Source organism: Anabrus simplex, chromosome 2 (assembly GCF_040414725.1).
Source record: "Anabrus simplex isolate iqAnaSimp1 chromosome 2, ASM4041472v1, whole genome shotgun sequence".
NCBI lineage: Eukaryota > Metazoa > Arthropoda > Insecta > Orthoptera > Tettigoniidae > Anabrus > Anabrus simplex.
The window spans coordinates 1,046,014,000-1,046,086,088 of NC_090266.1; positions in this window are offsets into that span (position 1 = coordinate 1,046,014,000).

A 72,089-nucleotide genomic window follows, 5' to 3' on the forward strand; every position below is an offset into this window, starting at 1 on the left:
TTTGGCTTTCCGTGCAAATGTGAACACGTTCCATCTCCGCGCAAGTGTCAAAACTTCGAAAGTACATGCCTCAGTTGACTACATCCTATTAGTTACTTTTCAGTGAAAGGATGAGGTACTTCCAGTAGCAAGTCAATGTTCGGAACTCGAGCGCGTATTTGAGCAGCTGTAAAATTCTGTTGTTGCACTTTTCTGAATGAGAACAATGAAAGGTCCCCTTTATTTAACCTTGGTACGGACAGCAGCCCACATGGCTCTGCAATGAACAATAGTGTAATTAATCAGCACATACTGGTAGACAGCTACTGTTGTACATTTCTGACACAAACATTGAGCGGACTCTTGTACAAGAATCAGCATCAAACGGGCAATTTGTAACAAGGAATGTTGTTATTTAAACTCGTTCCAAAACCATAGAATTGGCAAACTGTTGATAACTACGCCCCGATGTATTGACTAGCCAAGTGATTACTTGGTTCTTCCTTTCAGTCAGGCATGTACTCGGGGACTTACGAAATTTTTAGCCGATCACCTTTGTCTCAGGAAATTTACACTTGCGCGTGCAAAACAGTGTCTCATATAGTTATGTCGATTTTGGTTGGTAATGTCGTGTCCTAATGTTTCAGTATCAGCCTCCTTCCACTCTTATATGCTTCTAACAGCTAGATTGACAACTTACCTACCTCCCACTAAAGATGAGCACTTCGCACCCTTCCCTGTACTTATTTCACCCAATCATAGCAAATTTCCTCCTTATTCCACACCAGGGCAAAGCATCGTTCATTGGTTTATTTTTGAGTGATAAGGTCCAGGCATCTGTTTTAGTAAATAAAGTTAGGGTAATGTATGATAAAATTGATTTTAAATTGTACAATGTTTTAAATATTTACAAATAAGGAAATTCGCGCAACATTTCAAAAGCTATATGATTACATTTTCCGCTGTTACTTCAGTACGTATGTCCACACAATTTTTTTTTTTTTTTTTTTTGTTATTTGCTTTACGTCGCACCGACACAGATAGGTCTTATGGCGACGATGGGACAGGGAAGGGCTAGGAGTGGGAAGGAAGCGGCCGTGGCCTTAATTAAGGTACAGCCCCAGCATTTGCCTGGTGTGAAAATGGGAAACCACGGAAAACCATCTTCAGGGCTGCCGACAGTGGGGTTCGAACCCACGATCTCCCGAATACTGGATACTGGCCGCAATTAAGCGACTGCAGCTATCGAGCTCGGTCACTAATATTTCAAAGAACATTTGCATTACTCTGACGCACTTGTGTAACATGGATCCGTATTTTACAATTTAATTAATATAAGATTTGAAAGCTTTCATATATCAATATTTGCTTTTATCGCCATTGGTTTTATAATATGGTCTCCTAGTTCAATATAGAGTAAGAATTGCATTGAAAGAAGTTGAATTGTATAGAAATTTTTAATACATGGTGAAGGAAAAATGTAGGTCAAAAATTTTATTATTATTAATAATAATAAGAAGCCGTGATAAAAGAGATGAGTATAATTAAAATGAGGTTTGTAGCATTTCCGCCGTCCATCCGGTGCAAGGCCCAAATAACTCTTTAGTTCGAGACATGTAAACACCAGCTATGAAGCCATTCAAAGACTGCGGGAACAGGATGTCACCCGACATGGACTTCTTTGTGGGAACTCCTGCGTCTTTCAGACGCAAGCTAGTGGATGTGTAGAGAGACAGTACTTCCCGGCAGCAACTACTCTTCCTTCTTTCGTGCTCTGTTCAAAATATTCTTGTCCCTTGTTATATACTGTACTATTAACCGAGCGAGTGGCTGCGTGGCTTGGATCACGTAGCTGTCAGCTGGTAGCCCTGAATATGGTTTTCCGTGGTTTCCCAATTTCACACCACGCAAATGCCGGGCTGTAACTTAATCAAAGCTACGACCAGTTCCTTCTCACTCCCAGTTCTTTCCTGCCCATTCTTCGCCATAAGACCTATCTGCGTCGGTGCGACACTGTATTAAAAATAATCTTCTTTTCAGTGTATAGATCTTACTCTAATTCTGTTTATCGTTATTGAACAGTTCTTGTTTCTGAGTCACTTAAAATGTTATGCCAGTACTTCGAATATTGACTAACTAGCAAGATACCCGTGCTTCGCTACGGTATTATACTGAAATTTATAATTGAATGCTTATCGTTTTATATATAACCCACCGATATTCGCGATCTGACTCGTTTTCTGAGAGATTCCGCCAAAATTCGCGATCTGACTCATTTTCTGAGAGATTACGGCAACGTTCCTCCCATTTTTCAATCTTTTCTCCAGCAATCGATTTCGTACTTCCCGGGATAGGTCCAGGTATTCCACCCGGTCAGTTGGGTCCCTAAATCTTTGCCATCTTTTCCTATAAGCATTTTTAATGTGGATCAAATCCTTGAGGAGATCCGGCGTGGTGTCGTCTTGGGTGCCTTGGCGGTACTGAACCTCTACTTTGCGGTAAATTACATCTGCTGCCGTTGTCATTGATGTCAGTATGACCAGCACCATTGTCGCCCGTAGGCAAGTGCGCAGGACTTCTGGCGATACGAATGACATACGTCCGTGCATTATTGACCTTATTATAGAGGTGAACAATTGCACGGTCAATCATATATTTCAAATATGTTTAAATTTTTGTTTATATGCCAGAAGAATCTACTGTAATCTAAGAAGGTTCTCCAAAGGTAAAGATGGCTCTTGAAAACGAACCCAGGAGAGATTAAAAATGATGGGTTTTTGATCAGAATAAGTACATGGAAAATCCACAGCCTGTTTCCAGTCATTCAACCTGGTCAGGAATGGAATGAATAAGCCCTCCCGAAGCCTGTCGCACTCCACTGGGGCATTGATTAAATGAATGACAAATGAAATGAAATGATATTGGAGAGTGTTGCTGGAATGAATGTTGACGGGGAAAACCGGAGTACCCGGAGAAAAACCTGTCCCGCCTCCGCTTTGTCCAGCACAAATCTCACATGGAGTGACTGGGATTTGAACCACGAAACCCAGCGGTGAGAAGCCAGCACGCTGCCGCCTGAGCCACGGAGGCTCCTTATAAGTACATTAGAAACAGTAAAATAAATTGGTCTCACTTCCGTTTTCACCCCACCGCGGTTAAGTTGATTTACCTCCCCCCCAAAAAGAAAACGTGTTCCTTGATGTTTAAAGGAGTTTCCAAATACCAATGTTCACGTGTGTTACCTTCAGTTTTGAGATATAAGTATTCCCATAAAAATAATTCACTTTTTCACTTACTTTCACACTCCCCGTCCCCCTTAAGTGAATTTTCGGGCAAAAATACTTGTTTCTTTAATAGTAAAGGATCTTCTAAATACCGATTGTCTTCAGTTTTTTAAGATATGTGTCCTCATAAAACGAATTCAACTCCTTTTCACACTCGCCCCCAAAAATGATTCTCCGCCCTCCCCCCCCCCCCAAGCGCGTCGTTTTATTTTTAAAGATGATCTAAATACCACTTTTCACGTCTGTAACAACTTTAGTTTTTATTAGATGTAAGTATCCTCATACAATTAATTCAATAAATATTTCAAATTTTCACCCCCCCACCCAACCTTCATTGGATTTTCCGAGAATACCTGTTTCTTTACTTTAACAGGAGATTCCAAATATCAATTTTTACGTCTGCAAAATTTTACGTTTCTGAGATATACTCTAGATATAGTTTTTCTAAATATTCACCCCAATTTGTCACTCCTGTTTAACCCCCATTAATTGATTTTCCAAAATCAAAAAAATAAATGTTTCTGTATTTTTAAAGGAGATTCCATATACTAACTCTCTGGTCTCTAATATCTTCAGTTTCTGAGATATAAGTATCCTAATTAAAGACATTCAACCCCTTATTCACACTTTTTACCCCTCCTACTGCGATTTTCCGAAAACAAAAAAATACGTGTTCTTTTATTTTTAAAGGAGATTCTAAATATCAATTTTTACATCTGCAAACTTTTGAAGTTTTGAGATATGGATACACTCATTTTTAAAATACACCCCTCTTCACCCCCGACCCCACTATTTATATTTTCTAAAAAAATACATGTTTCTTTATTTATAAAGGAGATCCCAAATACCGATTTTCAGGTCTGTAACATTTTCAGTTTCTGAGAAATAAGGATCCTTATTAAAGGCATTATACTATTTTTCACCCCTTTTCACCCCTCCTATTGGGATATTCCGAAAACAAATAAATGCGTATTTCTTTATTTTTAAAGGAGATTCTAAATACTAATTTTTACATCTATAAACTTTAAAATTTTTGAGATATAGATACACTCATTTTCAAAATTCACCCCTTTTCACACCCCCCATTAATTGGATTTTCCAAAAACAAAAGAATACGCGTTTCTTTATTTTTAAAGGAGATCCCAAACACCAATTTTCAGGTCTGTACTTTTAGTTTCTGGGATATAAGTATCGTCATTAAAGGCATTCAACCGATTTTTCACCCCCTTTTCACCCCTCCTATTGGTATTTTCCGAAAACAAAAAAAATGCGTGTTTCCTTATTTTTAATGAAAATTCTAAATACCAATTTTTACATCTGTAAACTTTCAAAGTTTTGAGATATTGATACACTCATTTTAATAATTTACCCCCCTTTTCCCCCTCCCATTAATTAGATTTTCCAAAAACAAAAAATACGTGTTTCTTTATTTTTTAAAAAGATCAAGTGTACCAATTTTCAGGTCTGTAATATCTTCAGTTTCTGAGATATGAGTACCGGTATCCTGATTAAAGGCATTCAGCCCTTTTTTCACCGTTTTTCACCCCTCCTATTGGGATTTTCCGAAAACAAAAAAAAAAATACGTGTTTCCTTATTTTTAAAGAAGATCCTAAACACCAACTTTTTACATCTGTACACTTTTAAAGTTTTGAGATATAGATACACTCATTTAAAAATTTCAACCCCCCTTTCCACCCCCTTAGCGACGGAATATCCAAAAATCCTCTCTTAGCGAGCACCTACATCTTAATATGAATGTATCTACAAAATTTCATTTCTTTATGTCCAGTAGTTTTGGCTCGGCGATGATGAATCAATCGGTCAGTCAGTCAGGACAAGTTATTTTATATATATAGATTTGTAAACTGTAGTTTCCCATTGGAATAAATAAATAAATAAAATAAATAAATAAATAAATAAATAAATAAATAAATAAATAAATAAATAATATACCGATTGAGTTCACCGTGCGGTTAGATTCGCGCAGCTCTGAGCTTGCATTTGGGAGATAATGGGTTCGAAACCCCACTGTCGGCAGCCCCGGAGACTATTTTCCGTGGTTTTCCATCTTCATACCAGGCAAATGCTGGGGCTGTACCCTAATTAAGGACACTGCCACTTTTTCCCCACTCCCAGCTATTTCCTGTCCCATCGTCACAGTAACAGCTATCTGTATCGGTGCGACGTAAAGCAAATTGTTAATAATAATAATAATAATAATAATAATAATAATACAGAGCTCGATAGCTGCAGCCGCTTAAGTGCGGCCGGTATCTAGTATTCGGGTGAAGGTGGGTTCGAACCCCACTGTCGGTGCCCTGAAAATGGTTTTCCGTGGTTTCCTATTTTCACACCATGAAAATGCTTGGGCTGTTCCTTAATTAAGGCCTCGGCCACTTCCTTCCCATTCCTAGCCCTTTCCTGTCCCTTCGTTGCCATAAGAGCTATCTGTATCGGTGCGACGTAAAGCAACTTGCAAAGAAAAAAAAAATATATATGTATACTACTTGTTAGGGGGTTACCCGTGGAACAGCGGAGGTGAAAGAAGGTGCGGGCTGGGATGGGTCTAACTACAAAGCTGAGATATTGATTAAAATTTCAATAAAGGTTTTATGTTCACAAATGGAAAAACTTAACAAATTCCACATAGAATTTCAAGAAATAACAACAACTCAACCACTATCCACTAATCAGGTACAAGGTATAATTTTACAAACGAAAGCCCGAGCTTCGGGGTCTTTACAAGTTCTGGGCTTCGAGCCCCAATTACACAATCCTTGAGCTACAAGCCCAACTTTACCAAGGTACACTCATTTGTTCAAAGGGCAGAAAACCCCTTCATTCAAGGAGCACTTGCTCCCAACTATTAACCTCAAGCCTCCCAGAGGCACTCTTCAAACACAAGAAAGAGCTGATCCTCTTTCAATTTTTCAAGCCTATTAAAGGCAATACCAGACTATTACACTAAATTGCCATCAAGGCACCGCTTACATCAAATGAAACGGAGGTATCTCGTACCCAACCTACTGGGCCTCAGTGAAAAAGAACAGATTAAGTAAATGGCCCAAAATACCAAGATGAATGGAAGCGTTGCTTGCACTCCTACATGAAATCTTTTAAAACCTAAGGGGCACTAGGCCGGAGAAACAGGGGCTAATCCCAAACTATGGAGGTGACTCGTATGAGAAAACTTTAAAACATTACAGAAGGGAACAAAGAGTTACAAAACGTAGTCACCCCAGACCAAAAATGAAGGGGAGCTCAAGAGGGTAAAGCACTCTCTATCGCCGTTTTACAGTTAAAGATATGTGAAGTTTTACAAAAGCGACGGCAAATTACATGTTTCAAGATAGTTTACATGGTAAAGGTTTCGGATCTTCCCCGCGGTTTAGACTGCTGAGCTAGGGAGAAATAAAGATGTTAAGTGGCCATTACCTTGTAGAAGAGCTGCTCTCGGATGAAAGAGGCGCTTCCCGCCTCCTGCTACACTTCCATACACTAGGCTAGATGTTGTTCGAGTGGCGAGGAGCCATGAAAATTAGCTGTTTTTATACACTCAGGGAAGATTCGAGACCTTTCATGAATAATTAAGACACACCCACTCAACTTTATTGGCTGGCTAAAAGTTACACATCAAAATTGAAGAAGAAGGACACGATTGGTCAAAAATTAATAACAGAAATTCTGGATTGGCTAAGTTCAAAACTGGCGGAAAGAAAAGATTTATATTGCCAACCCACAAATGAAAGAACGAAACATAGTTATGGTAAAACTTATGAGTACAAAATATCTTCAAGAAAAGTTCCTTCACTTCGCACCAGGGTGCATGATCATAGTTTTTTAGTAGAGACATCTATAAGAGAATGTCCACACTTCTTGATTAATGGAAAACAAAACAAGTTGAACTCCACACAGTACTGACAACTTTGTAATCACAAAATTTATGGTAGTGCCATCTTCTGAGAAAACTTATAAGTTGATACAGTAGTTAAAGTTCAGAGTTTCTCCTGTAGAGGAGTACTTAACGGCGGAAAATTCAAATGTGCGGCGTATAGGTGTACCAGCCGGTACACTACTAATAATAAATGTAGGTCTGTATATATGTCAACGCCTTAGTCCCGTTTCCTAATGCGGGGTCGCGGGAGGCAATATGAAATGACATGGCATTTTTACGGCCGAATGCACTTTCTGTTGCCAGCCTCAGGTGAGGTCATGAAGATGAAAGGAAAGATAGTGAACGATATTTGGTAAGGAGGTGGAAGGAATCGGCAATGGCTTATGAATGGGAACTTACCCGGCGTTTGCTTCGAAGTAAAAATGGGAAAACAGAAAACCATTCGCAGGACAGCGTGGTTCTATAGCCATTGCGCATTAACGCGCGTGGCCACTCTGGTCGGTAATAATAATAATAATAATAATAATAATAATAATAATAATAATAATAATAATAATAATAATAATAATAATATTAGTATTAATATTTGGTTTACGTCCCACTAACTAATTTTACGGTTTTCGGAGACGCCGAGGTGCCGGAATTTAGTCCTGCAAGATTTATTTTACGTGCCAGTAAATCTACTGCACCCATCATATCAAGGGTGCACTACAAACAGAGGCTGACGTATTTGAGCACATTGAAATACCACCGGACTGAGCCAGAATCGAACCTGCCAAATTGAGGTCAGAAGGCCAGCGCCTCAACCGTCTGAGCCACTCAGCCCGGCGCGACGGAAAGATGGGAAGGGCTAAGATTGGAAAGTTAGCGACCGTAGCCTTAATAAGGTATATTCCCATTATTTGCCCGGTGTGAAAATGGGAAACAATGGAAAACCATCTTCAGGGCTGCAAACGGTGGGTTTCGAACTCAGCATCTCCCGAATGTAAGTTCACAGCTACGCGACCAAAACAGCACGGCCAACTCACTTGGTCATACGTCTCCTAATCAGGAAACTTGTGAATTTGTTGTGTGAAATGAGAGTTAAAATTTACATGTGCCGGTACAAGTAACATTTGAGGTTGAAGCAACTACAAAGACTTTTCGAATTTACTTGTATTTTAGTGGGAATGATAGAGGTATACACAGTGCAACTCAAGCACAGCACCTCCAGGTATTTCGGAAAAGGTGGATAAAAGTTGTGGTCCTATCGCCCCAAAACCCCACCCTCCGTGGACGTATGCAGATGATTTCATGGATACCAGAGTATAAAATGTTGAAATATTTAACAATTGTTATAATTTAAAACATTCACCGGGCGAGTTGGCCGTGCGGTAAGGGGTGCGCTGCTGTGAGCTTGCATCCGAGATAGTGGATTCGAACCCCACTGTCGGCAGCTCTGAAGATGGTTTTCAGTAGTTTCCCATTTTCACACCAGACGAATGCTGGGGTTGTACCTTAATTAAGACCACGGCCGCTTCCTTCCCACTCTTAGGCCTCTTCTATCACATTGTCGCCATAAAACCTATCTGTGTCGGTCCGAAATAAAGCAAAGTGTAAAAAATTCTATTTTTTTACTTTCGATTTTCTTTCTAAATTGTCTATAAATGTGAGTAATGATGTTGATTTTTTTACTCTTTTTAATGAAAATGGACCTGGGCATAACCCCTGCTGCCTTAGCAGCTATATTTGGTGCACGTCGTACTAACGCTGCGCGAATATCTCTCGGAATAGTATAGAAACGCACTTCTAATTTTATTTTCTGCTCTAAGAAACTAACCGTGAAAAATACCTTCTTTCACGCTTTTAAAATTAAAACATTTTATCCTAATGCACGTTAAATAGTTGATAGTGCAGAAATGAAAGCGGGAACGCCGGAAAGAATAGATGAGAGATTAAACATATACATGTATTCTTCGTACAAGTCATGTTGTTCATTTAAGCTTTTATTAGCTGTGGCACCAAAGGGAACTATTGTTTTGGTGGAAGGACCGGTGACAGTTTAATTTTTAATAGTTCAGGCTTACCGAGAAATTGGCTGTGCGGTTTAGGTCGCGTAGTTATCAGCTTGCATTCGGGTGGGTTCGAACTCCACTATCGACAACCCTGATGATTTTTTTCGTGGTTTCCATTTTCGTACCAGGAAAATGCTGGGGCTGTACCTTAATTAAGCCCACGACGGCTTCCTTTCCATTCCTACCCCTTTCCTATCCTATCGTCCCCATAAGACCTATGTGTGTCGGTGCGAGTTAAAAGCAGATTGTAAAAAATGAAACATAATATATAAACAATTCAGGCTTCTTAAATCTTTACAGTGAGGGTAATGTTACATTAGCCGACAAGTGATTCCCAGGTATTAAAACAAAATCGCCTTACTTGTTATGTAGCCTTTCCTTCACAATGGGAGATATACAGAAGACGAAGTGTACAAACTCGGAGTGTAGCAAGTGTGTGAATTCATGCTGTAAGATCCATACAGAAGGTAAACATAAACGTATTCCTAATGATCTGTTCCCGTATATCACCGACATTGTTTACATAGCTTGTTTACTAGAAAATTTCTTGCCACTAGTAGTAAAGAACGTACAGGCTTTGTACACAATACACCCAGATAAATCTAGCTTCTCAGAAATTCACTTAGCACCGGGCGAGTTGGCCATGCGATTTGGGGCTCGCAGCTGTGAGCTTGCATCCGGGAGGTAGTGGGTTCGAACCCCACTGTTGGCAGCCCTGAAGATGGTTTTCCGTGGTTTATCATGTTTACACCAGTCAGATGCTGGGGCTGTACCTTAATCACGGCCACGGCCGCTTCCTTCCCAATTCTAGGCCTTTCCTATCCCATCGTCGCCATAAGTCAATGCGTGTCGGTGCGACGTAAAGCAAATTAAAAAAAATACTTAGCGATATGATGAAAGAGTTATCTGCTTATCTGCAACTAACTAAATTCCTGTTTATACGCTCGCCGGATGTTGCCTGTCAATTGCTTGTGAAATGTACACTTAATTCCATCGGAAATCTCACTCACCAAATTTAAGCTTTCACGAGCGTTGCTTCCTTAAATAGATTTGAGGTAGTTACAGTGGTGATTAATTTCGCCTTGTGATAGCAATATTAGGTATAAAATATTTTTTTATATTCAATACTTTTTGGAACCTAGGTTTCATTTTAAATGCGTACACAGTATTTGATAACATCGTAGTGGGTCTATAGCAGAAACATGCTAACAGCTTAGACATAATTTACCCGAGATTAACTCATTTATATTGTACTCATAATTTACTCCTTAAAGGAGCTTATAATTATTGTTTGACTTTCACTCTTCATGTTTATTGCACATTTAATTCAACAATCATTAACTAATCTTAGGTGCAGTATCTGCCATCGACTGTATTAGATTGGGTTTTTTTTGAGTCCCAAATTACTACCCGAGTCTCTCTGCAAGTGTTTAACATTTATGATACCAGGAAGTTCATTTATTGGTCTGCCATTGCACGAAATAGGACACTTGGTTTCTAAAACCTTGGAAATATATCCATCTTTTCCTCAAACCAACCGGTGTAGCACAAAGCCAGGGCTGTTAACGGTTCTTTAACTGCGAGGTTAGACATTCCAATCTTGTGACCCTCTGGTGGGCGCGCCTTTAGAAATTATACACGGACGGGCGCGCGCCGCGTGAAGTGCGGCTCTTACAAAATAGGCTACCACTTAATAATAAATGTGAAAATGTGAGGTCGTTTTCATGAAGATACGTTGCCAGCTAATAACTGGAGTAATACTTGTCGGTAGTAACGATTCGGTTCGAATGTTGTATCGAAACAGTCGTTCTTTTTACAATGTCAAATAGTTTATTGGACGCCACAAAAGGACCTGGTTTCTGAATTCCGCAATACAGCTCAAAATTAGATATGTAATGTGTTTTGCTGTCACACGGGGCGTATATTTTATGCCGTATTTGGCCGGTTTGTTTGGCATATAGGCCCTACTGCACGAAACCCCAGCGCGCTCGAAATCCTACGCGCATTTCGTCTACTGTGGCGAACTCGTTATGCGAATAATTCAGTTGACAATTGTTCAAGAAACGTGAAGGCTATTCCCTAATAGCTGCTGACTTCTTCGCGGGTGTGCACATTATCAAATCGAAATACTCCTATCGAAAAACGAAACGGCTTGAGACTGAATACAGCTCTGATGATAGACATACTAGTGCCATCTACTTTCCATAGTTCTTCAGCATCAGTGTATCTTCTTTTCTTCCGCTCCGATATGGAATGAAACCCAAAAAAGTGCCATTATTTCTATTCCCGCTTTATCATGGCAGTCCCTCTCACAAATTCGGTGGTGGAGCGCAATTTGTCAATAAAAATATTAGTTCACGAAACGATATTGTCAATGATATCGAACTCAAAAAAATTAGAAACGCATAAAGTTCAGTTCTAGTATCCCATGCAACTCGTTTGGACCGGGAAAAGCTTGTATTATATCTCTCGACCTAGTTTTGCCTGGTTCAATAACCGGTTTCCCATACCAGATAGTGTCTTAAGTCTTTACCAAATAAAATGTGATATCATCTCCGTCGTTTTCAGGTTCACCTGTTCCCAAATCCAGTGACTGATCCGCATCACTACCCTCTTCTTCTTCCTCCTCCATCACAACTACGTGTCCGTGATCGTCGTCCTCGTGGAATTCAGCTTGAAGATCTAGATCATCATCGGAAAGCTCTAGAATAGGGATGGTGAACCTATGACACGCGTGCCACTAGGAGCCACGCGGACACGACTTCTCTGACACACCGCACAACATACTGACAAATTTTAAAGTTTTTAACATGTAATAAAGAGGTTGAAATATCTACCAACATACCATATTTTAACATTTTCCTTTAACAAAGAAGTATGTCGCATTTAATTCTATGGCCATATTTTTCACAAATCTTGTTAGGTTAAAGCAAAAAGATATATCCATAAAATTTACCTGTTTGTTTTTGCTACTTGCTTTACGTCGCACCGACACAGATAGGTCTTACGGCGACGATGGGACAGGAAAGGGCTAGGAGTGGGAAGGAAGTGGCCGTTGCCTTAATTAAGGTACAGCCCCAGCATTTGCCTGGTGTGAAAATGGTAAACCACGGAAAACTATCTTCAGGGCTGCCGACAGTGGGGTTCGAACCTACTATCTCCCGAATACTGGATACTGGCCGCACTTAAGCGACTGCAGCTGTTGAGCTCGCTTTACCTGTTTTTAAAAAAAATGAACTTTTCAGTAATGTTTGCAAAATTAAATCATGGAATTTTCAGTCGAAATGATTTATATGTAATGCAATATAATACCTACAGGAAGTGAAATGATGGGACGGGGTTCACGATGATTTTAAATAACCGATGGCACACTAGACAGTAAAACGTATTAAACAAGACATTCATTGACACGCTAGTCGGAAAAGGTTTGCCATCCCTGCTCTAGAAGGACTTCGCGAATGTCCTCCATAGTTGCCAATATTTCAGCCTTTTGAAAATAAATAGATAAGTAATCTTTTGAACGTTTATTTAGATAAAGAAACAATTCGCGAACAAAACAAATAGAATCTCCTATATTTACGGTAATGAAATCTATCTGAAACATATTTTCTGATGTGAAAAATAATATATTGGAACGTTCACAGCGAGAAGAGTTACCGAATAATACTTACATCACAACGTTCGAACTGCATGAACTATAAAATAAGCACACACAGAGCGAACACGTCCTACACCAAGTGCGAAAGAAACTGTTAGGGCCCTTTCACACGATCCACTGCTTGCCACGCCACTCCACTCCACTCCACTCCACTCCAGATTATGCGGTCGCTAGTGGCACGGGTCGCATGCGGCGCGGTCGCATCTAACACGCCACCATCAGCGGCAATTCTGCTGCTTTTCTTTTTCTTTTTTGATCGAACATCTGGTAGCTGAGATTTCGAAAATAAAAGGATGGGTTGTGACTTCAATATATGTACGAAACTTTCGTGAAATTCAGTACCGTCCTCCTCCATGGTGACTGATCTGGAAACCGTAATCCGCTGTTGTAACCTAACTCACTTCGCCTTGTTTACCGGGAACTGTGTGTCAGCGAGCATCAGTTGACACTCTGAACATTGAGAGTAGACTCGAGATGTTATGCACACCGTTTATCATTTGAGTGTTTCCCCTCTTCCACTAGCGAGCAGGAACTACGAGGAAGCACTTCACTTTTATTCATTTCACCAATGTACCGATAATGTACAATGTACCAATGATCCGATAACTTAATATCACAGAGTTTGCAGTATAAAATAACACCATCACTAATACAAATCCTTTACCCAAATTGTTGAAGTGCCTCAGTTTTGTACTCTCCGGACACTTCCATTTAAGCGTGTTAAAATCGTACTGAAAGACTGAATTTGCGATATAAACCAGAGCGAGTTGAAGGGTGAAGGGTAGGTTAGTTCACTTGCCCTCGCTTTTCAAGGAAACAAAAATACTGGCGAAGTGACCATTCTAATAAGCCTCCTCTGTCCATGCTTTTACTGCTGCGTGGTAATTATAGACTAAAGCTGAGAAATATTCCTTCCACCATCTACCAATAACAGTAAGTAATAATATATGCAAATTTGCCACATATACTCACGTACCATTAATATATAAGTCTGTGGAATATGACAAAAATATATTACGTCATACAGAATTAAGTAGAAATATTGCCAATATCTCACAAAGTAACAAAATAAATACCCCGCAATTAATTTCAGAAGATCTGCACGAATGTTTTTGCGTAGTTAAGTATCAAAATAAAGCTCTTAGAACAAATATGACACGTTATAGAAATCCGCCCATTATTATTATTATTATTATTATTATTATTATTATTATTATTATAATACATACCTACCGTTCAATATGGACTGTTATGTCTTTCAGCGTTCAGTTTTCAAGCCTGTATGAATTAGGCGCTTCCACAATCCTCTGTTTGCAACTAATGTAGCTTCCTGGCCTCGTTAATTCCACATTTCTTATCATTAAATCATTAAGAAATGAGTCTAACTCCTCTAGTTATCTTGGTCTCTTCCTATTTCTCTTACCCTCCATGGCAGAGTAGTCGACCCTCATTCGCCTCACATGACCCCCACAACTGAAGGCGGTTTGTACGTATAGCTTCATTGATCGAGTTTATTCCTTTCTTAGCCTTTACTGTATCTTCTCATTTGGGGTGTCGTCCTGTCATTGTTCCTACCTGTTTGTATCAGCAATCATTCTCGCTAATTTCATGTCTATTATTTCTAACTTAAGAGATATTGTATCCATTCAGGATTCACTCTCGTACAGCAGAGGTAGCTTCGTCCAAGGGCTCGTTTTTTCATACAGATAACCGTTGATCACAGCTGCGAGCTCACTACATTAGATTCGCTGCATCTTAGTTCAATTTCAGTTACTCCTGGGAGAATACGCATACAAAATACTTGAAATGATTCACCTGTTCCAGTTTTGTATTCGCTACTTGGCATTCAGTCCTCTTATGCCCTCCCCTACTGATATCACTTAGTCTTGGAAGTGCTAATTTTCTTAGCATACCCACTGCACTTTTCAGGCTCTAAGATATTAGACTGTACGTATGCTTTCAGCACAATATGTCACTAAGACCAAGTCATCGGCATAGGCCAACTGCTTCCTACATTTGCACCCAACTGAACTCGACCCTGCCATTTTATACTTTTAAGTAGATGGTTCATGTATAATTTGAACAACAAAGGTGAAGAATTTACAGTCTTGTCTAACCCTTGTAACTAATTTGAACCAAGGATCTTTCTACCATCAATTCTCTCCTTACTGCAGCTCAATTGCCTTTGACTGCTTGTAATAACCTACCCTTAACCCTGTAATCGTCCAGCACGGCTAACATACACTGACTGACAGTGACAATGCAACACCAAGGAGGAGTGGTTCGAAAGGGATGAAAGTTGGGGGAAAAACAGAGACGGCACGGATGAATAATTGATATTTATTTCAAACCGATATGCAGGTTACACAATGCGCACGGCATCGACTCAGTAGGATGTAGGACCACCGCGAGCGGCGATGCACGCAGAAACACGTCGAGGTACAGAGTCAATAAGAGTGCGGATGGTGTCCTGAGGGATGGTTCTCCATTCTCTGTCAACCATTTGCCACAGTTGGTCGTCCGTACGAGGCTGGGGCAGAGTTTGCAAACGGCGTCCAATGAGATCCCACACGTGTTCGATTGGTGAGAGATCCGGAGAGTACGCTGGCCACGGAAGCATTTGTACACCTCGTAGAGCCTGTTGGGAGATGCGAGCAGTGTGTGGGCGGGCATTATCCTGCTGAAACAGAGCATTGGGCAGCCCCTGAAGGTACGGGAGTGCCACCGGCCGCAGCACATGCTGCACGTAGCGGTGGGCATTTAACGTGCCTTGAATACGCACTAGAGGTGACGTGGAATCATACGCAATAGCGCCCCAAACCATGATACCGCGTTGTCTAGCGGTAGGGCGCTCCACAGTTACTGCCGGATTTGACCTTCCTCCACGCCGACGCCACACTCGTCTGCGGTGATTATCACTGACAGAACAGAAGCGTGACTCATCGGAGAACACGACGTTCCGCCATTCCCTCATTCAAGTCGCTCTAGCCCGGCACCATGCCAGGCGTGCACGTCTATGCTGTGGAGTCAATGGTAGCCTTCTGAGCGGACGCCGGGAGTGCAGGCCTCCTTCAAACAATCGACGGGAAATTGTTCTGGTCGATATTGGAACAGCCAGGGTGTCTTGCACATGCTGAAGAATGGCGGTTGACGTGGCGTGCGGGGCTGCCACCGCTTGGCGGCGGATGCGCCGATCCTCGCGTGCTGACGTCACTCGGGCTGCGCCTGGACCCCTCGCACGTGCCACATGTGCCTGCGCCAACCATCTTCGCCACAGGCGCTGCACCGTGGACACATTCCTATGGGTATCGGCTGCGATTTGACGAAGCGACCAACCTGCCCTTCTCAGCCCGATCACCATACCCCTCGTAAAGTCGTCTGTCTGCTGGAAATGCCTCCGTTGACGGCGGCCTGGCATTCTTAGCTATACACGTGTCCTGTGGCACACGACAACACGTTCTACAATGACTGTCGGCTGAGAAATCACGGTACGAAGTGGGCCATTCGCCAACGCCGTGTCCCATTTATCGTTCGCTACGTGCGCAGCACAGCGGCGTATTTCACATCATGAGCATACCTCAGTGACGTCAGTCTACCCTGCAATTGGCATAAAGTTCTGACCACTCCTTCTTGGTGTTGCATTTGCTCTGTCAGTCAGTGTATTTTCCCTTTGCACTCTGTCATGTACCTTTTCCACATGTACAAAACATATACATGCCTGTGTAGCCCTCGCATAACATTTTATAGTTACTTGACGCATACCGTAAGTCGGGTCCTTGACAGGCCCTCTGTGATCTGAAACTTTTTTCATCCAGTCTACTGTTCCCCGTTGATCGCACCCTTCTTTCCAGAATGTGTGTGTACTGATCAATTAAATACATCGATAGTTCTTGCAGTCCTTCGTCTTTCCTTGCTTACGGGTAGGTACAATAACTGATTTCGTCTAATCAGAAGGTATCTCACTGAAATTCCATGTTAATCCTATTACTCTATGAAGCCCACTATATTTCACCACTTCACACGTACTTTTATCGGTTCCTGCTGATTAATGACAATGTGCTTTATTTACCGTACTTCCCACTTCCTCGAGTATAATATCACTATCATCGTTGTTTCCCTCGCCATGAACTCCATTAATCGGGACCTCAACACAGAGGATATATTTTACGTTGAGAAGCTTTTCAAATTCCTTCCATTTGTCCAAATAGTTCTCTGGGATCTATAGAAGTTCACCCTATTTATCCAGTACACTATTAATTTTTCCCTTTCCCTCCTTTTCTGATATTCTTTATTACAGTCCAAAAAGGTTTCACTGCCACCAGGTTATTACTGAAATCTCTCCATGACTTCTTCCACTCTTCAATGATTTGTTTCGCTCACTTTCTTTCATCTATAGGCCCTATACAATTCCCTATCTGATCAGCTCTTGTTTGGAGCCTATTTTGATGCACCGTCTTTTTACGTTTATAAGCTGCCCTGACTATATTATTCTTAAACCACAAAGATGTTAAAGATGTTTTCCCCCCACTTTTACACACAATTGTTTACAGGAATTAACCTGCTATTCCTACTGCAGTATCCCGGTATGCGAGCGAGTTGGCCATGCGGCTAAGGTGTGAGCTTGCATTCGGGAGACAGTGGGTTCGAACCCCACTCTCGGCAGCCATGAAGGTGTTTTTCCGTGGTTTCCTATTTTCACGCCAGGCAAGTGCTGGGACTGTACCTTAGTTACGGCCACGACCGCGTTCTTCCCACTCCTAGGCTTTTACTCTCCCATCGTCGCTATAAGATCTATCTGTATCGGTGTGACATACAGCAACTTGTAAACAATTATATATATTGGAACCTTTCCCACCGTCCCCCATGACTCATGGGACCATGTGACAACAAACCAACCCTTTCGGGTCACGAACACACGGGACCATGCTCCACGGAAGTCGATAGTCAAGGGATCTTTTTGGTCTGTGCCGATTTCCCCTCATTGGGATTGTATACTTAATCCACTCACATGAAAGGTTATCGGCCATACGACTCAGCTAGATCGGAGCTACTCTCCCGTTCCTGAGGTCTGAACACGGACTCCTCAGGGCCGAAGACCGTTCGCGGCATATAGAGGCTATCAAACATAAACTATCTTAAAGGCCTACAATGAACGGAAGAGGATTCTGGATGCATGTTTTTCGGTATAGATAGGCGCAAAATCGTTTGGAACAATTTACTATTCACTCGGTGAAATATACAAAAATTTACATACACTCTTGATACTTATTACACAATTGATATAAGCAATCACTTATTTTAGCAGCGGAAAAATCCGGGCTGCCATTGACATCAGATGTTACCTCCACATTCCACAGACCAAAATCTATGTGGACGGCAACGTTAACTGGTACTTTCTCTAATCCAATAAATTTTCCCTTTTGACACAGACGTAAATATCCATATCCCTCTCTACCAACACAGAGAATTACCTAGAGGTTATTAATATGATCTCACTTTTTCACATACTATCACTTCGAATTGCCTGTGTCCTATATTGCTTACATAACTATTACATTAGTTTGGATGTATGCTACACAAATTGTTTTGTGTATTATCGCGATTGTTTTGTGCGTTCTATCACCCGGTCACCATAACCACTGAGTACCCTACAAAACAAAACAAGCCATGTTCCCCCAATGCGAGTATTCCATGGGACTGAATCCCGTATTACACATTAGACTCTATTTACACAAAAGAAAAATGTCCGCCTTTTGAATGGTCGACTACCTCAAGAAATCAATAAAGTAAATATTAAAACATAATTAATCCGAACATTCTGACCATATCAGAAATCCGTCACTACAACACGGAGAAGGAAAATAAAAAAAATGGACGCAAGTCTTCCATATAAAATTAAACACAGACTTGAACAACGAACTATCACTTGCAATCACTACCAGTGGACTTTCACGAAGTCTAGATTCAAATCGACATCGATTACAAGTAAACAAAACACTTCTGGAAAAGAAATATATCAAACACATGTATCAATAAAGACAATGGCTGTAATTAACCCGTTGTAACCCGCTGTCTTAGCGAGCTGTTGATCCCTGCTGTGCTCACACGAGGTTTGAACCTGAGACTCTGGTCGTCTCCATCCAGGGTACTGTAATCAAGCCCTAATTAATCTAATCATGTATCGAACAGTCATAACAAAAATAAACATCTATATTGCTCTGTGGGTCATGGTCTACGGCGTGGCAATTAAAGAACTTGCTGTCTTTATTCTCAAAAGAAAACAGACTGTTGGTCCGACCAACCTTTCTGCTTGTATCTATTCCTCCCTGTTCCAGATTCTCCCCCTCTCAGCCATAAATTCACGGCTGACACTTGTCCCACGCTCCGGAGACTAAAGACACTATTCAACCTGCTTCCCGCTAGGATTTTTCTTTCTGTGTCCATCAAATTTGTACCGGGCGGTACACCTCTACACCGTTTATTTAAAAGTTGCGCCAGTTGAAACTCCTCTCCTGGAGGAAGGTTGAACTTTATCTATTCTATTAATTCTCTACTTTCTCAGAAGATGTCACCACGTGGAAAATTTTGAGTTTTTGAACTGTGTCACTTTTGATGTGTTTTTGTTTCGCTTGAAGTAAGAAGTGTGAACTTTCTCTTCTAGAGGACACTACTGAAGATCAACAATAGCGCACCCTAGTGCGGAGTCAAAGAACTATTTTGTTGGAGAAATCTTTATTTCAAAAGTTTGTTTCTTGTTAAATTTCTTTCTGTTATTGTTTAAGTTGGCTGTATACCCCTCTTTTTCCCCTTGTTTTAGATTTATCCAATCCCGAATTTCTTTTAGTAATTTCTGACCAATCAGATGTATCTTCCCCCAACTTGAATCGATTGCGGGGTCCTATCCAATAAAAACATTGTGGGCGGGTGTTTTCATTCCCCTAACGCCTAGAAACTTCCGCGAGAGTATATAAACTGCTGATTTTGGGGTCTCCGGGCCACTTCTGTTCCATCTTTCAGTGTATTAAGTACATAGCAGGAGGCGGGAAGCGCCTCTTTCTTCTTCTGCCGTTCAACACCAGGTAATGGCCTATTAATAACTTCTTTTCTTGCTAGGTCGGCAGTTTAACACTCGCGGCGGGTTCGAAGCACTTCCATCATGTAACCTTTTCCTAAAATGTAATTACTCTTTTCATCTTTTTCTTGTAAAGCTACATATTGGGATAGAGAGTGCTAACCCTCTCGAGCTCCCACTCACATTTGTTTTGAGGTGAACTTATTTTTTTCAAACTATTCTTCGTTTATGTAATGTAAAGTGTTCTTCTCTAAGTCACCTCTGTAGTATGGGATTAGCCCTTGCGTTAGCGGCCCAGAGCCAGATTAGGTTTTAAAAACAAAGTGTATTAGGAGTGCAAGATCGCCTCCTCTCAAATTGTTATTTTAGAGGTCATGTAATCAACCTTCTTTTCATGTAATAGACCTCCGTAGGTTGGGTATTTTACCCCTGTGAATACGTCCTTAGAAGGACAGCTTGAAGGTAGAGTTTGGTGTGGCCTTGTGATAGGCTTACAATTTTGAGAGCGGATCGCTCTTTGAAATTTGTTTCTGTATGCCTCGTGCAGGCTTTATGTGTAATGTTTGGAGCCAGTGCTCCTGGGCATGAATGGGGTTTTCTGCCCCTTGGCTAAAATTTTTTTGGAGTAAGGCGGGGCTGATGGCCCAAGAGTTATGAAGTAAGGGCACTGAGCCCGAATCCAGTAATATTGTACCTACATTTTTGCTACTCTGTACCTGTTATGATTGTTATCTCTTGTTTTTGAAAAGAAAATATAACCTAGTTAAATTTTAAATTAATTTTACATTGCACGTTAAATTCGTAGCTTGAAACCCATTCACACCCGCACCTTCTTTCACCTCTACCTACCACGGATATCTCCGTAACAAGTGGTAGCAGAGCGTGGTTGAATGGGTCTCAATTTAGCCCCTTTTGACGGCTAAACATTGCTTTGATTCGAACTCTAACAATTTTCTCAGTTGCTGGAATTTTTTGAGTTTTTCAAAATTGTTCTGTCATCATGCCCGGCCCTCGCGATGTTCTCCTCCTTAACTACTTGCGCAAAGAGGAGTTGATATACGAGTTAACTATCAGAAATGTGCAATCTGGAGGCACGGTTGCAATCGACACCAACAAGCTTAGAGAGTCCCTTGATTTGCCCATTTCCATCCCCAATTTGGGAGAGAAAGAAATTGATGACTCTCTTTCCACGATCGTCGATAATATTACTGGGCTAGCATCTGTAGTCAGCTTTTTTGATGAAAACGATCCGTCTTCTAATCAAATTAAGCGTGTGCAAGGCAGGCTGTATCACTTTGCAAATAGAGTTAATGATCTGTTGTCTCTAAAGGTGAATGACGTTCAGAGGAAGGACGCTAATACGCTCCTTGAAACTATTTCTGAATTGTCTAATAAGGTCACTCAATTGCTAACCGGCGAAGTTCCTCCCAAAACTGATCAACCCGCCACGGTGAATGTAGGTAACGAGGAAGAGCCTCCTCAGGGAGAAGTCAATAGGATAACCGTTGCTGCTCAAACTATCTCTGCCCCATCGAACAACGAATCTGAACGCCGTGCGTCATTGGGTAACATCCGCTCTGAATTAACTTCTTTGCCATTGAAACCTTTAACGACTATGTCACCTGGGTTCAGTAGCTTGCCTCATCCATTGGCAATGTTGCTTAGAGGTATCTCTAAGTTTTCCGTCAACACCACCAGTGATGTAATTTCATTTTTAAGATTTCTAGTGGAATTTCAGGATCATGCTCTTGTTTTTTCTCTTTCGCCATGTCAAATTTTGCAAATTATCTATCCGTATGCTATTGGTATTCTCTCTGATAAAATCGTAAGAGCCATTGCCGAGCAATCATCTATTGAGGATTTCCATGCCCATTTGCTAGCTAACTTCATCCCGGCTAGGGCCAGGTCCTCCCTGATTCAGAAGTACTATTACCGTGTACAGCGCTTGGATGAAAACTTGGCTGATTTCATTCAAGATATCAAATTCTACACTAGGGTGTTTGCTCTGCACTTTCCTGAAGATCAGATTGTGCAGGCTATTGTAGAAGGTATTTCGCCATCCTACAGGTCATATTTGTGTTTCGCGGCGTGTCCGCAAACCTTCTCTGAACTTGAAGCATTGGCCGTCTCAGCGGAAGGAGTTAGATACGCCGATTCTTTGCGTGTCGCGAAAGAACCCCCGCCTTCCTTTAGTAACACTCGGCCTCCACCTCGCCGACCAGTCAATCCCCGTAAATGTTATGCGTGCGGGTCGCCTGACCATCTGCGGAATAAGTGTCCTCTGATCAAGTCAAGTGGGACAAGGAATGGAGCAGGGTCATCACAAGGCTGTTTTAAGTGTGGGGCCTTCTCACATATCGCCAAGAATTGCCCAAACTCAAATAGCACCCCCTCCTGCTCAACTTCTGGTGCAAATTCCAGCTATGCCAATAATAAAAAGTGACTAGTGGCGTCGGCTGAGCCGACTAATCCATCTTCCCGAGACTTAGCCCCTAGTAAACAGGTTGTAAATGCAGAGAACGACCAGCCTTCAAATTCATCTTTTGAATGCCCTAAAGAGTGTCTTAGGATTGCGGCGGATACCCCCGCACCTGTTCCTTTTCTTAAGATTGAGTTAAATAACGAGCCTATAACAGCTCTCTTAGATTCAGGCAGTGTTTGTTCCATTATTTCGGCTGATTGGTATTCTAAATTGAAATCTGTTTGTAAACTCCCTGACTATGACTCATCTCCTGTTAAATATGTTTCGGCTAATTCATCTCCATTAGAAATTCTAGGTTCCTTACATGTCAAAATTCGGGTTTTTAAATTTACATGGAAGATCAAATTGTTTGTGGCCAAGCGTTTGTCTTGCCCCATCATATTGGGAGCGGACTTCATTTCTCACACTGGTCTTGTGCTCGATCTCCAGAGTAGGTCGTGCACATTCAAATTTGCGTCCAATTGTAGAATTCCCTTGTTAAAGTGTAATTCTGTATCATGTTCATCTATTTCGCCTACCCAGGATGAGATGTTGTTAGACCTTAGACATCTACCTGAGGAGCAGGCTGATAGTATTCGGAAACTGTGTCAGTCGTTTCCCGAGGTGTTCTCTGATACTCTTGGTGTTACTGACCTTATTGAATACAAAATTGAGGTCACGGATTGGATTCCTGTCCGTTTTCCACCGTATAGGCTATCTCCACCTAAAATGAAGGCTCTGAAAGAAATCATCGATCAGATGTTGAAGGATGGTATTATTAGGCCCTCTAAGTCAGCGTATTCTTCGCCTATTTTTCTAGTCCCGAAACCCCAAGGAGGCTTCAGGCCTGTCATTGATTACAGGGCTCTCAATCGGAAGGTGGTGTTGCAATCTGTGCCCCTTCCCGACATTCATTCTTGTTTTTCATGGTTTCGTAAGGCCAAGTTCTTCACGATCTTGGATTTGAATCAGGCCTACAACCAAATTCCCCTTGCCGAAGAGTCTAAACATCTTACAGCGTTTGCCACGGACTGGAATTTATATGAATACAACCGCGTGCCTTTCGGGCTCCCCACGGGGGCAGCTGTGCTCACTAGGCTACTAGATAGGGTCTTTTCCGACATCAAATTTGAGTACTTATATCACTACTTGGATGATGTCGTCGTATTTTCCGAAACCTTTGAAGAACATCTAGATCATCTGCGAGAAGTTCTCAATCGCCTTCGTAAGGCTGGGTTAACTGTTAAGTTGTCCAAGGTTGCCTTTGCTAAGCCCTCTATGTCATTCCTAGGGCATATTGTGTCACCTGATGGTGTAGCAGTCGATCATTCTAGAACACAGGCCATCCGTGATTTTAAACCTCCCAAGGACATTAAAGGTATCGCCAGGTTCATTGGCATGGTGAATTTCTTCAGGAAGTTCATTCCTAATTTTGCTAATAGAGCGGCGCCCTTAAACCTTCTCCGTAGGAAAGGCATCAAATTCGAGTGGGGACCGTCTCAACAAGCCGCTTTTGAAGACCTGAAATTAGCTCTCTGTAATGCCCCTGTACTTGCTATGCCTGATTTCTCGAAGAAATTCATCGTCCAAACCGACGCGTCGTCGTCGGCGGTAGCTGCAGTCCTTCTTCAAGAGACTGAACTAGGGAGGCGCCCCATCGCCTATGCATCTAGGACTCTCTCGGCTCAAGAAGCAAAGTACTCCATATATGAGCTTGAAGGTTTGGCAGTTTTATTTGCCTTAGAAAAGTTCCGTCTCTATCTGGAACATGTCAAATTCGACTTGGAGACAGATAATCAAGCCTTAAGCTGGGTCTTAGGTAGGCCGCGTCGTACTGGTCGTATAGCCCGCTGGGCTATTCGTATTTCCGCCTTCCAGTTTGATGTTAGACATATCAGAGGTACCGAAAATGTTGTTGCTGATGGACTCAGCCGTATGTTTCATAACGACGTAGAGACCCACGAACCGGTCGACAGTTCATCACCTTCTGAGTCCATACTATCTGGTGTTAATGCCATCTTAACAGATGCTCCCATGCTTTTTAGGGATATTGAGAAATACCAACGTGAAGATCCTACGCTGGCTCCGATAATGGAAACCCTTTCTTCTGGGGAACATGTCGTCCCTTATGTTCTGAGGAATGGTGTTTTATGTTGCCCTTCGAGGCATGATAAGTTGATGAAAGTTGTTGTTCCAGCGGTTCTTGTACCTATGATCTTCAAATACTATCATGAGACCCCATTGGGGGGGCATCTTGGAATCTTTAAAACTCGTGAAAAGATTCGTGAAATGTTCATATGGAAAGGTATGGACGGTGAAATTCGGGAACTTGTAAAAGCTTGTAAATCTTGTTTGATCAGTAAACCCATCATGTCCACTAAAGTAGGCCTTTTGTCTTCTCATCAAGCGTCGCGCCCTTGGAACGCCTGTATATTGATTATGTGGGACCCTTCCCCCAGTCAAAGGGTAATGCCAACAAGTTCATCTTTGTGTGTGTAGATGGTTTTACAAGATTTTCCTGGTTATTTCCGACTAAGCTGGCTACCGCTCAGTCAACCATTACTTGCTTAAATGCTATTTTCGCTTCTTTTGGTCCGTGCCAATACATTGTATCTGATAATGCTAAGGCTTTTACATCTAATTTATTTCGTAAATTCTGTTTTGACTTGTCCATCTCTCATGTAACTACTTCCGCTTATTACCCTCAACCATCTCTGGCTGAACGGGTTAACCGTAATCTCAGGTCAGCACTTATTGCCTATCATCATGAAGATCATTCTAGGTGGGACACGTCCCTGCATTGGTTAGCTTTTGCTTTGAATTCGGCGGTCCATGAATCACACAAATTTACTCCAGCTTCTTTGATGTTCAAGTTTGTTCCCAACTCGCCGCTCTCTAACCTCTGGTCTTTGAATGACATTCTACCCGAGACAATAGATCCGGATAACATTAAAGATCTTTGGAAGAAGGCTAAAGCCAATCTTAAAGTGTCTCATGAAAAGGTTAGGGAAAGGTATGATCGTGGACGGAGACCCACCACTTTGAAGGTAGGTGACCAGGTTATGGTCAAAAATTTTGTTCCCGCGGGCAAGCTTGCCCCCAGATTTCATGGGCCTTGTATCATTCTCGATTTTCTTACGCCGGTTATCTTATTGCTAAGTAATCCAGCCACCGAGAGGATATTTAGAGTTCACCTGTCCCAGGTGAAACCGGTGTAATTTCTGTGTTAACTTGCTTCATATTATTTTGAAAGGATATGAAGGTTATATTTTTTTTGAGTTTCACTTTTAAGGCATTCTGCCCCTTCTGTAATATTTTGGTTTTAGATGTAAGCCTTGTGTAAAACCTGCCCCGACCCGTTAAACTGCCATCCTGTTCTTGCCACGGCCATTACCACGCTCCCGTCTCCTGCTCCACCTTACACTGTGGCTTCATAATAGTAAATGCCATGGATATCTACACGCCGCTGGCCCCTCAACCTCTCCACAAGCCTGTACCCTCAAAGAAGATGATAGTCCAACACAATTCTGCCGCCTAGCTTCAATGTTTCAGCGCCCCCGCAGCCGCGCAGCGCCGTGCAGCGACTGGGGAGGGGGATGGGCCCCCTCCTCTCCAGCGAGGACGACATGTGCACGGCGAGCCGGAGCTCACCTCCCGGCCAAGGCTGATGTGCGGCGCACGACCTGCTACATGCCCGCAGCCTGTATCTGTTCACCGCGGGCGCGGCGTACTTCAACACCTCTGCTCCCCTCATAGTGCGGGCGAGCGGTATCTCAGGGTACTTGAGGGGTCCGAGCGGCCTCCGTTGGACGCAAGCTGCAACGGCCGGTCTGGCCATCCGACTCAATCTACATCAACTACATGGACATTCACCATAAGCAATAACTACACTTGGGAATTCAACAACAATATTTGGTGGTCATTGCAAAATTTTTCTTCACCTTTAAGTATTAAAAGTTTATCTTCAGAAATTCAAATTCTACAAACATAAAGACTTTCATTCACCTGCAACAACAATATTTTGAAACTGAATTAAGAAATCTTGTAAATGCTTCTGCTATCTATCTTCGTATCAACATCATTACTTGGACTTTGTTTCAAACTGATTTCATGTGTCACCCCTGGAGGAACTTTTGGGGGGGGGGAGGTCTGTACCGGGCGGTACACCTCTACACCGTTTATTTAAAAGTTGCGCCAGTTGAAACTCCTCTCCTGGAGGAAGGTTGAACTTTATCTATTCTATTAATTCTCTACTTTCTCAGAAGATGTCACCACGTGGAAAATTTTGAGTTTTTGAACTGTGTCACTTTTGATGTGTTTTTGTTTCGCTTGAAGTAAGAAGTGTGAACTTTCTCTTCTAGAGGACACTACTGAAGATCAACAATAGCGCACCCTAGTGCGGAGTCAAAGAACTATTTTGTTGGAGAAATCTTTATTTCAAAAGTTTGTTTCTTGTTAAATTTCTTTCTGTTATTGTTTAAGTTGGCTGTATACCCCTCTTTTTCCCCTTGTTTTAGATTTATCCAATCCCGAATTTCTTTTAGTAATTTCTGACCAATCAGATGTATCTTCCCCCAACTTGAATCGATTGCGGGGTCCTATCCAATAAAAACATTGTGGGCGGGTGTTTTCATTCCCCTAACGCCTAGAAACTTCCGCGAGAGTATATAAACTGCTGATTTTGGGGTCTCCGGGCCACTTCTGTTCCATCTTTCAGTGTATTAAGTACATAGCAGGAGGCGGGAAGCGCCTCTTTCTTCTTCTGCCGTTCAACACCAGGTAATGGCCTATTAATAACTTCTTTTCTTGCTAGGTCGGCAGTTTAACACTCGCGGCGGGTTCGAAGCACTTCCATCATGTAACCTTTTCCTAAAATGTAATTACTCTTTTCATCTTTTTCTTGTAAAGCTACATATTGGGATAGAGAGTGCTAACCCTCTCGAGCTCCCACTCACATTTGTTTTGAGGTGAACTTATTTTTTTCAAACTATTCTTCGTTTATGTAATGTAAAGTGTTCTTCTCTAAGTCACCTCTGTAGTATGGGATTAGCCCTTGCGTTAGCGGCCCAGAGCCAGATTAGGTTTTAAAAACAAAGTGTATTAGGAGTGCAAGATCGCCTCCTCTCAAATTGTTATTTTAGAGGTCATGTAATCAACCTTCTTTTCATGTAATAGACCTCCGTAGGTTGGGTATTTTACCCCTGTGAATACGTCCTTAGAAGGACAGCTTGAAGGTAGAGTTTGGTGTGGCCTTGTGATAGGCTTACAATTTTGAGAGCGGATCGCTCTTTGAAATTTGTTTCTGTATGCCTCGTGCAGGCTTTATGTGTAATGTTTGGAGCCAGTGCTCCTGGGCATGAATGGGGTTTTCTGCCCCTTGGCTAAAATTTTTTTGGAGTAAGGCGGGGCTGATGGCCCAAGAGTTATGAAGTAAGGGCACTGAGCCCGAATCCAGTAATATTGTACCTACATTTTTGCTACTCTGTACCTGTTATGATTGTTATCTCTTGTTTTTGAAAAGAAAATATAACCTAGTTAAATTTTAAATTAATTTTACATTGCACGTTAAATTCGTAGCTTGAAACCCATTCACACCCGCACCTTCTTTCACCTCTACCTACCACGGATATCTCCGTAACAAAATTAATTCATTAGAAAACTGGCACATTTCATTCAATGCTCGGGCCAGCCCACATACCTTCAGTACACGAGAATAATTTCTCAAATTCGACCGTTAATTCACATTTCATTCTCTCATATCTCTGGAGGTCTGGAGTTCGACTCGTATCTTCTCACCTTCCAAAAGTCCACCATCCGTTAGCCACTGACCACAGCAATACTCCTATTTCTCCGCCTCTGAGGCGAGAGTGTGTACCTATCAGATACTACCCTATTGCTCGAAATCTATCGGTATAAATCATCAATCAAAATACCTTTGTTAAAATAATAATAATAATAATAATAATAATAATAATAATAATAATAATAAGAATAATAACCCTCTAACCTTTTGCTTGAAATGTATCGGTATCAAAACTCTGATCAAGTTACATTAAGAAAATAATAATAATAATAATAATAATAATAATAATAATAATAATCAAAATTAATTAAAATTATTAAATCCTGCCAAAAACACTAACATACCTCATTAGTGTAGTGGGGGACAGGGGTTCAAACCTCGGCACGTCATTCTTTGAAGATCTTGAGTTACAGCCAAACTTATATTACCATGCAACGAACTCTATCTTTACGAACGTAGTGCTGATTCTAGCCCAAGCCTTTCCTTTTTATACGGGCACTTGTTGATGACTCTGTCACCTCGCTAATCCCTGCGTAACTTAGGCAATTGCTCAGATGAGATCTACATCATTAATCTACGTAGCATTTTACTCCTTTTCCCCCTCAATTCCTTCTCAGCACTAAATAAACAAAATATGATAACATGCAAATCTAGCCACTAAAAAGGGGTCCCATATTCTATACACTAACATAGGATCACTCCCTTCCCATATCTAATTAATCAAAACCAAAATGAATAAAAGGATTCCCGACCATTCTCAGGCGGATTAAGCCTATTTATAATGTTATTTTTAACCCTATACTTCATGACTGTTATTTACAAAGGGAAATACTAGCATTGGAGAAGAAACATAACTTTGTACTCAACGGTTGATGTCTTCGGCCCTATCCGGAAGCTCCGGAGGCCTACCCATGTTGGATTACTCCATGGCGCTGGATCCTGTAGTCCTGGAGTTCAGAAGTTCCATATCTTGTCTCGCGTAATCCATTTTTGTAGCACACGGATCACTGAAATTAGATTGTAATTTACACAATTTATCGATTTCTTGCTCACGTGTCACCCTTCACTCCTATTACTTCTTTGTCTACCCACTGACAGTTGCATGGAGATGACTATATCGGCTACTTTCAGCTAGTCTATTACACTGTTAAGCCGGGCGTTCCCAGCATCCGCATGATGCAGAAATTTTCTATCCCTATCTTCTGTATGGTTTAATAGTTCAGGAACACTCCTCACTACCTGTTAATCAATTAATAATCTGACCTGCGCTTTGTTCAGAAACAGCGTGGATTTATACAGTTCTTTGTTCTCCTATATAAATTCTGCATACTATCAAGTAGTTGTTGCTCTACAAAATCCTACTTCATATTTCACGAAGTCTTAGTCTACTTTGCAACCGAGATCTAAAGCACATCTCATTACCGTAATCTTCTGTTGCCTATCACAAATTATAATCGAAAAAACTGAAAGATTTCACTCCCGCTTTGTTCACACAGTATACAATGGAGCGGTAATTCGATAGCGAACCGACCGTCGTTTCCCGTCGAAAGCTCCTCAACGAATGCTGCTGCTTCCTGGGACTGCAAAAACTTATACTTGACCCGGCAGTAGGGGCGGCTAGCGAGATCCACCCCCACTCTTATTTCGACTGCTCCTGGATAAACCAGCCTGTCGAAATTTGCAATACGCTAGACTGTGTGACTTGGTTATGCACAAGTACGCTATTATATGCAGAGTTGAATATGTTCGGCGGATCTGCAGTAATTAATTTATCAGCTTGGAGGGGAAGTGGGGAGTCCCCGAAGGCATCTGGTTTTTCACTAGGCGTACGTATGCTAACGGAGTTATATAAGTTGTTTACCAACGCCTTTCGCTTGGAGAGCATTTTCTATCAGAACTCCTGTCTTTATAATTCCACCAAAACTCAGCACACTACTCTGACGGGTGCAGTTTTGTTAATCAAGCCTTATTTACGCCGAAAATGCATTAAATTTAGCCCGATCGCTTTGGCATCGCTGTACGCTGGCATTTGTTTTCCAATATGGAGTCGCTAAATAGTGTTCTTCTCCTGCTTCTTCTATGACGTGTGCCTAGTTCGGGGATTCTTTAAGCCACCCAGTGGGCGGGTGAAGGCGCCTCTCTGGCGGGCGTCTTATTGCACAACCTGATGATACTCCCAACATCCACACAAAGAGAGCTAGCTGCCTGCTTTATAACCAAGCATATCACTTGAAATAAATACTAATTGTGCCGGTACGGTCACAATATGCCAGCCATTCTCTTTCTATACCCTGAATCTTCCGACTATTCTTTAAACTATTCACTAATCATATCCATGTACTCCTGTTTAATTTCCTCGTCTTGGAGATTTTCTTCCCCTATCCGTTTGCAGAGGGGCTTACACTTTCTCTATTCTAGGCCTAGTCATTGACTACTTAGTTCACTGAAGATCATATGTTCGATAGTAAATTGTTTCAAGAGTTTAGAAGCTTTCAAACACTCTGGTGATATTACTTCACAGCATGAAACATATTGTGGTCGATAACCCGTCACCGAGAAACGAAACTCTAAATAACTTTAAACATATTTATGAGACTACGCATTCTTAACGTCTTGAGAGCAAGTGGTGCAGCGAGAAAGAGGAGATTTCTTTAAGAACGTATCCATTACCATGTCCATACGTTTTTAAGGATATAAAATTCATTGCTGCCTTAAGATTTAATTTGATCAGTTAATCAGCAGTACAAAAGTGGTTAGTGTGATGGTATTAATTGCCACATTGCTACATTGTGTGCGCGAAGTTGAAGACAGAATAACGTTTATTAAGCAGTGAAGTTAATAGAGGGGGACACCAGTAAGTTTAGTCTTGAAAGGTGGGTTGTGTGTGCAGAGGTTGGAGATTATTATTATAGTCCTACTCTGAACCATACTAAAAAACGTTTTCCGTGATTCCCTACTTCAACTTCACAGATGATACTTAACACTTAGACTACAGCAGCTTCCCTCTCACTGAGCGAGTTGGCAACGCGGTTGGGTTACGTAGCTGTTGGGCTGCATTCGGGAGCCCTGAAGACAGTTCTCCGTGGTTCTCATTTTCACACCAGGAAAATGCCGGGCTGTACCTTAATTAAGCCCTATCTTATCTTATCGTCGTCATAAGAACTGTGTCGGTGCGACATAAAACAAATAGCCCTAGTTACAGCAAGTTGCTGCGTTCTGTAGCCGTGTTAGAGGGGTCATACCATGTCCTGTGCGGAAAGAGGGGCAGTCCATCCGCTTGTCAGCTTCACTTCACTCAGTTGGGAAGGCATTTTGTTAGAGTGTGGTCAGAAAGCTAACAGCCATAAGTCTCCATAGTGATTTCTGGCATGCATGAACTTTTAATTTGCTTTGATCTAAGATGAGAAAAATGCTAGTTACGATAGTACTGTTCCGAAACCTGGAAATACACACAACGGTATAAACACCACATTGACCGGTTACCAGACATGAACTTCACGTTCACTTAGTTCACAGCGTTGCAAGCAACAACAATAATATTAATAATAATATAAATAATAATGAATTGCAACATCTGTATCAATATATTTATGTTATCTCTACCAAATTAAATTTTTGCCTCATATTTCGACCTTGTCTTGAATGAGATACTGTATACGAAAATCGAAAGTTGGTTCGGTTCGAGTTCCGTTTGTTTGCTTGTATTTTTATGACATCACGCGAAAACTGCCTCAACAGAATTTGATGAAACTTGGTACCTTATTTCATGGATAGCCGCAATGTGCTCTGCGTTATATAATAAGTGACTAATGTAAAGTGAAGCGGCAATATTAAGGGGGTTTGAAGAGAAAATTTAAAACTTCTCATTTTAATGTTAGCTGTACCGAAAAACGGTACAGAGTAGAAGTTCTGCAAAATATAATTTCCTGTCTCTTATGTTTCATGCGTTTTTTCATCGTATGGGAATAATTATGGAGATATTCGCGATTACTACTTTTTCACGAAAATTCAAACAAATGTTAATTCTATCTCAATCCTGTATGTAATAAGTAACAACATTGGAGAGAACGCAGCGAATTAACTACGAGGTTTCGGTAGCGTAACTGTGAGATAACATTCGGGAGGTTTTGGGTTCGATTGCCATCGTCGGCAGCCCTGAAGATGAATTCTCGGGGTTACCCATTTCCACAGGAGGGAGGTACTGAGATTTTACTATAATTAAGTTAAAACTACAACAAACGTAACTGACATCAGCACTGTATTTAGAGTGCAGTATTTATGGAGCGGGACTGAGAGGAACTTCATTGGTTTCTACTTGAAGAACAGGTCCATTGGTCGGCGCATTATTTGTTATTTGCTGATTAAACCATATAAGCAAATATTCTTCACTCTCGTTGTGTTTAAATGATCTGGCCCGCTTGAATTATTTTAAATATTTGAAAAGAGACTGTATTTTCTCTCTGTTCTTCCAAATTGTAGAAATCATTCAATGTGATACACCCAATTCGCTCGTGATGTTGCCGTTTGTTTTCTCATTTTATAATTGCCAAATTATGTGAGATTTTTCTCCAATCTCAAACACTTTCCGTTTCTTCTGTGACATCTTCACAGCGATGCTTGCCTTGACTATTTAACAGACAGACTGATTTGAATTCTCCATTAATGAGCGTTACATTGTTTTCAGCCACTCCCAAATACGTCTAAAACGTATTAATTGATTATTGTAAAGTGGAGCAGCAAAATTGAACAGATACTTGATTACTTGATTCAAGAACTGGAAAAAATCGAAAGAAAAGCAGCTCGATTTGTTCTGGGTGATTTCCGACAAAGGAGTAGCGTTACAAAAATGTTGCAAAGTCTGGACTGGGAAGATCTGGGAGAAAGGAGATGAGCTGCTCGACTGACTGGTATGTTCCGAGCTGTCAATGGAGAGATGGCGTGGAAAGACATTAGTAGAGGAATAAGTTTGAGTGGTGTCTTTTAAAAGTAGGAAAGGTCACAATATGATGAGAAAGTTGAAATTCAAGAGGACAAATTGGGACAAATATTGGTTTACAGGAAGGGGAGGTATGGATTGGAATAACATACCAAAGGAGATGTTCAGTAAATTTCCAATATCTTCTCAATTATTTAAGAAATGCCTAGGATAATAACAGATAGGTAATCTGCCACCTGGGCGACTGCCCTAAATGCAGATCAGTAGTGATTGATTTGATTTCGGCGTTAACGTCCAGTACGTCGTTAAAAGCGTTGTCACAATAAACGGTTCTGACTGCAGTAGCTATTCGTCAGGATCACCAGCTAACGTTACGGTGGATAAGTTTTGCAGTAGTGGCGGGTAGTTGCCTACGGCTAGTATTCTACTAAAATTCCTTCTTTCCGAGCCAAGCATAGAAGATCAAAACAAAGAAGTCCGCGGACTTCTTTTCCGTTTGAAGGAGTGAATTAATAGTTTGTTGACCAATTGAAAGAGGCAGACTTATTCCTTTGACGGGTCTGTGGGAGCGAGGTCGAGCCGTTGCTAATCTTCTGTCTCACTCCTTCGCCCGCCAGCCTACTCGTTATTGATTTTTCGCTTTTGCACGAGGGCTCTGCTACTAGTACTACTACGCACGCACACGCATGGGGAAGGACGCCGTAAGGCCGGGAGTTTAGTTGCGTGATATAAACAGACGGCTGGCTAGACTAGACGAACCGCAGCGCGGCACTGGTCAAGGAGAGGACCCCGCATAAGAAAGTGAGGTTATGCCATAATTAAGTCTGAATAGCTGATTTTAATTCTGCCACTGCATGAACATTAACTATCCTTTCTGATTTGTTTAACGAAGGAAAAAGTGCAAGTAAGATGTGTTAAATATTTCTGGCGTTCAACTACACATAAAAATGAAGTGTGGTTCGAATTGAATAATAAATATTCATTACTTGTGTGGCCTTAATAAATAAGTTAAACAGTGTTATACTTGACTGTTTGGTTTCTCCACGGAGTTGAGAATGACCGGTACCCTGTGGGTAGGGGACGGAGACAAAGAATAGACCCACGGTATCCAATGCTTGTTGTAAGAGGCGACTAAAAGAGGCGACCAGGGGATGACATTAGAACCATGTGAATACTTGCAATTAGTACCATTACGTGTTGAACACCATGGGTCGACGTTACTTTCGACTAGTACCACCTTACGAAGAAAATCATGGCATGGGTCTACATTACATAGTAGCAGTACCATTATGCGAGAAACACTACGGGTCTGGGCGTTGCTTGTGATAAGTGTCATTGTGTGTATTCCACTGTGTTCAGAATGGGTCTGCATTACCTATGAGTAGTACCACTTTATGAGAAGCATCATGGGTCTACGTTGCCTGTGATTAGTGTCACTGTGTGATAAACACCACGGGTTGGGCTGGCGCCCGTGATTAGTACCACTATGCGAGTAAAACCCTAGGTCTGCGTTGCCTGAGAGGAGTACCGTTATGTGAGGAACACCATGGGATTTTGTTGCCTGTGGGCGTTACTATAATGTGTGATGCTCCGTGGGTCTACATTGCCTGTGAGTGACACCATGGGTCTCAGTTGCTTGTGTAGTGCCCTTATGTGCGAAACACCATGGTTTTGTGTTACCTGTGAATGGTGCCATTATGTGTAACATACCACTAGTCTACATTACCTGTGATTAGTACCACCATGGGAGAAGAGTCTACGTTTCCTGTGATTAGTACCACTACAGGAGGAATACCATTATGAGGGGCCGTTCAGGTGGATTTTGGACTCCTTTAGATAATAAGGATCATCCCCGTAATTAAGACATTGTGAATTGGATCTACTGATTGTTTAGGAAAATGGAAATTTTTCATCAACATTCGTTTTAGATTCTAGTCAGTGAATAAATAAGTGTTAATGATCGTGTCATTTCGTTGCACCTCGTACTATTAGGAGCCGATGATCTGGTTGTTAGGCCCCCCTGAACAACTATCATAATCATCATCATCATCATCATCATCACTGAGAATGATAGGCAACATTCTGAACAATATTAGATCCTGTACTGACTCCAGAGCAATGTGAATATGTAATAACACCCATACGGATGTTTTCGACATGACTCACACCGCGTACCCTGCCCACTAGGTTGCAGTAGCTCTGTACTGGCCTATGGAGACATCTTAATTATTAAAAACTTCTCTAAAATTAATTGCAATATTAATTCATTTGAAACTCGTTTTGCTTTAATGAATGAATATCATAATATTGGCAAACATTGATCCGTCAACACATTTACACAATTAGAAAAAAATTCCGATCATACTCAGAGACAAGAATCATTTAAATCAAATCACAGTCAAAACCATGTTACATATTATGCAAAAATGCCGCAACAAGGTGCCACTAAAAATCACCATCCGCAATAACTTATTAAATCGTAAATTAGTAAGTAGCGCTAAAATATACGGTGCAATCCTGTTGTAATCTAAAGAGCAACATGTGAGGGCGATGGTGGAAATATGGTGAGAAGCGGTGTTAAGCGGTGTTATTTTGGTAAATCTGAGATGTTGTAAATTTAGATTCAGTGGTGTATTGTGGAAGGTATATGAGGTGGATCTGGAATGGAAATTGTGGGAAAGAGGTGGTATCTGAATCCGGGAGTTTGTATGTAGATGGTTTATTTATTGCTGAATTATTTTAGATTTATCGATTGAAACAAAATGTGGTGTGGGAGAAGTGTTGGTATAGGCGAAGATGGTTTGGTAATGAGATGGTTTAATTTATTGCTGAAACTTTTGGAGTTGGAGAGATGATTGTATTAAGTGCGGGTTGGTTAATGTAGTGTATGATGGATTGAAGGGCAATTGCGGAATGTTGGTTGTTATGGTTTGGACAGAGAGTAAGTTAGAGGACAATGAAGATGACGTATGTGCTGAATCCACAAGGACACGTAATGAGTGGTGGTTGCGATAGCAAATGTAATGCTGAGCATGGCGTGGGTTTTAAAATGAGATCAAGCATGGCTAAATAATGGACTAGTTGCAACATGAGAGGTAGTAATGCATTGAAATAAAAGTGGTATTTAAGGTAAGTGTGGAGGGAGACCAGTGTTGAAATTTGATTGTAAGTTATTATGATTTTCTGCTGGGTTAGGATTGTGTTATTTATTGTTGTGAACGTGGAGGACTTTTGTTTGTGTTATGGCTGGTTAGAATGTAAGTGCTGACTGTCGATGTTTTGGTATTGATCGGGAGTATGTCAGGGAAAATGAATGTGACGAAAGTTGCTGTAGGCATTAGGACAAGTGATGAGTTTGCTGGATCCTCGAGCCGAGGACTGCTACAGAATTGTTATCATTTTTGTTATTATTTATTCCTATTATCTCTATTATCATTATTATATTATTATGTATTTAGTTATTATTATTATTATTATTATTATTATTATTATTATTATTATTATTATTATATTATTATTATTATCATTATTTTATTATTATTTTTATTATTTTTTTTTATTATAATTATTAATATTGTGTCTTATTGCTTTGTGAACATGTAATGGGGCGGAAAGCCTGTTTGTTCATAAATAAATACCTAAATACCTAAAGAGCAACATGGGACGTGCCCAGTACCTGAATGGGTGATCGTCCAGGTCTACCACACCGCATTACCTAAAATTACTGTGTCAATCATGCCACTGTATAGCACGACTACCCTGCCATCACACACACATCCCAAGAAAACATGAGTACACTAAAGACTCATAAAAACGACACTATCGCCATAAACACTATCAACACCACTAATACCTTAAAAGTAAATTGTACGAGTATCTTAAAATTAGTATACGCACACAAATAAGGTAGACAGTAGAGCGTCAAGGGCGCATCGGCATCAGGTATAGATGACACATACGGATAACCAGAATAACCATGTTACATGATAAATATACATATTGTTTACCACGAGGTCTATTTATCCCTCAGAGGTGGATCATGGACTGACAATACAAGATCTTACCTTAGTACCCGCTAAAGTAAGTGGGGGATATCATGCCAAGGTTAATCACCCTTTTTAACGAAGAAATTGACTTTAATAACATACTCTTGAAACATTAAATAAACCCACATACGTACATAATGGTGTACTCCATCTAATTCACACAGCTTCCATGTAAAAATTACATGAAGAGTGTTATGCCATCTTTCGCTGTTATTAGTTAGGTGTGACGACCCTCCTAATAGTACGAGATGTACCCAATTTTCTTAGATACTTTACTGTCATAACACTATCACTCGGTACAGTTGATGTCTTGCGCTGGGTCAAGTCTTAAATCTGTTGGTCCTCGCTCCACGCAATTGTTACATATTTTACATCCACAGAATTTAGATTCAGTAACTAGCATTTACCCGCGGCTTCGCTCGCGTGCATTGCGTACTTTTACCAAAGTCATCTTTCCTTTTCATTGTACTAAGACATTATCTGAAAATTGATAGCGCCGATGACCTAGAAGTTAGGTCCCTTTAAACAGCAAGCATCATCATAAAGCTAAAAATTGATAAAGTATAAAAACTCACTCAAAATTGAGTTTCATTTACCCCAGAAATTCTTTGTAAACCATGTTTGTGGTATCACCTTTTGGGGCTAAGACGACCATGCGACATAGAACTATACATGTGAGAAACAATCTTCTCTCAAGTCGAAAAAATAAATACATGTTTCTTTATTTTTAAAGGAGATTCCAAACACCTATTCACACGCCTGAAACATCTTCAGTTTTTGAGATATACGTAAGTATCCCCATAAAAACAATTCAAAAATTTCACCCCACCTGGGTATTTTCCACAAACAAAAATACATGTTTCTTTATTTTTAAAGGAGATTCCAAATACCAATTTTCACGTCTGTTACATCTTCAGTTTTTAAGATATAAGTATCCTCATAAAAAATAATTCAACTACTTTTCACTTCATTTCACCCCCCGTAAAGTGCCTTCTCCGAAAACAAAAAGGTACATGTTCCTGTATTTTTAAAGAACTTTCCAAATACCGAGTTTCTTGTCTCTAACATGTTAAGTTTTTAACATATAATGTAGATATATCGGTATTCATCTTAAATTTCACCCACTTTTCCAATTCTTTACAGCCCCTTAACTGGATTTTCCGAAAACAAAAAATACGTGTTTCTTTATTTTGAAAGGAAATTCAAAATACCAACTTTTAGGTCCGTAACAGCTTCAGTTTTTAAGATAAAGTATCCTCATAAACATATTTCAACTCCTTATTTACTTATTTTCAACTCCACACCCCATACGTCAATTTTCCAAAAAAAAGGTGTTTCTTTATTTTTAAAGGAGATTCCAAATACTAATTTTCACGTCTGTAGCATCTTTAGTTTTTGAGGTATAAGTATCCTCACACAAAGAATTCAACTAATTTTTCGATTTATTCACCTCCCCCCCCTTAAGTGGATTTTCCGAAGAGAAAAGAACACGTGTTTCATTAATTTGAATGAAGATTCCAAATACAAATGTGCATGCCTCTAACATCTTCAGTTTCTGAGATGTAAGTGTCCTCGTATAAAGAATTCACCTCCTTCTTCACCCCAGCCCGTTAAGTTGATTCCCCCCTCCAAAAAAATGAGTGTTTCTTTATTTTTAAAGGAGATTCCAAATACAAATTTTCACGTGTTTAACCTTATGGGTTTGAGATCTAAGTTTCTCCATAAAAAGAATTAAAATATTTCACTTCATTTCACCCTTCCCCCTTAAGTGATTTCTCCGAAAACCAAAATTCTTGCTTTTTTATTTATAAAGGAGCTTCAAAATGCCAATTATTACGACTGTAACATCTTCAGTTTTGAGATACTTGTATATGTATCCTCATAAAAAGGAATTACTCCTTTTTCACCGCCCCCGACCGCAAGTTGATTTCCCCCTAAAAATGCGTGTTTCATTATTTTTAAAGGGGATTCCAAATACTAATTTTCACGTCTGTAGCATCTTTATTTTTTGAGATATAAGTATCCTCATACAAAGAATTCAAATAATTTTTCAATTAATTTCACCCCTTTTAAGTGGACAATCCGAAGACAAAAGATTACGTATTTTTTTACTTTGAAGGAAAATTCCAAATAAAAATTTTCTTGTCGGTAATATCTTCAGTATTTGAGATATAAGTATCCTCATTAAAAGAATTAAACTACTTTTTCACTCCACCTCCGCACGTTAAGTTGGTTTCCCTCCACCCAAAGAATGTGTGTTTCTTTATTTTTAAAGGAGATTCCAAATACCAGTTTTCACGTTTGTAACATCCATAGATTGTTTGGTAGATATACTGTACCAGTAAAATAGCCCGACTTTATGAATTCTTTTTAAAGTTAGCACGAAGTGGTTCTCAGGGCAATACTGGATGATTTCTAGGTAGAGCTTGGTGCAGGAGGCAGGGTCCTATCTACAAGATTTTTTAAAAATAGATTGAATAATTGTTTTTGTTCAGAAAATGCATTTTAAAGTGTACATCACCTTACTGTTGCTAGTCGCTGTCTTCAACATCGCCCTTTTGATGACCCGTGCTCCCAGTTCACCAGGCTGAACGGGACTGGAACACGTTCTGCAAGTTGCCAATATTACGTTGAGATAAGGCCGGAACACCCTGGTCGGTTTGAAATGGTTTTGAGTCTCGAACTTTCGATGTTCTGGACGATCTCCGACGTTCTCCGATGATCTCCGACGATGTTGCGGGGTAATCACTCGTCACATAACTTAACACGAGTGTCCAAATTTACGCAGTCCCCCGACAATTTGGTTTAACAGCACTGTTTCATTTAATGTGGTTGTGATATGCAGTCGAATTCACTCTTAATCTTGTAGATAGAATTTATAAGCTCACTAAAGATGAGGATGCGGGTAGCATCGAAATTGGAAGAAAATAAAGCACAGTTCATGAATAGAAATAATGAAACTGAAAATTGTTCACGCACTAGGCACAGTTCGTGGTGATTTTCCACTAAATAAATTGGCACTTGACATTGAAAGAAACGTATGACTGCTCTAGATTTTATCAAAGACACTGCTGTCAGTCACACACAAATAATTTACACACTGTTCAGAAGAAATAATACACAATTTTGTTTGAACTGGATAAAGAACACAGTTTGAGTTCGAAGTGAAACACAGATGTCATAGCGCACGATTATGGTAACCACTTGCATTAACATTCATGTGAAAGTTCGGACACTTTCATAAAGGCCCTTGTTTATTAATGAAATTATGCTGACTGAGATTTAACAAAAAGGTCACAGTTAATACTATAACGTAGTAGTGTCACATTGTAATTAATGACGTGTTTGTTCAGAGGCTAAGTTCACACAGGCAAAGTGGTAATAAACTCAGTTCTACAAGAACGAAAGTAAGTTATATCGCGAAGTTCCTACAAGCGTTGTCACCGAAGTCCAATACATGACTTGTCATAATCAGAGTTCCAACACACGCAAAATTAATAAGTTTAACTTGACGGATATAATCCGAGTTTACTATATAAAGACTTCGAATAATTTGATCTTCATCACACGCATAAATTACAAGTTCAACTTAATTGATAGACACAATGTTCATTATAAATACTTTGTTATACATTAGAGTTGACACGCGCACAATTTATAATTTCAACACGACTGTCAGAGTTTATGTCCTACATGAAGACTTTGAATATTCGAAGATAGCCTCTGTCAGCACTTCGACGAACACTGCAGCGTCGAGAGTCAGGCTGGACACCCAGCTATGACTGTGTGATCAGGTCTAGTGAGCTCAGCTTATATTCAGTTTGGGGCTCCTACGTCATCAGATAATGTGATCTCTTTGAGGCTGATTATCTCGCGAATCCCTAGACGGATTTACTTGAGATTCACAATTTGGGTCGTTTATGTTATCCTCTTTAAAATGACGTATCGCTCCGCCGCTGCGATTATTATTAGAGAAGTTTTGAAGTTTTTCCACATCGAATATTCGCGAAGGCGTGACGTTCATATCCAGAACATACCAGGCCATGCAGGCTACACGTGGCGTCAGGCGGGTAGTCTATCCTGTCCCTGCAGCTACGTCACACACACAGCTGTCGCTGGCTCGCCTACTCGCTCCTCCGACCGTAAACAAACCAAGTTCGCTCTGAACGTTTTGCGTGAAAGCTTAAAGGACAGAATAAAGAAACTGGAAGATAAAGAAGACATTGGAGAAGAAAGATCGCCGTGGACGGAAGTGACGCCTGGCCATTTTAGGCCTAATGTTAAACATATGGGATAAACTGCGTACAACTTAAAACCGGGAAAAAAACTCTTTGCAGTGCCAAAATAGATTTCAGTTATTGCAGCAAGTTCCAGAAGAAGACACACCAAGTTTTCCAAATAATTTTAAATCCAGTGGAGGTAACCTACAGAAGAAGAAAACCAACCGAAAGTCAAGATCGCCAAAGATTCATCTCTACGCAGACAGTCAAGGGCGGGGTATGGCAGAAGGCATCAAGGATGAGCTGCAGAATCCAGAGACTGAGGTTTTAGGACTAATAAAACCAGGTGCCAAAACTGAAGACGTCCTTTCAAGTTGTGATCCTGTGTTAGAGAAGGACAATTATGTGGTGATTGTGAGTGGTACAAATGACATTGCTGCAAATGAAGGTGTGGAACTAATTACGACTCTCAGAGGTAAGATTTCCAAACTACCTGACTCAAAAGTAATTGTAGTAAATGTGCCACCCAGCTATGACCTTTTAGAAGACTCATGTATGAACAAAGCTGTACATGATGTAAATATAAAAATCAAGAGATTATGTAAGAGTTTTAGAAATGTCTATGTAGTAGATACTTTAGGTCTTGGCAGGCAAATGTTCACTAGACATGGGTTACATCTAGTGGAAATGGAAAAGCAACTCTCTGTAGACAAATTGCTACAATTATCAACAGAGATTTGCAAACTAATCTGTACTTAAGAAAACCCATACCACTAAACTGGCACATACAGGGAAACTTGCCAGAAAACCCAGACCCTTAAACCAAGATCTATGTACAAGGATCTGGGTTCCAGGGAAGTTCTCAACTCATGAGTCAAACGTTACCCAATTGCAACAGTCAAGTTTTAGGGAGGAAGGAGGTCTGAGATTGCTCTTAGTAAAATGTCAGAGTGTAGTAAATAGACAATTAAAATTCGGTACATTGATGGAATCTTATGAGACGGATGTGGTGATAGGAGTGGAATCATGGTTGAGAGAAGGGGTGGGTAATACAGAAGTATTTCCAGAAGGGTATACAGTCTATCGTAGAGACCGAGGAGATAAAAAGGGAGGAGGGGTATTTATTCTGGTGAAGGAAACTTATTGTTCGCATGAATGGTTTACTGATGAAAGGGATGAAATATTAGGGATAAAATTAGTTTGTGATAATATGAAGGAGGTGAGAATTATAGGAACATATAGGCCTGAAAGAGAGGAAAGAGACATGGAAATATTTGAGAAAATAATAGATTATACTCATAAAAACAATAATGATACGGTAATAATTGGGGGAGATCTAAACTTGCCTGAAGTTGAATGGAATGGAGCTGCAAGTGAAGCCCATGAACAGAAACTGGCAAATAAGTTAATTTGGGAGGGAGGATTTACACAAGTAATACAAGAACCAACTCGACTCAATAACTTGCTAGATGTATTCTTGGTTAAACCATGGGAAATTGTTGATAAAACTTAGGTAATTGAAGGAATAGGTGACCATAAGGCTGTAATAATGGATGTAGGACTCGTACCAAAAATGCTTAATAAGAGGGTCACAAAAAACAAGAAATTATACAGAAAAACTAAAGTTCATGAATTTGGGACTTACCTTAAATCACAATTCAGTTGTTGGATAAGTGAAGGGAATAATGTGGATACACTTTGGGCTAAATTTAAAGGAATCATTTGGGAAGGAGAGAAGAGATTTGTGCCTGTTAAGAAGGGTAAAATGACCTCAGACCCTGTTTATTACACAAGGGAAATAAGAAAATTAAAAAGAAAATGTAGAATAGTAAACAGGAAAATCAAAGAAGGTAGGGAGAATAGAGAAACTAGAAAACAACTAATGAGGGAACTGAATAGAGTGAAAAAGGAAGCAAAAGAGAATTATATGAATGGCATTCTTCAAGAGGGTAATGACCACAAAGGGAAATGGAAAAAGCTGTATTCATATATTAGGAATCAAAAAGGAAAAGGAATCCAAATTCCTACAATGGTGGGAGAAGGGGGTGAACACTATTTAACAGATACTGAGAAAGCAAACCTCTTTAGTAGGGAATTCCGAGATTCAGTAGAAGATTGTCAGGACTTGGAAACCGTAACAGAAGATAGAGAGGGAGAGACACAGAGGGAAACAAGAATCTTCTCATTCACAAATGAAGATATTTTCAGAGAAATCCAACTGCTTCAGCAAGGAAAAGCAGCAGGAAGTGATCAGATTACTGGGGAGGTATTAAAGACAATGGGGTGGTATATAGTGCCTTATTTAAAATTTCTCTTTGACTATGTCATAAATAATAGTGTAATACCAAAGGAATGGAAGGAATCTATAATAATACCAACTTATAAAGGAAAGGGTGATAAAAGGAAACCAGAAAACTACAGACCAATCAGCCTGACCAGTATAGTTTGTAAAATACTGGAGTGTGTAATAGCAAAGTACATCAGAAGGATATGTGATGATAAAAATTGGTTCATGAGAAGCCAGTATGGATTTAGAAAGAAATTTTCTTGCGAGGCACAACTGGTGGGATTTCAGCAGGACATATCAGATCAGTTAGATTCAGGAGGTCAGTTAGATTGCATAGCCATAGATCTTTCCAAAGCCTTTGATAGAGTGGAACATGGAATATTATTAAAGAAATTAGAGGGCATAGGATTGGACGTAAGGGTTATACGTTGGATAAGAACATTTCTAAATTCAAGGGTTCAGAAAGTCAAAGTAGGAAACAATGTATCATAGGAAGAGAAAGTCTGGAAGGGAATTGCACAGGGTAGCATAATCGGTCCGTTACTTTTCTTAATATACGCAAATGATTTAGGGAACAATATAACATCGAAAATAAGATTGTATGCAGATGACATAATTGTTTATGGGGAAATAAATAACATTGAGAATTGTTCAGAATTACAAAGGGACCTTGACAGTATCCAAGAATGGGTTGAAGAAAATAATATGAAGATTAATGGAGGCAAATCAACTGTTACAACATTTACAAACAGGAGCTTTAAAACTGAATTTGAATATACTTTGGATGAGGTAGTTATCCCAAAAGGTGGCAAGTGCAAATACATAGGTGTGAGATTTGAAAGTAATTTGCACTGGAAGGGTCATGTTGATGACATTGTTGGGAAAGCATACAGATCCTTACATGTCATAATGAGGCTACTTAAAGGATGCAACAAAGAATTAAAAGAAAAAAGTTACTTAAGTATGGTTCGTCCATTATTGGAATATGCAAACAGTGTTTGGGATCCTCACCAGGAATACCTAATAAAAGAACTAGATGGTGTGCAGAGGAAAGCAGCAAGGTTTGTAACAGGGGATTTCAGGACAAAGAGTAGTGTATCAGAAATGTTAAAGGAACTTGGGTGGGAAACTTTAAGTAAGAGAAGGGAGAAAACTAGACTTATAGGATTATATAGAGCCTATACAGGAGAAGAAGCATGTGGAGATATCCGTGAGAGGCTTCGGTTGGAAAATAATTATATTGGTAGAACTGACCACGAGTACAAACTTAGAAGGAATTTTAGCAGAAGCGATTGGGGTAAATTTTCTTTCATTGGGAAGGGCGTGAAGGACTGGAACAGTTTACCAGGGGTAGTGTTTGATCCTTTTCCAAAATCTGTACAGATATTCAAGAAGAGAATAAACAACAACAGAGATATTAAATTAAATGTTAGAGGGCATTCGACCAGTGCAGGATATTGTAAATAATAAATGTGTGTGATTAAATTAATTCCATCCCCTGGTCTAAGGAGTTCGGACAGCCCAAGTAGGGGACTGCCTGTAGGGGTGAAGTACAGTGGGGACTTCGAGGGCCTTGGGACCGCTACGGTAGCTGTGAAGGCCCTTCTGGAACTCTGAAAAGTGGTGGCAAAAGGGGCTCTGGTTAAGACGCAGCAGGTCGTTATGCTACTTAGGATCCAAAATGAGTAAAATATAAATATGTAAATAAATTCAATGTTAATTTTAATCTTATACCAGTTGTATAGTGTTATTAGAAGTTATTTCACATACCGTACTGTATATGAATTGACTATGTTTGTAAGATATTATAAGTAGAATTTTGTAAACAATATAAATTTATTAAGGATGATGTGTGTGTGTTTAATAGAAAAAATTATTAGCGTAAATTGTATAATATTGTATTCTAGGAAAATTTTCTTCGTCTCCAGTTAATTTAAAATTTAGTGCTTGACAATAATGTATTTTAGTGTACCATTTGCCACCGAGGTAGACACCTCATTTGCAAATAAAGAGATTTTGATTTGATTTCATTTGATTTTGATGATGAAGTACAATTAATAGTCAAAAAATACGGCATCTACAAGTCGTAACTGGTACAATATATACATTCTCATGCAAACTAATTTTTCAATTCTTTCACACCCGCCCTCCCGTTAAGGGTTTTTCCGACAACCAAAGAATACGCATTTCCTTATTTGTGAAGGACATTCCAAATACCAATTTTCACGTCTGCAACATGTTAAGATTTTGAGATATACTGTAGATAGGCTAATTTTCAAAATTCATTCCTTTTTTCAGTTCTCCTTAAGTGGGTTTTCCTAAAAAATATGTATATTTCTTTAATTTTATAGGAAATTTAACATACCAGTTTTCAAATCTGTAATATGTTAGGCGTCTGAGATAATTTGCAGATATAGCCATTTTAAAATTTCACCCCGTTTGTCACTCATGTTCACCCCAATTCATCGGTTTATCCCAAAACACAAAAATACGTGTTCCTTATTTTCACAGGAGATTCCAAATACCAATTTTCATGACGGTAACATCTTCAGTTTTTGAGATACAAGTCTCCTCATAATAGGTGTTTAACCCGTTTTCCCCCTATCTTCATCCCCTAATGAGATTTTCCGAAAACAAAAATATGCGTGTTTCTTTTATTTTTAAAGGAGATTCCAAATACCAATTTTTACGTCTATAAGCTTTTAAGTTTTTGAGATATAGATATCCTCATTTTAAAAATTCACCCCTCTTTTCACCCCTTAAAAACGGGATATCCAACAATCCTCCATTAGTGAGCACGTATACCCTAATATAAATGTATCCCCAAAATTTCATTTCTTTATGTCCAGTAGTTTGGCTCGGCGATGATGATTCAGTCAGTCAGTCAGTGTTGAACGCCATGTGTTTTTTTTGGTCAGAGGTCAGCACAATCAGACTGCCCAGTGGAAGGGGGACAGAGTCACGCGCCTCACCGGCGTCAGTGAGTTCCGAGACGTGGACGAGCGCGGGTAACGGTATTGTGTTTGTGCGCTACAACATGGCCCACGGCGTCCGAATGTATATTTTGTACAGTGTAAATAGTTTTGTGAATAAATGAAGTATGTAATGTACATTATGTTGGCCTTCCCTTTGCACTTAATGAAGTACATTTCGTGGACTGTGGGAAGAGCTAGGCCTCGTTCAACACGAGTAAGCAACTCTAAAACGAGACCGAACATTTTGGTCCTCCAATGCCCGATGTGATTCAGTGACGATATTACATCTCATAATCTGGGCATTTAGGCCTATTAGTGATTACAGTTTCTTTACAAGATTTTACATTTGTGTAAAGTACGAATGTGTTCGTTTTACCGCCAAACTTACAACCACCCACGTGCTAAGTACTGCGCAGTAAGGTACAAATGAGTGACTTCAACTAACGTGCCGTGTATGTGATTCACAACCATTTTCTACATGAAACACTGACTTGTGATGTGATTAACTGAGTTCTAATACAGTTCTCATTCATTTTAAATTTCGAGATTGAAGCGTGTGTTGCCGCCATCTTGCGCGGACGAATACAGTCTTGCCAACCCAATTGATGGAAATTCCAAGGAGTAGTAATCCAGATCCGTAGCAGTAGTTCCAGAAGTGACCACCAGAGTGCAGCCCAGCCGCGCAGTGCTCTTTGGTTTCTAGCCCTGCTGTGGAAGGATACATTTTCCTGATCTGTAAGTAATCTGGCATTCCCAGTCCTTTATAATATATCCATTATTTCTTGTTATCCTTCACCATGGATCCTGTCCAGCGAAAAGGTCTCATAAAAAGAGAGCAGTTATTAAGTCTCGTATAAAACGTATAGTTAGTTTTGTCAGTACATTTAACGAAGGCTCAAATCTGAATGATATTCGAGTTAGGCAAAGGCTGCTATGTTCGAGTAAGGAGGAATACAACGATGTTCAAACCCAGTTAGAAATTAGCGATACCGAAGAAGTTCATGATGCAGATGGGGAATCCACTGAAGAACTCATCCTAGAAATAGAATCTAAGATGGAAACTCTGTTGAATGCAAATTCGAATGCAACCTCCCCCGCAACATCTAGTTCTTCAAATACCAGTAGCATACATGAAATAAGACTTCCTACAATTTCACTGCCAAAATTTACAGGAATTATTTCTGAAGTTATTCATTTCGAGATACCTTCCAGAGCCTAGTAATTAATAATCATGCCTCAACAGACATACCGAGGTACTATTACCTACTATCATGCTTATCGGGAGAACCTCATAAATTAATTGAAAGCTTGCCCGTCACTGAAAGCTATTTCAAGGTAGCTTGGGAATTAATCTTTCAGAGATATAATAACCCCAAATTGAGCTAGACCTACACGTTAAGCAACTGCTAGATCTTCCGTCAGTTAAAACAGAGTCAGCTAAGGACTTAAGAATGTTGCTAAATCAACTGCTGAGCAACCTGAGCGCTATTGAAGTAATGGAAATAGATGTGCCTCTGCATGAAATTTTGTTATCTCGCTTAGTGCTAGATCGAATCAGCCTCGGTCTAAGAAAACAATGGGAAGTTAAATCTTCAGATAAGAAGTTCCCTCGCTTGAAGGATTTAGTAGCTTTCTTGGAGAATAGTTGTCAAACTCTGGAGCTAATCAACCCCGAAAAACACCAAAGCGACCAGCAACAGGTCGTATCCAAACATGGTGGTGATAAGAGCAGTAAGAAGTCCTTTGTCACAACAGCAACTCATTGTGAGTTTTGTAAGGCTTCTCACACCCTAACAAAATGCCCTAAGTTTCGTGAAGCCAGCGTTGGAAATAGAATAGATTTCACCAAGAAGTGTAAACTTTGCTTTAACTGTCTGGGTGCTAATCATACTTTAAAGGAGTGTAGTTCAGGAAATTGTCGAATTTGCAATAATAGACATCATGCTCTGTTGCACAAGGAGCAGAGTACATCCTACAATGCTTCTACTACATCAGAAACCAACCAGACTCAGCAGCAAACCTACTGTGCTGTGAAGAGCAACTATACTCATGTAGAATTTCTATTGTCAACAGCTCTCGTAGTGGTCACAGACAAACGTGGGAATGCACATCAGTGCCGAGCTCTACTTGATAGTGCGTCTCAAATGCATTTCATGTCCAGGCGTTTGGCAGATCGCTTAGGGATTGAATTGAGTCGGCACTCAATGCCTATAAGGGGAATTAGTGATACTAAGGAAACTGAATCATCACATATTTGTCTAATCCAAGTTACATCTAGGGTCACAGACTACAATACCCCTATTGTTTGTGCTGTACTTCCTCGCATAACTGGTCAGCTCCCTACAGTACAGCTTGACACGTCTGACTGGCAGCTACCACAGGACATTTCCTTGGCGGATCCTCAATTTAGTACACCAGGTGAAGTTGATTTACTACTGGGGGCTTCTGTGTTTTTTGACATACTGCGTCGTGGTCAACTCACGAGAGAAAATCATCCTGTACTACAGGACACTGAATTTGGTTGGATCTTATCAGGCAAGATGCCACCACACTCTCTCAAGTCTACCAGCAAGAAAGTAATGCCTTGTCTTGTGCGCGGCAATGAACTGCACGTACAGGTCGAACGATTTTGGCAACAAGAGGAAGTAAAGATGTCTCCCCCGCGTTCTAAGGAAGAAAGTCAGTGCGAAGAACACTTTGTGAACAACACTACTAGGGACAGCACCGGAAGATATGTTGTAAGACTGCCTATTAAACCACACCATGAGGAACTTGGGGATTCATTTAAATACGCCACTCGTTGCCTCAGTCAAATTGAACAGCGGTTACATCGCCAACCAGACTTGAAGAAGGACTATGTTGAGCTCATGACAGAATATGCTGATCTTCATCACATGGAACTTGTGACAACGCAAACCAATAAGCCAACATATTACCTGCCGCATCATGCTGTAATTAAGCAGTCCAGCACTACCACTAATGTCAGAGTCGTCTTCAACGCCTCTGCTAAAACTACTAGTAACTACTCACTGAACGATATCTTGATGGTTGGACCTACGTTGCAAGAAGACTTGTATTCTATCATCTTGAGATTAGAACACATAAGTATGCCTTCACTGCAGATGTTACAAAAATGTACAGGCAAATTCTAGTTCATCCTGATGATCAAGATCTGCAACGCATTGTATGGCGTTCATCTCCGAATGAACCTATCCAGATTTATCGACTTTCCACTGTAACTTATGGTATCTCAGCAGCGCCTTTTTTAGCCACGAGATGCCTGGTACAACTTGCCAACGATGGTGCACTGCAATACCCAAGAGCGTCGGAGACATTACGAAGAGACTTCTATGTTGATGATGTTCTGAGTGGAGCAGATACCATTGGAGATGCACTCAGTCTGAAACAAGAGCTGATCGAACTACTCAGTAGCGCAGGCTTTCCTCTTCGTAAATGGTGTGCTAACCATCCTACTCTTTTAGAGCACATACCTCTTGAGCACCAAGAATCACAACTGCCCTGGAGTCTGGATGACAAGGAAGAGGGTACCATTAAGGCCTTGGGACTACTGCGGCATCCTCTAAAGGACATCTTCCAGTTTGTAGCTACCAGTCACACCCAGAAGACCACAACCTGGACAAAACGTAGTGTGTTATCCTGCATTTCATCGATTTTTGATCCTTTGGGCCTCTTAGGTCCAGTAATAATAAAATGTAAAATTTTCTTGCAACATTTATGGCAGGCGAAAGTGGACTGGGATCAGAGTTTGCCTCCTGAGCTATTAACTACTTGGGAACAGTTTCATGCATATTTGCCATCACTCAACGACATTCGCATCCCTCGAAGAGTGACGGGAGATGGAGAGATTGAACAATATGAGTTCCACGGATTCTCTGATGCTTCAGAAAGGGCCTTTGGAGCATCTGTTTACCTACGGAGTATAGATGTCAAGGATAATGTAACAGTAGTGCTGTTAAGCTCCAAATCCAGAGTAGCACCACTGAAACAGATTTCCCTCCCTAGACTTGAACTATGTGGTGCATTACTCCTTGTAAAATTAATGGATAAGGTTAAAACTGCACTTAACCTCAAAATTGAACAAAACTACTATTGGACTGATTATACCATAGTACTAGCTTGGCTTGCAGGAGAGCCCGCATCTTGGAAAACGTTTGTTGGTAACCGAGTGTCTGAGATACAACAACTTTCATCTGTAGAACAGTGGAACCATGTGACATCACAGGACAATCCAGCTGACATCATTTCGAGAGGGATTGAACCACATCTTCTTCAAGACAATCTGTTATGGTGGGCGGGACCATCCTGGCTCTACCAGCCACCGTCAACCTGGCCTGTCAGCGACATGAAGAAAACTTCCGAACTCACTGATGTACCAGAGCAACGGAAACCAGCTGTTTGCTTACTTGTTGTCAGTCATTTCCTTGAAGACTTAGTCCAACGCTTTTCTTCTTGGTCACGGCTGGTGAGAGTCATGGCCTTCATACTGAGATACATAAACAACCTCAGGCTTGCTGCTTCAAGGAGACAGGTGGGAAGTCTGACTGTAGTAGAACTTCAAGAGGCATCGCACAGGATCATTCGTACTGCCCAAGAACGAGAATATGGTAAGGAGCTTCAAGATCTGCGACTTGGCAGACCGATCGCAAAGGACAGCAAGTTGAAGTCTCTTCATCCCTTTGTAGATGCAAACCAGATGCTTAGGGTGGGCGGCAGATTGGAACAATCGCAAGCTCCGTACAGCCAGAAACATCCCTTCATCCTACCACCTAATCATCATGTGACCAGGTTGTTAGTAATGTGTGAGCACATGCGACTTCTGCATGCTGGACCCCAACTTTTGCTTGCAACCATTAGACAACGATATTGGATACCTAATGGTAAGTCTGTCATTAGGCACATAACACACAAGTGTCTCCCTTGCTACAAGTTGAAGGCAAGTACATCAACTCAACTCATGGGCCAGCTCCCACACCACAGGGTAGAACCCAACAGACCATTTTTGAACTGCGGAGTTGACTATGGGGGGTCCACTTTACATTAAGCGAGGGACTCGTAAGAGCAAAACAAAGCTAAAATGTTATATTTTTCTATTCATCTGCATGGCTACCAAGGCGATCCATCTTGAACTTGTCCCTGACCTGTTTACTGATGCGTTCCTAGCTGCTCTGCGTAGATTCACATCGCGTCGAGGTATCTGCCAGAATATCTACAGCGACAATGGAAGTACCTTCGTGGGAGCAAGAAACGAGCTACGGGAGCTTCACACCCTTTTCAGATCTCAAGTACATCAGAGGAAGGTGTATGACTTCGCATCTCAATGTGGAATCCAGTGGCATTTTATGCCACCGCATGCCCCTCATTTTGGTGGGCTGTGGGAGGCTGGCATAAAGTCTACTAAGTCCCATTTGAAGAAGGTTGCAGGAAATCTTGTACTGACTTTTGAAGAAATGTCCATGTTGTTAGTTCAGATTGAGGCATGCCTGAATTCGAGACCAATAACCAAATTGTCTGATAATCCTGATGACTATTCATTCCTGACTCCCGGTCACTTCCTGATTGGAGAACCTCTGACAACCATCCCAGAGCCAGATTTACTTACAGTTTCAGGTTCTCGTCTGTCCAGGTGGCAACTACTTCAGCGTTGCAGACAGTACTTCTGGAAGCGATGGTCAAGGGACTATCTATGTCAACTCCAGCAGCGGACTAAGTGGTCAGCAGGAAGGCTCAACCTTCAACCCGGAACTCTGGTTCTTCTCAAGGAAGACAACTTGCCACCTCTCGTGTGGCAGACAGGGATCGTGGTAGATACGCACGCAGGTGCTGACGGCTTGGTGCGAGTTGCCACTATTCGCACGCCCAAGGGGACCTTCAAACGGCCAATTGCAAAACTTTGTGTCTTCCCAGAAGAGGTTGAAAGTGTATATAGTGAAAAGGTGTAATCTTTGATGTGCTAAAACTTTGATTTTTTCATTTGACTTTTTCAGTGTGAGTGCTAATTTTTATTGTTCTTAATAATATTTATGTTTGTAATTTATATATAAATTAGGTGGGCGGTATGTTGAACGCCATGTGGTTTTTTTTTGGTCAGAGTTCAGCACAATCAGAGTGCTACAGCCCCAGTGGAAGGGGGACAGAGTCACGCGCCTCACCGGCGTCAGTGAGTTCCGAGACGTAGACGAGCGCGGGTAACGGTATTGTGTTTGTGCGCTACAACATGGACCACGGCGTCCTAATGTATATTTTGTACAGTGTAAATAGTTTTGTGCATAAATGAAGTATGTAATGTACATTATGTTGGCCTTCCCTTTGCACTTAATGAAGTACATTTCGTGGACTGTGGGAAGAGCTAGGCCTCGTTCAACACGAGTAAGCAACTCTAAAACGAGACCGAACAGTCAGTCAGTCAGTCAGTCAGTCAGTCAGTCAGTCAGTCAGACAGTACATGTTACTTCATATATATGTATAGATCACACACGATGGTATTTGAATTACGGGAATACCATACTTCTACCGCTCGTTGATTAACTTATTGCCATTATTTATAAGCTTCATTTCCGTATTGATTGGTATCACTGTACACAATTAATATGAGTCACCACCTTATCAATACACTAATTTATTTACTTCCAAACTGGTAAATAAGGTCAAGACCGGTTTCGACCCCTAAGGGATCATCTTCAGTTGACATACACAAAAATATCTACAAAAACATCACATATAATGATTAATGTTTAAGTTAAATTCAATTGTCATTAGAATGTTGGTAGGTGCGTCTTAGTTTGGAAATATGTGTTATATGAGATTTATAGGCCTACTCTATTTGAGCTGTTATGTATATATAGTAAGGCCCACGAGAGTTGAAGTCTGACAGGTGAGCGGCGAAAGCTGTAACTACGAAGTACGCTGCGTTGTCATAGTTACCTCCATTTGCAGCCTACCACCCTTTCAGACAGTCTGAGTGTTTAATAAAACATGTAGGCCTAGGCCTAATACAATTCATTTACCTTGACCGGTTCCTAAGCTCGTGTTAATAATTCCAGCATTTAAGACAGAACACGACATTATCGATATATATATATATATATATATATATATATATATATATAAAGATTTCATAATCACTAACAAAATCATCAGTTTCTGACAATAACCTCAACAAATGCACATGCTAATCACAAAATAGAACAACACTACCCACATTGATAGTTTTTTATTATTTAACTCCGATTGTTAACGGTACCTGTACAACTCAAAAATAATCTACGGTATAATAAACACAATAGGAAGACGATACTTCATCGAGAAAAGAAATCAGTCAGAATATGAATGACAAAAGTGACTGAGAGCAAGCCAACCCACGTGGTGATAGCGTCCTAAAATGTTGCAACTCTGTTATCATTGCCATAGCAACAGGCCATTTTCGAGCAGCGTTAGTCAACTTTTTCTCGCCGGTGGCGCTAAACGTCAGACTTCAACTCTCGTGGGCCCTACTTTAGGTCCTATGTTCCCCTGCATACAGTGTCAAAAGTATTGCATTGAATATAATTCATCAATTTGACAAAATGCTAGTGAATTGATTACTAAGATAGTAAAGTATGTACATTTTCTGGGAGGTACATGCTGTTCTACATGTTATAACTTTACAATTTATATTACACAATATGAAGTAAAATTATTTTTGCATTTGTACACATTGATAATATTAAGTCCAATGTAGGGTCTTCAAGATGTACTATTGGACTGTCAGTATCCTAATTACATTTTATGTAATGGTTTATAAGGTTTTCTTGTTCACTTTTATAGTTCAGTCAAATGAAAAATGTAGAAGGACCTTGTTGATTTGGATTCTTATGACTAAAATATTGGTATATAGTACCTTGTTGACATGGATCCTTAATACTAAATACAAGTTTGTAGCACCTTCTATTCTTGTTTTATGCCTTCACTATAAAAGTGAACAAGAAAACCTTATAAACCACTACATAAAATGTAATTACGATACTGACAGTCCAATAGAACATCTTGAAGACCCTACATTGGACTTAATATTATCAATGTGTACAAATGCAAAAATAATTTTACTTCATATTGTGTAATATAAATTGTAAAGTTATAACATGTAGAACAGCATGTACCTCCCAGAAAATGTACATACTTTACTATCTTAGTAATCAATTCACTAGCATTTTGTCAAATTGATGAATTATATTCAATGCAATACTTTTGACACTGTATGCAGGGGAACATAGGACCTATATACATAACAGCTCAAATAGAGTAGGCCTATAAATCTCATATAACACATATTTCCAAACTAAGATGCACCTACCAACATTCTAATGACAATTGAATTTAACTTAAACATTAATCATTATATGTGATGTTTTTGTAGATATTTTTGTGTATGTCAACTGAAGATGATCCCTTAGGGGTCGAAACCGGTCTTAACCTTATTTACAAGTTTGGAAGTAAATAAATTAGTGTATTGATAAGGTGGTGACTCATATTATTTTTGTACAGTAACTTATTGCCTTCCCATGATAGCGGCTCACGCATCTGAGTGTGTCTATTAATACACATTATCTACCAATCGCGCTAATTGCACCATCGCTGTATGTCTATAATGTAGGCCCATACAATGAACTGTTGTCTACTTAAATATACAATACTTCATAGTAGAACTCCAAACACTCGTTTCATTGACACTCCACACACCCGAGAGAGTTGGCCGCGCGGTTTGGGTCGCGCAGCTGTTAGCTTGCATTCGGGAGATAGTGAGTTAGAACCCCACTGTCGGCAGCCATGAAGGTGGTTTTCCGTGGTTTCCCATTTGACACCAGGCAAATGCTGCGGCTGTACCTTAGTTAAGGACACGGCCGCTGTCTTCCCTCTCCTAGTCCTTTCTTATCCTATCATCGCCATAAGACCTATCTGTGCCGGATCGACGTAAAGGAAATCATAAGAAAACAAGAACCTAGTCTACCAATAATGACTGTAACTTTTATAGGATTACTAAGTACCTTATCTTTCTTACACATTATGGGGTAGCAATGGGACGTGATATGAGATGCATAGAGAATTATTATAAACAAAAAAAAAATGCTTTAGTGATAATTCATGTTATTATTTGTAAGTTTCACCAGTTACTTTTACGGTTTTTCGGAGACGCCAAGGTGCCGGAATTTTGTTTCGCAGGGTTCTTTTAAGTGTCACTTTACAAAAGAAAATATTTATAAAATCCTCCTATCAATACAAGTCAAGTCATCTGTTAGATAAAGCAAAGTCTATACATGAAACAAATTCATCGGTTTATCCAAAAACACAAAAATACGTGTTCTTATTTTCACAGGAGATTCCAAATACCAATTTTCATGACGGTAACATCTTCAGTTTTTGAGATATAAGTCTCCTCATAATAGGTGTTTAACCCGTTTTCCCCCTTTCTTCATCCCCTAATGAGATTTTCCGAAAACAAAAATATACGTGTTTACTTTGCTTCATCTAACAGATGACTTGACTTGTATTGATAGGAGGATTTTATAAATATTTTCTTTTGTAAAGTGATAACCGTCAATACGGAATGAGATTCATAACTTGCAACTTTTAAGTGTCGATAAATTTACCTACACGAGGTTGGGAACATTTCATTGGGCTTGGCAGACTGATTTGCGATAGCAATTTCTGGTTCGATGAAGAAAGCGTAGGCAATCTACATCACTCCTCATTTCTCTTATATTATTTATTGCCTCAAAACAAATTGGCCCTTGTCCAAATCTCGCAAGAAGCTATCGAGCCAGTCTTCTCAGTTACCTCAGCACGTTGTCTTGTGTCGCCTGCTAATCTCCTTGTTGGATATCACCCATTAGTCGTCAGAAGTACATTCATTTTCCGCAACAACTCATTCACAAATTTATTCAAAAGATTACTGTCATGTCATTGCGTGTGGCCTCAATAGAAGCCTGGTGCAGGTCTTTCGATTCGACGCCGTTTAGGCAGTTATACGCCTCTTCAGTGATGTTTAGGCCACCTATGACAGATGATGGCGGAGATGTTGAGGTTCCGACCAGCCTTCGGGTTGACTACTCAACATACGCGAGCCTGGTGCACTTGAATACCCCCGAATACCACAGATTGAGCTGGATATACACTGACTGACAGAGCAAATGCAACACCAAGAAGGAGTGGTCAGAACTTTATGCCAATTGCAGGGTAGACTGACGTCACTGAGGTATGCTCATGATGTGAAATGCGCCGCTGTGCTGCGCACGTAGCGAACGATAAATGGGACACGGCGTTGGCGAATGGCCCACTTCGTACCGTGATTTCTCAGCCGACAGTCATTGTAGAACGTGTTGTCGTGTGCCACAGGACACGTGTATAGCTAAGAATGCCAGGCCGCCGTCAACGGAGGCATTTCCAGCAGACAGACGACTTTACGAGGGGTATGGTGATCGGGCTGAGAAGGGCAGGTTGGTCGCTTCGTCAAATCGCAGCCGATACCCATAGGGATGTGTCCACGGTGCAGCGCCTGTGGCGAAGATGGTTGGCGCAGGGACATGTGGCACGTGCGAGGGGTCCAGGCGCAGCCCGAGTGACGTCAGCACGCGAGGATCGGCGCATCCGCCGCCAAGCGGTGGCAGCCCCGCACGCCACGTCAACCGCCATTCTTCAGCATGTGCAAGACACCCTGGCTGTTCCAATATCGACCAGAACAATTTCCCGTCGATTGGTTGAAGGAGGCCTGCACTCCCGGCGTCCGCTCTGAAGGCTACCATTGACTCCACAGCATAGACGTGCACGCCTGGCATGGTGCCGGGCTAGAGCGACTTGGATGAGGGAATGGCGGAACGTCGTGTTCTCCGATGAGTCACGCTTCTGTTCTGTCAGTGATAGTCACCGCAGACGAGTGTGGCGTCGGCGTGGAGAAAGGTCAAATCCGGCAGTAACTGTGGAGCGCCCTACCGCTAGACAACGCGGCATCATGGTTTGGGGCGCTATTGCGTATGATTCCACGTCACCTCTAGTGCGTATTCAAGGCACGTTAAATGCCCACCGCTACGTGCAGCATGTGCTGCGGCCGGTGGCACTCCCGTACCTTCAGGGGCTGCCCAATGCTCTGTTTCAGCAGGATAATGCCCGCCCACACACTGCTCGCATCTCCCAACAGGCTCTACGAGGTGTACAGATGCTTCCGTGGCCAGCGTACTCTCCGGATCTCTCACCAATCGAACACGTGTGGGATCTCATTGGACGCCGTTTGCAAACTCTGCCCCAGCCTCGTACGGACGACCAACTGTGGCAAATGGTTGACAGAGAATGGAGAACCATCCCTCAGGACACCATCCGCACTCTTATTGACTCTGTACCTCGACGTGTTTCTGCGTGCATCGCCGCTCGCGGTAGTCCTACATCCTACTGAGTCGATGCCGTGCGCATTGTGTAACCTGCATATCGGTTTGAAATAAACATCAATTATTCGTCCGTACCGTCTCTGTTTTTTCCCCAACTTTCATCCCTTTCGAACCACTCCTTCTTGGTGTTGCATTTGCTCTGTCAGTCAGTGTATTTTACTCTTGAACTGGAAACATTGCAGCACACCCTTTTGACAGCATTATTTCACTGAATTGGACTTCCTTCGGGTAAAGATTTTCTAGATGAATTGACATAACCATACATACTTTTACGTTTTCTTTCGTTGCGTTTCCATTCTTGAGCAAAACACTTTAATTTTTCGTACGTTTTCTTGTATATACCTCTATGAATTTTTCTAAGTCTACGTCACCTTTGAATGGGAACTAACGTCTCGTTTTCTTCCACCACTTTTCCTAGATCCTAGTTGGATCGCGGGTGCGAACTAAGTTCAGATGTGGACTTGGCCCTGTTTTACGGACGGGTCGGTGATTTTAACCATCATTGGTTAATTTCATTAGCTCGGGGGCTGGGCGTTTGTACTGTCCCCAACATCCCTGCAACTCACACACACACCGCACATAACACTATCCTCCATCACAATAACACGCAGTTACCTACACATGGCAGATGCCGCCCACCTTCGTCGGAGGGTCTGCCTTACAAGGGCTACACCCGGCTAGAAATACCCACACTAAATTAAAAATGGCATTATGGCAAGTATTGCTTATAGGGATAGTTTGAATGTTTTTGAGGCTAAATTTATAGATATTCTTTTCGTTAGTATGCTTCAAGTTAAAAGGAAAAATGTCCAGCTCTTAAATGTAAATTCATTGAATCATGTGTGTAAGGAATGTGCCGATATGTTTGTTGACAAGTTTGTTAATATGATACAATGCTTTTAAATGAGAAAAAGAAAAATCTAGCCGTGAAAGTTCAGGCAGGAATTCTAAAGCTAAAAAAGTAATGCATAAATGAAAGATCAAGCCCTTTCATAGCAGTCCATTTCACATCTTGATTATATGTCTAATTTCAGTCTTTAAATAATAACCTGTTAAATAATTCTTCATTCATTTATCCAGAATTGCTTTAGCAACTTTTAAGTTAATATCTTAGTAATACTTTCTTTCTAGACGTAATTTATTTATCCATTTCCGTATATACATTTCCATTGATATTTGAATTTAGCGCGAATTTTCAGGTCAAGCCACTAGGAGCGCCACTTGCGACTTGTCTCCCATTTTAACAAGACTAAATCCGTAAGTGTCGCGTATTGTCTCTACTGTATTTGATCGAACCCACCAACTTGGACTTGCCGTCTGAGCCACTCAGCCCGGTGATATATAAATATAACTCCGTGTCGTTGAAAGCCTCCGTGGCTCAGGCGGCAGCGCGTCGGACTCTCACCGCTAGGTCCTGTGGTTCAAATGCCGGTCACTCCATGTGAGATTTGTGGACAAAGTTGAGGTGGGACAGGTTTTTCTCCGGGTACTCCGGTTTTTCCTTTCATCTTTTATTCCAGCAACACACTCCAATATCATTCATTTCATCTGTCAGTCATTAATTATTGCCCCCAAGGAGTGCGAGAGGCTTTGGCAGCCGGCACAGTTCCTATCTTCGCCGCTAGATGGGGATTCATTCATTCCATTCCTGACCCGGTCGAATGACTGAAAACAGGCTGTGGATTTTCATTTTTCCTTTAACTCTGTGTCGTTAGCTTTCGAAAAAGGAATCCTGCGGCGTCTCTTTATGTTTGCAATAATAGAAGTGATAGTAAGCACATAACATTAACGTGATTGCATCAAGATAATTTACCTCAGAAGTTGGATGCATTGATTTATTTTTTCCTGTTGCAGTTGCATAAATAATGTGTATTTTGCATAGTTGATCTTTCGGCCGTAGGGGTCAGTTATTATCTCTCTGTACAAATTACCATCTTGTACAAAAGCACGTTGAAGTGTGCGTGAATCACGTTGAATTACATGGAACCCCTTGTGGGTGGGGGACGCAGACGAAGAATACACCCACGGTATCCTCTGCCAGTCGTATGAGGCGACTAAAAGGGGCGACCTCTGCGCGGACATGGATTGCAGTTTGGTATAATTTGTTGGACCTCCTGTGGATGGGAGGGGCTGAATACATTCACAGATAATCCCTACCTGTCGTAGAAGGCGACTTAAAGGGTCATGTAGCCGTGGTCCGCTCTTTATTTTTATTGTTATTCTTGAGGGTTAGTTGTAGACCATTTCAAAATTTTTTATGTGCGTGCTGCTCGGCGATGGAGCTCCTACGTGTGCGACTACGCTCGAAAGCCCGTGTCAGTAACCACCCAGGAAGTGGCGAGTGGGAGTGTCATGTACCCGGGCAGTAGTATCCGCCTGACAACACAGGTCCCCGCACAGCCGAATGCCAGAAGAACAAATTCTTATTAATTATTGTTATTTATTTTTACCTATATTTAGTGCTGTGTACATGCTATTGCGGGTGACTGGAGGAAGGGAGTCCTCGTACTCATTGTCTCAGTCCTCCCGTATTAGGCATCGTCCAAAATCGGACCCCGGGCAGTACCGGTTATGACAGGTGGGTATTGCCTTGGCTGGTTGGTTCGGCTACAGAGATCCCTGATCGGAGTGCGTGGCATTCGGGGAGGATGATTTCGGGCATGGCGTCGAAACAACTTCCGCCTGCCACCTCGGGTAGTTCGCTACCCAAGTCTTTAACTTTTGATTCCCTGAGGGGGCAACCCCTTGGGAACAAGCGCAATGTATTAGTCTGGGTTCCAGCTTTCCTAGGTTCCTGGTTACTACCAGAACCGATGGGCAAGATTTAAAGCTGGTTAAATCGATACTTTTCAGTCGATACACCGAAGGTGTATACGGTGAACTTGAGGATCTAAAGAAAATGCACAATGGTTGTTTGCTTCTGAAGACGAACGCTGCGCTCCAAGCCGATCAGTTGCTTAAGTGCGACCACTTTGGCGACGTCCCCGTCAAAGTGGAAGAGCACAAAACCTTGAATCTGGTTCGTTGAGTTATTTTCTACCGTGATCTTATTCTGAACACTGACGATGAATTGACGGAAGACATGAAGCACCGTGGGGTGACACACGTCCGGCGAATTACGCGCAAAGTCAACGGTGAAGACATTGCCACAGGTGCGTTCATAGTCTCCTTCAAATTGTCAGTGTTGCCAGAGAAAGTCAAGGTAACAACCTATCGTTGCGATGTGAGGCCGTACATCCCGCCTCCTATGCGGTGCTATCAATGCCAGAGATTCGGACACATGGTATCTCGTTGTTCAAATCAGTCTGTGTGCGGCACATGTGGGAAAGTATCTCACGGCGCGGAGGAGTGCACACCTCCGTACAAGTGCACTAACTGCTCTGATCTTCATTCTCCTGGGGATCGGAACTGTCCGACCTATCTGAGTGAGAAGAAGATACAGGAGATCAAGACCCTGGATGGTCTTTCCTACCAGGAAGCGCGCCGTAAGTTTAATTCTCTGAACGCACCGGCCAAGACAGTAGACTTCAGCATGATAGCACAGTCTCTTCCAGGTTCCTCATTTTCAACTGGAACACCTTTCCAGAAGATCGCTGCGCCCAAGGCGACAGTTGCTCCTGTGAGCAACGCCGCAAGGAGAACGAGCTCGAAGGCGGGTCCATCCTGGCCTTCGACCACCAATAAGCCTGTGCCGGCTAATAAACATACGCCGGCACAGAAGGGAAAGAAGACAACGTCTCCTTCCCCCATTGTCTTCTTTCCCCACGAGTGCGGCGAAAGCCGCCCCTAAACCGGCGGAGGTGGCGTCGTCGACCAGGGCTGGGAATCATCTCCCAGCCCGTCTAAACAAGAATCGACGGCGGGGAAGAAGAGCGCCCTTACCAGGCTATCTTCCACATCTCCTACAAATGGGGCCTCACGCCCTCCACATGGAGGACCTGATTCTGCGCCAGCGGGGGTCCTCCTCCTGGAAAACCTACGCGCTCCCCTCGTAGGAAGAAACCCCGCCCCCGGACTACGTCGAAGAAATTCAATGTATGATGTTGTACATGGAGCATTTATCTCATCTTCGGATGAGAATGTGAGTATAGGTTAGGTTAGGTAGCATTACGCTGGTCCTAACCTAAACCTCATAAGTGCACACCCCACAATATGGCATTGTTACAATGGAATTGTAACGGTTATGATAGGCATCTTGCTGAGCTGCGCCAGCTCATTAGCGAGTATTCGGCGAATATAATCTGTATTCAGGAAACAAATTTCAGACCAGGTCATCGTACGGTCTTGAGGAGTTTTCGACTATACTCGAAAGAACGACATCATGCTCACCCGGCTACCGGTGGCGTTTGCATTTTTGTCCGTTCTGATACCTACAGCGAAGAGGTTCCATTAAGAACCCCGCGGAGGCCGTAGCTGTTCCCGTTCCGCTGCCTGTCATAGCAACAGTGTGTAATGTTTATTTTCCACCAGGCCAGCCTCTTAACATAAATGATGTCACTGATCTTATAGACCAGCTTCCACCTCCCTTCCTCTTATTGGGTGATTTTAACGCCCATCACCCCATATGGGGCTCTGAGACGCTTTACCCCCAGGAAAGAGAGCTGGAAACATAGTTACAGAGCTGGATTTATGTATTTGGAACACAGGGGAACCAACTCACTTTAGTGTACGTTACGGCACATATTCTCGTATAGACGTAAGTCTATCCAGCCGAACATTAGTTCCGCTGTTTCGGTGGAATACACGCGACGATCTTTGTGGCAGTGACTATTTTCCTATCATCCTTACTTTGATTAAACAAAAATCCGTCGAGGCTCCCCCTCGATGGATTTTTAAACCGGCTGATTGGCCACATCCCTAGCTGTCTTTAACGCCCATACCACGCGGACCGTAGACGGCGAAATAACTTATATAACACAAGTTATCCTTGCTGCTGCTGAGGAGTCCATTCCTTTCTTCTCCGGGCCTCCTCGCCGAAAATTCGTTCCTTGGTGGAACGAAGAAATTGCAGCAGCTATCAAAGAACGCCATCGAGCCCATAAACGTTATCGTAGGCAGCCTACTCTGGCCAACTTGGTAACATTTAAGAAACTCCGCGCTGAGGCGCGAGTTCTTATTCGCCAAAGTAAGAAAGCTTTGTGGGAGAGATGTGTGTCGTCTATGACGTCACATACTTCATCATCTCAAGTGTGGACTAAACTTCGACGTATTTCGGGTATCCAAGGATAATCTTCCGTACCGGGAATTTCCATTGCAGACAGTGTCGTCTCTGAACCACTCTCGATTGTTAACCATGTAGCTAGTCATTTCGCGGATGTATCTGGCTCCGGGAATTACCATCGTGATTTCCTCGCTCTGAAGCGGGAGGCAGAACGTCACCACCTTAGTTTCGCCACTCAAGCTTCAGAGGACTACTACGTGGCCTTTACGGAGTGGGAACTCCGTAGCGCCTTAGCGCTTTGCAAGGACACGTCTCCTGGACTAGGCAACATCTACAACCAGATGTCGAAACACCTTAGTGATGATAGTCTACTATATCTCCTTCGTGTATTCAACCGAATCTCGATAGAGGGTGATTTTCCGTCTGAGTGGTGAGAGGGCATAGTCATTTCTGTCCTCAAGCCTTACAAACATCCTATGTATTCAGGAAGTTACAGACCGATTTGTCTTACAGACTGTTTGTGTAAGCTATTTGAGAGGATGGTAAATCGCCGACTTGTGTGGTGTCTGGAGAAACAAGGACTCTTGTCCGAGTACCAGTGTGGTTTTCGAGCCGCTCGATCGACCACTGACCACTTGGTATGCCTGGAGAGCTCTATCCAGGATGTGTTTCTCCGCAAACAGCATTTGGTAGCTGTTTTCTTTGACGTACAGAAGGCATACGACACCACATGGCGATATGGTATCCTTTCAGTCCTGCATCAATGGAAATTCCGAGGTAACTTGCCGGTATTTATTGCGAATTTTTTGTCCCTCCGTCTATTCCGGAGGGAGGACATATTCGCAATACCACGTTCAGGAAAATGGAGTCCCACAGGGATCGGTTCTAAGTGTCACTGTGTTCGTGATTGCCATAAACGGTATTGTCGCTGCTGCTGGTTCAGCAGTAATACCGTCGCTATATGTTGACGATTTTGATCTGTACTATAGTTCGCGTAATATGGCAGTCGCAGAGCGACAATTACAGCAAGCTGTTAGGAGAGTGGAGCAGTGGTATTCCAGCGCAAAGACCTCTGTTGTCCACTTTTGTCCTCAACGAACTCTTCACCCGCCTCCTGAACTTTATCTAGGAACTGTCGCTCTTCCCATAGTTGACACTTACCGATTTCTTGGGTCCTTTTTGATAGTAAATTATCGTGGGAGCCACACGTGCGGCAGTTAAAAGTGAAATGAACTAGGAAGCTGAATATCATGAAGTTTCTTAGCAGCACTAATTGGGGTGCTGACCGCACGGTGCTCCTGCGATCCTATAGGGCACATGTTTTATGCAAGTTAGGCTACGGCAGTGCAGCATATGGCTCGGGAAGACCATACGTCCTTACAAAGCTGAAAGCATCCACCACAGCGGGGTTAGGTTGGCGACGGGAGCTCTCCGTACAAGCCCCGTTGCTAGCTTGCTCGCTGAGTCTGGTGTGCCGCCATTACACCTGAGGCGCTAGCAAGTGCTCCTTTCGTATGCTGCAAATTTGCGACAGATGCCACTTCATTCAAGTAATCCTTGCGTATTCAACAATAGCAACCGTTTGCTATACGCTGCTTGTCCTCGAGCAACGCGGCCGGTTGGAATACGCTTGGATAGCATTCACAGATTGTTTCACGTACCTTCGGTTCCTTGCCTTGTCAGACTAGCAAGTGGCGTACCTCCGTGGGCAGTACGACGTCCTGAAATAATCCTGGGTCTGCACACTGGCCCGAAATAAGACACGGACCCTTCGATTTATCAGAGGCTCTTTCTGTCCGTTGTTGTCCGGTATCCAGGTTCAGTCGTCGTTTACACGGATGGCTCGAGAACAGACACTAAAGTGGGCTGTGCGTCCGTTGTCGACACTGATAGGTTTCTTTTTGCTCTCCCGGAAACCTGTAGTGTGTACACAGCAGAGATCTAGGCTCTCTGTGAAGCTCTGCGGTTACGCGCTGTCCGATGAGCGCCGACACTTTCTTGTGTGTACTGACTCCTTGAGTTCGCTACAGTCTATTGATACCTGTTTCCCTCAGCACCCTCTGGTGCAGCGGATCCAGAACCTGCTGGGCGGGTGTTCGGATGCTGGCACCAGAATCACGTTTCTGTGGCTCCCTAGCCACGTGGGTGTAGAGGGAAACGAGTTAGCAGATAAGGCTGCCAAGGAGCCAGTAACACTGCCCCCGTTGCCTTTCAGGGTTCCAGCAAGTGATTATCGCTATCAGCTGAGACATCTGGTTATGTCCCATTGGGAGATGGAGTGGCCTGCCACTCTTCCAAATAAGCTCAGAGCGGTTAAAGGTACTACGAACGTATGGGGGACTTTCCTTCGGGCTTCTCGGAGGGAAGCAGTGGTATTATGTCTTCTTCGGATCGGCCACGGTATCCTGACTTACTCCCATCTATTGAGAGGAGAACCCCCTCCGGTGTATACTTGCGGCGATCATCGTACTGTGGTACACATCCTTGCGGAGTGTGTGGACCTGGTCGATCTGCGCCGTAGTCTTAACCTCACGAGTACAATCTCCCTTATCTTGCGAGATGACGAGCAGTCAGCAGACCTCGTCATCTGCTTTATGTGGGATAGTGGTCGGTTTTATCGTGTGTAATGATGTTCTTTGTCCTAGTGTTTTTGTGTCAATTGCGCTTTTATCCCATTGACTTCATTTTAGTTTGTGTTGCGTATTTTAATGAGTTATTTTAACGCCCAACGTAAATTATGTCTATATATCTGCACTACCAGGCAATGCCTTATTCCTTTGTTTCCTGTATTTTCTCTTATTATATTATAAAATGTGGCATTGAGAATTAGATACACTGATTGTTTTAATCTCATACTCATTTTTCTTGATCACCTTTTTTTGAACTCTAGTCAGTGTATACATTTTGAAATTTTAACTATCGTATATCATGTCGTCCATCTCGTTTCATTAGGAGCCGATGACCTTCGATGTTAGGTTCCTTAAAACAACAAGTATCATCATCATCATCATCATCAACATCGAATTACATGGAAAAATTCATATCGTATCATTGGTAGCTGACAACCAACGGTTCTCCCCAGGGGGGTCTCTTCCCGCATCGCACTCACTTGTTCCTCTCCCTGGCCGCTTTCTGCGTGACGTCATGTGTGTGATATGAGACAGCGCTCGCCCGTCCTGTTGACACGTATTACCACTACAGTCTAAAATCGTCATAACTTCTGAACCATGCATGCAAATAATGTCCTAACAAGATTATTGTAATCCTTATAAAATACCGGAGGAGGTCAAACAATTTATTTTGATGAGGAACTCGAGGAAAATATCGAAATATTTCTTTAATTTTAAGGAGTTATATTTTTTACCGCGGACTATAGCATAAAATCGCTTCTAGAGGGCAGTGGGTTGGAAATAGATATGTGCCATCGCGGGCTTTTTTGTGTAGGTTTCTATGCTCTACAATTCGTACGCTTACACTTGGGGTCTATCGTTGATGGTTCACGCAGTGTAAACCAAGAAAGCAAGTGACCGTCCGACCGACATTTTTGTCTCATTTACTGTATATCGGATCACGGATACATAATAATTTTATTGTAGTTCACTACGTGAACAGCGTTCGTGTTGTCAGTATCTGAAGTAAAACCACTGTACTGATTAAAATGCAGTCAACCTATTACGGAAACGTGTGTGGCGCTATAAATTGTCGGCACGTAAATGAACTCCCGTGGAACAAAATTACGGCACCTCGAGTCTCAGAAAACCACAAATGTTGTTAGTGAGACGTAACACAAATAACATTATTATTATTTTGCATATTATAAAGACAATAACAACGACCATCATAGCCAGTTAGTTTGATACTGTGATGGCATAACAATATTTCCTCGTCAGCAATGCTTGGTTGTTGAAACACTTTGTAATAAACTCTTGAATATCTCCATTATTACACCTCGTACGGTAAAAAAAAGGTGTCAGATATAAATGACTGAATGAAAATCATATTTTCTATAATTATTGTTATGTGCTAATAGCCGGGCTGAGTAGCAACTCAAATGGTAGAGCGCTGGCCTTCTTAGCTCAACTTGGCAGGTTCGATACTGTCTCAGTCCGGTGGTGAAGGTGCTCAGATACATAGTTAGTGGGATGTAAAATCCAATAACATTATTATGTGCTAATAATTATATTTCTGAACATACTTCGAAGCTCGTGAAATAATACAGTATCCGCGATCCGATATACAGTAAATACGAAGAGAGACAAAAATGTCGTGCGAGAAGAGACCTATTACTGGATATCGGTTATTTCAAAAGGGGGCCTCACACATCCCTATCATGAGTGGTTAAAAATGCAGCCAAGTTCGAAATTGCATTTGGTGTGTTTCACGGTAAGACTGTATCCAGATGCAGAAACGTAATGAAAACTCTTATTGCTCTTATTAAGTCAAAATTTCCAGTATTCCATGACAAAATAATTTGTCTCTACGTAAGGACCAGGACATTTATTAGGATATGGCATTTTAATGCAAAGAGTAAGGAGCTAGCATTGAGAAAATATGCCAATAAGAAGGCTAAGCTTTGGGATGGTTAATCAAGTAATTAAGTCTCCTGACACATACGTCTTAATAATTTAATATAATTCCATAAAGATGTCGATATGATGTATATTTTCCTATGCCATTTGATATAAATATATACTTCATCAGGAAATAAATGAATTATTTTGAGTTGCATGGCAATATTTCATTTCTTATCGTATTATATGGCATGTATTTGATAGTTGATGTTACCATATTTGTATGTGGCACTACCGGACGGTAGCATATATATTGCAGCATTCGGGATGTACACATGGGTCAAGTATTGTTCTTAGCGAGCGAGTTAGCCGTGCGGTTAGGGTCTTGCAGCTGTGAGCTTGCATTCGGTGGGTAGTGGGTTCGAATCCCACCGTCGGAAGCCCTGACAATGGTTTTCCGTTGGTTTCCCCACTTTCACTCCAGGCAAATGCTGGGACTGTACCTTAACACTTAAATGGAGCCACCGCTCTGCGAGACTAGGAGTAAATTTGATATTGCTACAGTGGCCATCCGGTTAGGTTAAGGCCACTCTTCCTTGCAGTACGTTCGCCCCTCCTCCTCCCCCCCCCTCTCCAAACGCTCGTCTTTATTTACTTGTGGTGAATCATTCTGCAGCAACATAGGGATAGATAAAATCGTAGTGGTCTCATATACCGGATAGCTCTAGTAATGTGCAGTTAATGTTAAATATATCAACGCTTTACTATAGTATCCACCTTAGAGTGATTAAATTCTAACTATTTTTAAAAATTTGCTTTACGTCACAACGACACAGAGAGGTTTTACGGCGACGATGGGATAGGAAATGAAGGGCTAGGAGTGGGAAGGAAGAGGAAGTAGCCTTAATTAAGAATTAAGGTACAGCCTGGTCATACCCCTGGTGCCTGATGTGAAAATGGGAACCCCCAGAAAACCATCTTCATGGTTGCCGACAGTGGGGTTCGAACCCACTATCTCCCGAGTACTAGATACTGGCTGAACTTAAGCGACTGCAGCTACCCAGCTCGGTAAATTCTATCAGCAGGTTAGAAAGGTCTTTGCGCAGGACCTACACATGCAGTTTTCTATTTTTTGTGTGTATCTGTGTGCAAGAATTAACAATCAAAATATGCGAGAAATATTTATGTGAGTATGAGAGACATCTATTACCATATACTAAAGGTCAATATTTACACAAATAGTATTTTTAAAGAAAGTTCCTGTGACCGTAATTTACATTCTCTGTAATTATATTTTAATTTTAAAAACTCATACATAATATATAAGCAGATAAATGATTTTTAAATAAATAATTTACAGGTCTCAGAGACCGGATGGCTCTCATTATGTCCACAAGAAGGATGCCTCCATTGCAGTGTAAATTGAGGCCACGGTCGCTACCTTCCCAATCGTAGCCCTTTTCCGTGCCTCTATCGCCGAAATCCGCCGATGTGTTAGCGCGACGTTAAAAAAGTTGTAAAGAAAGTCCTTCGAATATCTGAGGTGTATGAGAGTTGTGTACATGCAGACAGTGCACCGTATATTTACAGTGCCGTACCTCAAAAGTTGTGTAGGTCGTTACTGGCATGCCAGGAGTATGACCACATAGTGGAATTCCATAAGGCTGGTTGATCAAAACAGAAAATTGTGGAACGTTCCATCTCTCTTCCCGTAATCGAAATATCTACGACGTGGAAGGTACGTAGTCACATTCACGGGGTGTCGTACCAAAATGGTTACTTTTTTAAGAAGACAAATTAAATGAAGATTCTACTTCCTCACAAACTAAGAACGATATTATCAATTTTACGAACAACTGTACCTTAATTAAGGCCACGTCGTAGATATTTCGATTACGGAAGGCTCAAGGCCAACTCTACAGCACCCACAAACAAGGCTGTATCTTCCCTATCCCATTCCTTTCTTAACTCTGTCAGTGCCTGGAATCGAATGCAGGATGCCTTAAGTCAAATTCTAAAATAAGGAGACCTAAAAGTAACCAGCCGGCCCCGCGGTGTAAGGGTAGCGTGCCTGCCTCTTACCGGAGGCCTCCTGTTCCATTCCCTGCCAGGTCAGGGATTTTTACCTGGATCTGAGGGCTGGTTCGAGGTATACTCAGCCCACGTATTTATAACTGAGGAGCTAACACGGTGAGACCCCGGTCTAGAAAGCCAAGAATAACGGCGGAGAGGATTCGTCGTGCTGACTACACGACACCTCGTAATCTGCAGGACTTCGGGCTGAACAGTGGTCGCTTGGTAGGCGATTGCCCTTCGGGGCGGTTACGCCATGGAATTTGGTTTGGATAAGTGAACAGAGAAGGAAGCGACACCCCTACAAGACTCTTTTGCTTCCAGCTAGTTCTTCCGTCCGGTCTCGTGCATTTAGGACAGTTGTAAAACGTACGCCTTAATAAATGCACCTCATAAAACCTTTGTAAAAAGACTAACTGCATCTGTTTATAACAATAATCACAAACGCCTCCTTTTTATGTGGCTCATTCGTTTGAGTCGCTGTGCTTCTGAGTCAGAGTTCCCAGGTTCAAATCCCGGCTTGGGACGGTGGCCCTTAAAACTGTGTTGACCGGGCGAGTTGGCCATGCGGTTAGGGGCGCGTGGCTGTGAGCTTACGTCCGGGAGATAGTGGGTTCGAATCCCACTGTCGGCAGCCCTGAATATGGTTTTCCGTGGTTTCCCACTTTCACACCAGGCAAATGGTGGGTCTGTACCTTAAGGCCACGGCCGCTTCCTTCCAGCTCCTAGGCCTTTCCTATCCCATCGTCGCCATAAGACCTCTCCGTGTCGGTGCGACGTAAAGCCACTAGCAAAAGAAGAAAAAAAACGGTGTTAAAATGGCAACAGCTCCATGTCGTTTGTTTTCTGGCACGTTGATAAAAATTATACCTACGAATATTAGCGTCACAAAACTGTTACTTTATACTACAATCATGACGAATATAAGACCAATTGCGAGGACTCGGCCATTATAGCATGGTAGTTTGTGGTCCCGCCACTACAAGCGCTGCAAGCGATTATACTCAACATGTGCTCCAGTAGTTTCGAAGAGAGAATTTCAGTGAATAAGTTGAATTTTGTTTGCTTTCAGTTCCTAAACTCAGTTCACTGTGTGTTGTGAACTTCAAGCATGTATCTTATGTGGCTTGATTAATTTAATTCAGTTTGCCGTACTGTTTTGTGCCTGGCTGTAAATCAGGCTATGGTATATTAGTTGATGATATACGTTTTTTTTTCACCACCGAAGGATATAAATCGATTTGGAAAATGGGCCAGAGCTTTTCCACGGAAGGATACTGAGTTAATGCGTAATGGCAGAATGTTTCATGTTCATTTCTCTGATGATTTGATAGTAAATTCAGATAATTTTTTAGTGAATGGTGAAAAAGTGTAAACTTCCATTAAGCAAAAAAGTGTGGTTCAAGATGCAGTAAATATCGAAGACTGGGAAAGCTCTCTACCTGAATTCGATAGCGCTGTTCGAAACTCTTCTATTGAGAAGTGTTTAGTGTACCATTTAGCTGGGTAAGTTGTTTGTCACTCTTCTAAATTCATCAAGTGTTCGCTCTGTGCCCATTTTCTACGTGAGAATAATCAAAGTATAGTTTCAGTTCTTACCGAAATAAAATACTATGGTTCAAGCAACAATGAAGTGTTTTAACACGTCCTTCGAAAAGTGTGTGTTACATTCTTTTCCACGCCTAGAATGTCATTAATGGAAAACTGAACTCAAAATGGACGTGGGGTGAAATACTTTTTGATTGTATCGATTCCATAGAAAAATTTCAGTTTATCCTTCGCGAGACGGCTGTTGTCTTCAATATGTTATGGATATAATGCCCAGACTTGTTTTTCATTATTTGAAGTGCCAATTCTTCTTCAGAACCAAGGAAATCCGGCGAGATTTACAATCTCGAACAGCCACCAAATCTTCACGCAAGCTTTCGAAAGTCCAGTAACCGATAAATTGACTTGGTATGCAGAGTGTATTACCTTTAAATTGTTCATGGGTATTGTTTTAATATGCTGAGAGTTACGTGCTGTTTATCTGTATATGCACACTCCAGTAACCTGTGCTTTCCGCAACATGTGATGAAGGCCGTAGCTCTTATATCCATGTATGATTTTTTTCCATTGTACCCTGCCGTGGTGTTTTAATTGTAATCCCTCATTGTTTTGAGTAGGCAGTGTAAATACTTATCAGTTACGGAGAAGTACGTTTCCTCTGGCATTATTCCTAAGACCAGCTGATCGACACTG